Here is a 60948-nt window from a genome sequence, read left to right as displayed (position 1 = left end):
TTTGGAGGTTTTTCTGCAGCCCAGTGAGCAAGACAGTGTGTGACAGGGGAACATCATGACAGTGCTGGGGTTCCTGAACAGACCCAATAGCTCTGCTCAGAGATGACCTGCGCTGCCCTGGTCACTTTGGCATCCTGGCCGTCATGCTCGCTGCAGATGAAATCGTTTTGCAGTATCATGCACAACCCTTGGCATCACTAAGTGGGTGCTTCGTCCTGAGAAAAAGGGCCTTTGGATGGAGTAGCAGCCCTAAAGGGAGCCACCCCAAGGGTTTATGGCTGGGTTCCTTTAGGGAAACTCTTGGCTAGGTCCAGTTATCCCCCTCCACGTGGCCCCTGGCCTTGGGTGAACCTGCTCCTCCGTACTCTGCAGCGTCAGTTCCCACTCCCTGCAAGCACGGGGCTTGCAAAAGCTCCCATGCTGCGCTGGCACCGGATCCCCCAGCTAAATCCTGCTACTTAAAGGTGGGCTAAACCTCCTCGTGTGCCCAGGGCCACTCCTCGTGCCCCCTGGAATTAAGGGGTTTTACTCGAAGGGATCCGCACCCCACGTGGGTGGCACTCGCCGGGGCTGGGCACCGCTGCTGCGAGGTGGCCCTGAATAGACACTTTGTACCCAGTGCCCTAGTTCCCTCCCGGCCGCCAGCCCCACGCTGCCTGTACTCCACGCTGCCCTGCATCCCACGCCATAGTGCACCCCATGCTCCACCCTCACATAACTGCATCCCGCACCACTCCACACCCCCGCCTGCGCGCACCCCACGCCGCCCTGCACGCACACCCACTTCACACCCCACATGCGTTCATCACACACTGTCCTTCAGCCCCTGCTGCCCGTGTGCCTGCACCCCACGCTGCCCTGCACCCCGCGCTGCCCTGCACCCCGCGCTGCCCTGCAGCCCGTGTGCCTGCACCCCACGCTGCCCTGCACCCCACGCTGCCCTGCACCCCGCGCTGCCCTGCATCCCACGGTTCCCTGCACCCCGCGCTGCCCTGCACTTCGCGGGACTCGAACCAGTGGCTCCCTGGCCGGCGGGGGCGGGTGGCGGGCGCGGGAAGTGCGCGCCCGGGGCGGGAGCTGTTGCCCGGGTGACTCGCGGCCGCTTCCGGGCGGGAATTTCGGGGCGGCGGAGCTGGGGCCCGGGCGGTCCGGGCACCTTCGTGGCAACATGGCCCAGCGCATCCTGGCGCTGGCGGCCGAGGAGGCTCCGGAACGGCTCCGGGAAGCCCTGCAGAGCCTGAGGGAGGGCGAGGTGCGGCGGTGCCCTGCGCGCTGGGCCCTGTGTGCGGGCAGTGGGGCTGGGGGCAGTTGCGCTGCCGGGCCCGGTCGGGGCGAAGGTGGCTTGTCCGCGGGTGGGGTGCGGCTGACCGCGTCCCCTTGTCCTTGCAGCTGGGCGATATGGTGACGAGGCAGGCTCTGAAGGGCAGGGAGACGGCAGCTTTGCTCAGAGGCATCTTCAAAGGTGGGTGAGCTCTGAGCTGCGCTTTGGGGGCAGATGGGGAGGGGGACCGTGGCCCCAGCCCTGCCGATGGCCCAGGAGCTGGCCGGGTGGTGCAGAAGGAAGTGTCACTTTCGTTAAAACCAACAGCTAGTCGGGGTTGTCCCGAGGAAACGACAGCTAAAGAGACCTGGGGGTGTAGGAAAATCGACTGCTGCAAGTGGGCTTTACTTTGGGGGATCCCTCGGGTCTGAGCTGGCCAGCTGAGACCTGATTGCCAGCAGCTTCTTCCCAACATTTTGACACTTCCTGACCTCCAGCAGCAGGCTGAATGAACCACGGGGTGTGACACAGGGCAGAGTGCTTCAGCAATTTTATCCCAGAGCTCTCATTTCCTCTCTGCTCAGTTTGTTGATCTGTTCTGTCAGATAGATAAAACAGGGAGTTGCAGTCAGAGGACGGTTCACAGAATCACAGAAAACATCCTGCTGGATGAGACCTCCAAGCTCATCCAGTCCAACCTTTGGCACAGCACTGCAGGGTCAACACTAAATCATGTCCCTAAGCACCAGGTCCTCAGGCTGCTGGAACACCCCCAGGGATAGTGGCTCCAGCACTGCCCTGGGCAGCCTGTTCCAATGTTTGAGAACCTCTCTGTGAAGAAATATTTCCTTCTGCTCGTTTTCTGTGGTTCAGCAGCATGTTGTTTCTTGTGTAATTTTCTCCCTCCCCCATTTTTTTTCTTTATCTCCTCATTACCAGGCTCCCCTTGCTCTCAGCGAAGTGGCTTGCTCAGGAGGCTCCAGGTTTACAAGCACTGCATCCCACTGGTGGAGTCAGGGGACCTGCATTTGAGCAAGGTGTCTGAAATCATGGGACTGCTGATGCTGGAGGTAGAGATTCCTTTGGGCTGGCTTTCCTGGGCTCTGCTGGGTATCATTTTGTGTGTAGATAGAGACATCTCACTGAGGAAAGCGAGTTGTGTCCTTCCCATGGATCCACCCTGGGCTAAGCTGGTGTTGGAATTTGCTCTGTGTGTGTGAATTATTCTATCATTCTGTGAATCTGTGGTTCTAAATGTGATTTACCTTTGGATATTTAGACTCAAAACTCCAAACCTGTAGTTACATCAACTCAGTTTTTGCTCTGTTGCATAAAGAATAGTCCAAACCACAGATCCCAGGGCTGAATTCCCATCTTAGGGGGATGTTTCAGTGTGAGAAGTGTTGTCCCCTGCTGGGTTTTGGTGACAGTTTGGGTGTGCATGTGGAATTCTGTGCTCTGCCTCAGGCTCTTTCCTGCTGTTGTGTCTTCTCCCAGGCTCGCCAGCTGCCAGGCCAGGCATTGGCTGAGCTTGCCACCCTCTTTGTTGATGTTATTAAAAGTGGCAGCCTGTCCAATGGGAAATCCTTGGAGCTGTTTTCCACTGTTCTCACTGCACTAGCCAATTCAAAGGAGAGCCTGGCTTATGGGAAAGGTAACTCCTCTCAGTTCCTTCTTCCCAGCCTGTCTTCCCCTCCTCTGCAACTGTCTTCTGAAAGATTTTTTTCTTTTTTTTCAGGTGAACTGAGTGGGGAGGAGTTTAAGAAGCAGCTGATAAATACCCTCTGCTCCAGCAAGTATGTCCCAGCTCTGCCAGCCCATGGCAAAACAGGGTGCTTCATGTTGTGCTCTGATGAGTTGGATGTCACCATCTGTGTCCTGTTCTGTCATCCTTGAATCTGTGCCCTCAGTGGCAGTGTCTTGCCTGGCTGGGAAGGCAAAGGAACACCCTGTTCCCAGATCTTGCATGAACTGGTCTCAGGAAGTGCTTTTTTTTTCCTTTTTTCCCAGAACTGGGGCAGTTCAGAAGTGTTAGAAGTCTGTGTGGTTGCGGGGGTGGTGGTGATTTCTGCTGGAACTCTGGCTTCAGATCTTAATACCAGCATGGGATGGGGACATGGTGACACTGAATAATTGTGTACAAGCCATAACTCTGCTTGCTCTCAAATTTGCTGGCTGCTTTTGCTTTGCCAGGTGGGATCCCCAGAATGTGATACACCTTGCCAACATGTTCAGGTAATTCTTTTTTCCCTTCAGCATCAACACTTTCTTCTGCTGTGCTCAGGTCTGTGTCCTATTTCACATGTAGGCTGGGGGCAATGACAAAATAGGAGGTCTGACCATGCCAAGACACAGCCTTATGGATGGCTGGGTCAATGAACATCCAATGTCAGATCCATTTGGATCCAAAACCCAGCTGGGAAGGCATGCCCCCAAAGACTGGGCATGCCATCCTGGGTTTCATTCCATGTGTGAGTGAGCCTTGCCAAATTAACAACACGTTAATGAACAGACAAAATGTGGAGGAGATCTCAGCCCCTAAGGTTGAAGAGTGTCCTGGGGTGGGGACAGGGTATTGAGGGATCTGTGGGGTGAGGACTTTGGGAGCTCTTGCTGCCCTTCTGAGGCAGCCTTGGTCTGGTTATGGGTTGAATCTGCTGTGGGATTCTGGAGGAGATCAGTGGAATGCTCAGGTTGCATCTCTGATTCAACAGGGATGTTCCACTGTCAGGAGAGGAGCTGCAGTTTGTGGTGGAAAAGGTCCTTAGGATGTTCTCCAAGTTAGACCTACAGGAGATTCCCCCTCTGGTCTATCAGCTGCTGCTGCTTTCTGCAAAGGTAAAAGCTCACAGGAGCTGGCCTCCCCCTAAGCATACAGCATGAGACAGAAATATGGAAAGGCTGAGCTACAGGCTGGATTTTGGTGGGAATTCTGTGCTGTGGGGTGCAGGACACAGCAGGACATCTGCAGGGTTTATTTCCCTAACTCTCTCTAGCCTTGTCAGCTGACTGCTCATCTTGAGCTTCCTTGTGGGGGAAGAAGGAAACATTTGGGGCAAAAAGGATGAGCACAAACCTAGCAGGCAGCAAAGATGATTTGGGTTTTTAAGCATGGTTTTGCTCCCTCTCTGTGCTCTCCACACTGTAACAGGCCATGCACTATGACTCTCTTGTGGGCTGTATTCTGACTTGTCTCATGCCTTGTGCTCTTCCTGCCAGCAGAGGCTGTCACTGACATCTCTGCTCTTTGACAGGGTTATTTGGCTCTTCCGATTGCTTAATTTGTGACCAAGTCAGTGACAAAACGATCCAGTCAAAGCCAAGCAACACATTCTAGAGGTCAAAATGCAGTGTTGGGTTTAAGGTTAGGAGTTGAAAAGCCTTCCTAGTTGATAGTAGCATGAAAGGTCCTTTCTAATTGATAACAACTTCTGAGAGAAAAGAACATCTGAGACCTTTAGCTTCTTCCAACTCTTCAATAAGTGCAGGCAAAAGAAAGACACCAACCAAAACCAGTCTTTTTAACTGGAAATGAGCCACACAGGATCCCTTCCCCACCTTGCAGTTTCTGAGGGGAAGTGAAGGACACAATGACATTGGTACATGGTGTGGGAATTGAGTGTTCCCTGGGATACTGCAGACCCTGCAGCGGCTCAATGTCATGTCCTGCCTTGCAGGGCAGTAAGAAGACTGTCCTAGAAGGAATCATCAGTTTTTTCAATCAGTTGGATAGGAGACAAAAGGAAGAACAGAAGGTTCCACAGTAAGTTCTTTCTGTCATCCCCTTCCCTTTAAATACCTGGGTGTTTGTGGGCACTCTGGGCTTCTTCAATCTGAGTGGTTAAGCCTTGTACAGGTACAAACTCCTTGATACCTGACAGAGCATTTATGGCACTGAATGGCTTGGTGGACCTGCATCTGAGTCAGGCCAATCCCAGGCACAAATCCAGGCTGGGTGCAGAGTACGTTGAGAGCAGAGCTGAAGAAAGAGGCTTGGGGATGTTGGTTGCTGAGAAGCTCCTCAGGAGCCAGCAGTGTCCTCATGCAGCCCAGCAGGCAGCTGTGTGCTGAGCTGCAGCCAGAGGAGTGTGGCCAGCAGGGCAAGAGAGGGGATTCTGCCCCTTGACTCTGCTCTGCTGAGACCCCACCTCCAATCCTGCCTCCAGTTCTGGTGTCCCCAGCATAGGAAGGACACAGAGCTGCTGGAGTGAGTCCAGAGGACACAAAGATTATCCAAGAGCTGGAGCACCTTTGGTATGAGGACAGGCTGAGGTGGCTGGGGGTGTTCAGCCTGGAGAAGACTCCAGGGGGACCTCAGAGCTGCCTTCCAATAGCTGAAGGGATCCTACAGGAAGGCTGCAGAGGAGCTTTTCCTGAAGGTGTCTAGAGACAGGACAAGGGGGAATGGTTTGAAGCTGAGGCAGAGCAGGGTTAGACTGGAGCTGAGGAAGAAGTTCTTCAGCAGGAGGGTGGTGAGACTCTGGAACAGGCTGCCCAGGGAGGCTGTGGCTGCTTCCTTCCTCCCTGGGGGTGTTCCAGGCCAGGCTGGGTGAGGTCTCGAGCAGCTGAGTTTAGTTGAGAGGTGTCCCTGCCCCTGGTGGGGAGGTTGGAGCAGATGATCTCTGAGCTCCCTTCCAACCTGAGCCATTCTCTGGTTTTTCTGCTGAACTTACAGATCAGTGGACCTCGAGGTGGCCACAATGCCCCTAGAGCAGCTGCGCCACGTGGAGGGCACTGTCATCCTCCACATCGTGTCTGTCATCAACCTGGATCAGGACCTGGGTGAGGAGCTGATCAGGCATCTGAAGGTAGGACAGGGCTGGAGCAGGCAGTGCTGCTGAGGATGTTGAAGCAGAGCTTGTTTGGGTGGTTACCTGTCGCAGAGATCGAAGGATTTCGATGGTGGCAGTCATGGTGTCTTTAACCAGTGCTTAACACGTGCCTGAAAGCTTCCCTAAAGTTGCAGGATGCTGCAGCAGACCTTAAGAAACTTTCTGACAGTTGTCTGTCATCTTCTAGAGTGAGCAGCAGAAGGACCCTGGTAGAGCCCTGTGTCCCTTCAGCGTGGCTCTGCTGCTGTCAGTTGCAGTAAAACACAGACTGCAGGAGCAGGTATGTGGCTGATAAGCTTACAGAGAACTTCCACAGCACTCCTTGTAGAGGAAAGGAAGCATGGTCAGGCCGTAGTCCCATCAGAATTAGGCTCTGAATGGCTTCAGGATGCTCCTGGAGAGGCAGTTGGATCATTGGTGTGCTGCAGTTTACAGACCCCAGAGCAGTATCAGCATTTTCCAGAGCTGTGATTGCTGTGGGTTTGTATTGGAGGATAAAAAAAGCAAGGGCTTATTTTTCTAATGTTTTGGCTCTCTGGTGGCCACCTGAAGAGCATCTGGCAGCAAGTTCCCCTCCTTGAGGCACTTAATGAGGTTGGTGTATTTGTCCTGAGACAGAAGTGAGTGCAGTTTTTTGGCAGGGTGCTCTGAAACTGCTGCTCTTGCTGGAACACACCCAAGCCTATACAGGTCCCAGTTCAAAGCTCATTTCCTCACACTCAGTGATTTTACCTTCCAGATATTTGATTTCTTGAAAACATCAATCACAAGAAGCTGCAAGGACCTGCAGTTCCTTCAGGCCTCCAAGTTTCTGCAGGATTTGTTTCCTCACCAGTATGATGTCAGCTCTGTAATTCTGGAAGTGGTGCAAAATAGGTGAGGTCTTGCCACATGCTGCAGAGCACCCACTGGGCTTTGGGAGGAGGCAGAGTTTCAGCCTCACCAGAGTGCTCTGGGGTGCTGCTGACCAGATGCCAGCAGGGAACAGTGTCCAAATCCACAGCTTTAATCCCAGTTTTATATTGGTGAACTAAAACAAAGCAAAACAAAAACCAAGAAGGCAATGAAGTGCAGCTGGATAAATCTGCTCCCTGTACCTCAAACCTTTGCAGCTGATGGAACAAAGAACTCAGTGGATCAGGCTCTTTGCTGCTGCTGCTTACTGGTAAAGCAGTGGATGAGAGGAGTCATGTTGCTGGCTGGAGCTTGTGTACTGGTCAAGGGATCAGTGATAGGTTCACTCTTCTCATGGATAATCTTTTGAGCATCCTGTGGGATAGCTCTGTGGTCTGTCACCAGCTGTCCTTTAGTTCCTCTTCTATCTTCCTGGCTGGCCTGAAGGCCTGAGGATCAGCAGGGTATTTGTGCACCCTGACTGGGTCCTCCTGTCACATTCAGGTTGGACTGGAGTGCACAGAGCAAGGAAACTTTTGGACTGGAAAGGAAGTGTGAAGGTTGGAGAGCTAGGACTGCAAGATGGGTTGTGCTGAGCACCTGTTCCTCAGCCTGAAAACAGCCTAGAGAATACTCCAGGGGGACCTTGGAGCTGCCTTCCATTAGCTGAAGGGATCCTACAGGCAGGCTGCAGAGGGACTTCTCATGAGGGTGTCTAGAGACAGGCCAAGGGGGAATGGTTTGAAGCTGAGGGAGAGCAGGGTGAGACTGGATCTGAGGAAGAAGTTCTTCAGTAGGAGGGTGGTGAGACTCTGGAATAGGCTGCCAGGGAGGTTGTGGCTGTCTCCTTCCTGGGAGTGTTGAAGGCCAGGCTGCATGAGGCCTTGAGCAGCTGAGTCTGGCTGAGAGGTGTCCCTGCCCATGGCAGGAAGGTTGGAGCAGATGATCTCTGAGCTCCCTTCCAACCTGAGCCATTCTGTGGGGCTGTCATCTTCCCTGGAGTGATCAAAGCATCTCTTGCTGCTGCTTTGGACCCTGGAATGACTGTGGAAGCTGCTCTAACATCAACCTTTTCTGTGTCTAAGCTGTTTCTTTCCTGGTCTGTTTCCTGTTTTCCTCAGTGCATTTGGCTGGGACCATGTTACTCAGGGCCTGGTGGATCTTGGCTTCAGCCTAATGGAATCATATGAACCAAAAAAGCCTTTTGGAGGAAAAGCTGCTGATACCACTTATGGCCTTTCAAAAATGCCAGCCCAGCAGGCTTGCAGACTGGGAGCAAGTATCCTGCTGGAAACATTTAAGGTAGTGCATGTTTTGGAGAGGGTTTCTGAGGGGGGAGAGGAAGGAACTCTGTTCTTGTTCTCTTGGAAAATGGTGCCAAAACCTTGCCTGCTGTATCCAGCATGAGTGTTGTACCAACAATACCAGATTGAGGCTCCTCTTTGCCCCTGTCCAGCTGGAAGAGGCCATCCTCATAAAGACCTGGTCCTAAATTCTTCCGTCTACCACAATCTCTGCATAACCCCTTCTGCAGTATAAAAGAAACTGCTGAGAAGGTAGAGACATTCAGAGGTACAAAGAGAAGCTGTCAGAGGTGGGACTGAAAGCAGCATCTTCACTGGAGTGGTAAATTTGCATCCCACAGACCATTTGACCCATTGTGTTCCAAATGTAGTGTGTGAGCCTCTCTGATGTGCTGGCTCTGAGTGGCCTGGGATGAAATCTGAACCAAGCTGTGAATTCAGCTGCAAGGGGACTGCTGGCAGCCAGTCCCAGCTTCCCAGGCAGGTCTGGATTTGCTTTGTGCTGCACAGTGCCTGTGCTGTGAGGTGCAGTAATGTCTTTAGCTGACGTGGGGTTTGATTTTTTTTTTTTAATTTATTGTTCTTTCTCATTTCAGGTTCATGAGCCCATCAGGAGTGATATTCTTGAGCAGGTCCTGAACAGAGTCCTCACAAAAGCAGCATCTCCTGTCAGCCATTTCATAGGTAACAGGCAAGAGAGAGAAATGTGTCCTGCTCTGGGGGCACTCAGAATGTTGCTTCTCAGAACAGCTTAGAGAATCATAGAATGGTCTGGGTTGGAAGGGACCTTTAAAAGTCATCCAGTCCTACCTCCTCTGCAGTCAGCAGGGACATCTCCAACTAGATCAGGTTGCTCAGAGCCCCATCCAACCTGACCTTGAAGCACTCCAGGGATGGGACATCCACCACCTCCCTGGGCAACCTGTGCCAGTTTCTCACCAACCTCATTGTAAAAAAATTCTTCTATCTAGTCTAAGTCTCCCCTCTGTTAGTTTAAAACCATCACCTCTTGTCCTGTGGGCAACAGACCCTGCTGAAAAGTTTGTTTCTGTCTTTCTTATCAGCTCCCTTTCAGTGCTGAAAGGCAGCTCTAAGGACTCCCTGGAGCCTACTCTGTTCTCCAAGCTAAACAACCCCAACCCTCTCAGCCTTCTTCACAGCAGAGGTGCTTTAGCCCTCTCACCATTTTTGTGACCTCCTCTGGGCCCTTGCTCCAACATCTCCCTATCCTTCTTGTGTTGAGGACTCCAGAGCTGGACCACAGTACTGCAGGTGGGGTCTCATCAGAGCAGAGGGGCAGAATCCCCTCCCTTGGCCCACTGGCCACGCTGCTTTTGATGCAGCCCAGGACACAGCTGACTCTGTGAAGTTCCTGCAGACATGACCAAGAAGATGAGTTGTCCCTTCCCCTCCTACTGAGGTGTCAGCTGCATCAGATCACCCTGTGTTCAGTGCAGGTGAAAAACAGGTCTGCAACAGCTGCCATGGAGCAGCTGCCCCACAGGAAGCTGGTATCAGTAACTTGTGACACATTCCTGTCCCTGCCTTCCTGCTCCCCCGTGAGCAGGTGCTTGGGAGTCACTGGGGCTGCTGAGCTGCCTGTGCTGCTGCAGCCTCTTCTCTTATACCTCAGTGCCCTCTGGTGGGGTGAGGCCCTGCAGCCAGGCTGTGAGCCTTGCACACTTGGTGCCTGCAGCAGAGCTCAGGTTTGTGATACTCCTCCTATCCTGACCTCTCCCTGGAGTGGAAAGGCTTCGTTATTCTCTAAGGGTCAGCTCTGGAGGCATCTTCTGCTCAGGTTTTTCTGGCCTCTGGGTAGCAGCTGCTCCTTTTGTCCTTTTTTTTTTTTTTTTTCTTTTCCCAGACTTGCTGTCCAGTATTGTTGTGTCTGCCCCTCTTGTGCTTCAGTCTTCCTCCTCCAAAGTCACAGAGACCTTTGACAATTTGTCCTTTCTGCCCATCGACACGGTGCAAGGCCTCCTCCGGGCAGTGCAGGTAAAGTGCTGCATTTCTCCCCCAGTATCCTTGGCAGTGACAGCTCTAGGCCACAGTTCTGTGCATGATCCAATAACCCTCCTCCTGAAACAGCCCTTCATACTCTGCTGTGGTTGTTCAGTGTAGCATGGAGCTCTGCCCTCTAGCAGAAAGCATATGGTGCAGTCTGGCGTGGTCCTGAGCTGCTCTGTGCTGACCTTTCAGCTGGAAGATGCTCAGATGCTGCACGCTGTAGAAAACCAAGCAGGCAGTGTTTAGCTGAACAGCTGTAGCTGTCATCCTGATTTTTTTTTAACCCCTCCCAAGCTCCATGTCAATATTTCTCTTTGCCTGGGCTGAGATAGGATGTTAGGGGTTGGTAGGGACCTCCAAAGATCATCCAGTCCAACCCCCCTGCCAGAGCAGGACCAGAGAATCCAGCATGGAAATGCACCCAGATGGGTCTTGAAAGGCTCCAGAGAAGGAGACTCCACAACCTCTCTGGGCAGCCTGTCCCAGTGCTCTATGACCCTCACAGTGAAGAAGTTCCTCCTCATGCTGAGGTGGAACCTCCTGTGCTGGAGTTTCTATCCATTGCCCCTTGTCCTATCCCAGGGTGCAAGTGAGCAGAGCCTGTCCCCTCCCTCTTGACCCCCAGCCCTCAGATACATCAGGTCCTTCCCTGCTATTCAATTTTTACCTGCTCAGCCCAGTCTGGAGGGAGCAGTTCTTTTCCCCAGCCCTTGCACTGTGTCCTCACTAACCTGAGGAGGTGCCTTGCTGCTCCAGCTCTCTGGGTTTAATTTTACATGGTTTTTATTTTGGTTTCCCTACTGGAGTGATGACAGTATTAGAAATGCAGGGCCAGATGGGCCTGAGGAAGATGAGCTCATATGCCCTGAGGGCTTGGCATGCCTTTGTGTTTTTCTCTCCAAATTGTATCTTCCTTTCCAGCCTCTACTGAAAGTCAGCATGTCAGTGAGGGACTCCCTGATACTTGTCCTCCAAAAAGCTATTTTTTCCAGGTAAGCAGGGAAAGGGATTCTTTGAAAAGATGTCTACAACTCATGTATGGGTTTGGAGCAGAGGTATTTTTGGTTTGTGTTGGCTAAGTGTCCTCCTACTGTGTTCTTCCCCAGAACCAGATGGTGACATCTGCTACCCCTTTAGCCTAGGACTGTAGTACAGCAACAGCTCTACTGAACCAAACCCCAGCTGAATGGGCTTTGGAAATTCACAAGCTGTTGGGAACTCCAAATAAGAAGGCAAAATTAAACCCAGTTCCAACAGGTGCCTACACAACTGAGTACATCCAGGTGCTAGAGAGTCTGGAAGGAACCATGGAGCAGAGAGCTGAGCTACCACCTTCCCTCTGACCCCTTTCATGGTGGTAGGGAAGCAGACTTCTTGCCTCAGTGATGCTTTCAGCACACCATCTTGCTGCCTTCACAATGCTGTGCTCATAGACTGGATGTGGTTGGGCAGTGGCTGCCTGCTTATGAACACAGAAGTCCTGCTTAGGATGATCAAGCCAAGGGGCTTGGTCTTGGGAAGGGATTTCAGTGAGCAAAGCCCCACACCAGCAGTTTGTGAGGAATTTTCCATCTCTCAGCTCTCTGAGAGTCTTCCCATTCCAGTTGTCAGGGGACATTTGATGCTTGAGTCTTGGCTTGGTGCTCTCCATCAGGGTGACCCAGGACAGAAAGGAAACTGAACGTTGTGAGGTTGTAGAGCAAGGGAGTTCCCAGGCTCTTAACTGCTTGGGGCTGTGCTGTCCTCTTGGGGGTACAGTTCCATGGGGCCCAGTCACTCTGTATTTGTGGGCCCTTCTTCATTGCTCAGCTCTTTTTTTGTGTTCCCTTGCTTCCATTTTTCCTTAAGCTCCTCTTTTCTGCCCTTGCCCCACAGGCAGCTGGATGCTCGTAAAGCAGCCGTTGCTGGATTTTTGCTTCTCTTAAGAAATTTTAAGGTTCTGGGCAGCTTGTCCTCTTCCCAGTGCAGCCAGGCCATTGGTGCCACTCAGGTAAGTGCTGTTCTTCACTCCCTGGTGTGGTTATGTCACAGAATCACAGAATGTTGGGAGCTGGAAGGGACCTGCAAAGCTCATCCAGTCCAACCCCCCTGCCAGAGCAGGATCACCCAGGGCAGGTCACACAGGAACACATCCAGGCAGAAGAGGACTCCACAACCTCTTCGGGCAGCCTGCTCCAGGACCCTGTCACCCTCACAAAGTTTTCCCTTCTGTTCCTGTGGCACCTCCTCAGCTCCAGCTTGCCCCCACTGCCCCTTGTCCTGTCGTTGGACATCCCTGAGCAGAGCCTGGCTCCATCCTCCCAACACTGCCCTGCACATCTTGATCACCAGGAATGAGGGTCCCACTCAGGCTTCTCTGCTCCAAGCTCAAGAGCTCCAAATCCCTCAGCCTGTCCTCACAGGGAGATGTTCCTCTGCCTTCAGCAGCTTGGTAGCTCTGTGCTGGACCCTCTCAAGCACACGAGACAGTCTTGTGTCTGTTGTGCACCCTTTGAAACACCTCAGGAGTGTTTCTCCAAAGCAGCAATGTAACTTCAGCAGGGATTAGTCCTGAAAGCAAAGCTTTTGGGAAATGCAGTGTGCAAAGAGAACCTGGAGGTTACTTCTCAGAGTCATTCTCTCTTCCAGCACTAGTATGCTGAGGAGCTCCACGGTGGTGCTAAAGAGCCTAGCAGTGCTCTGGGGACTATTTCTGTGATCCTTTAGGGGCCAGGCCCTTTATCACCTTGCTCCTGTGTTGTGCTCTTTGAGAACTGTAAGCAGTTTAACATGACTAACACTTCCCTCTCAGGTCCAGGCAGATGTTCATACCTGCTATAACTCTGCAGCTAATGAGGCCTTCTGCCTTGAAATCCTGGGCAGCCTGAGGTGCTGTCTCAGCCAGCAGGCAGACGTTCGGCTGATGTTGTATGAGGTGAGCATGGCTCCTGCCATCTCCTTTTTAAACACCACAGTGCTGTGGCCAACAGCCCATCATCACCTCAGGTATCTTCTTCATGGGACACAGGTGCTAGGGACTATTTATTTTCTTTTTTTTCCCCCCAATCCTTCTTCATTTTATTTGGGACCATTCTAAGCCCAAAGGCACACTGATGTGTCTCCCTCTAAGCTCACACTGCCTAAGAACAACAAAAACAGAGAAGGTTCTCTTCCTGTGGTGGGGCCTAAGAAATGGGATGCCCAGTGTCTTAGTGGGTATTGGGTAGAGTTGCTTGTAGTCAGTGATGAGCTCCAAAGGAAGCCCTGACTGGAGAATATGGGGAAGCTTCCTTAGAGACTGCATCAGGGATCTGTCTTTTGGTTTTTGTCCTCCTTTTGCAAGTTTCTAGGAAGATTTGTCTCTTCCTGAGGTTTCTTATGTCTGATGGCCTGATACAAAGAGCCTTTTTTGTCTGGGTATCTTAGCTCCTGAGACAACTCCGAGGTACTACCCTGAGAAAAAAGTCCTCTTTAGGTCAGAGGTGTTTTGTTTCCTTGCCTTGGTTGGACTGACCTTTGGTGAGCTGCAAGTTTTTGCTGTGTTCATCACTGTTGCTCTAAGACCTTGTGTTTGCTTTATCCCTCCACTGAGTTTTCACAGGCTGAAGGATCTTCTTGGGTTTTTTTTACCTCCTGTAGTTTCCCCACTGCCTTTGTTTTGCCTTTGAAGCAGGATTTCACAGTTTGAAGTTGGATCTGGTGCTGGTGTTAAATAGCAGCAAAAGTCACTCTGGGCTTGATGCCACTGCTGCTGGGGAGATACAGCCTGTGAGAGGGCCCCTGTGAGGAAATTCATCCTCCTTCTGATTCATCCCTTCTTTCTGTGGTGCCTTGGCCTTGCCAGCTACGGGGTTTTACACTGAGCACACTGCCACTTCCTCCTGGTTCCTCGCGGTGCCCAAGGGTCACTGCCGCCTTCTGACGCCAATTTCAGTGTGCCTGTGGCTTCTCTTCTTTCTTGTGAGAGCCAACTTGTCCTCCCTTCCTGTCTTCAGGGGTTCTATGATGTCCTTCGCAGGAACTCCCAGCTGGCCAGCTCCATCATGGAGACTCTCTTGTCCCAGGTAAGGTGCTGCCATGTGCTGTGGCTGCAGAGCCTGGCAAGGCTGCACTGCAACCACTCCAGCAAGCAGCTCAGGTTAAATCTCGGGGGTAAACATTTCTCCCTGACACTGGAAACGTGTTTGAAAGTGCTGTGGCACTTCTCTGAGGAGGTGTTCAAAGCCCTGCTGTGCTGAGAGAGCAGCCTAGGTAAACACCTAGAGACTGGTTCCTATCCTGTCACAGGCTGGAAGAGAAAGGATCTCGGAGCCGTTCCCAAGGCTCCGGTCGGGAGGTGCTGTGAGAAGGGTGAGCCCAGTGCTCTCTGCACTCCCTGCTCCTCAGCAGTGCACAGCAGTTGCCCTCCCATACCTCCCCAAGGATGTGTGCTGACACAGTAATTGTTGTTACTGTGCTCCCATCAGGAGAATACTCAAGTCCTTGGAGGATCTGGGAGGATTAACTCATCCCCCAGGAGTGTTGCTCATGGCAACAAGACAATCACATTCCCTCCATCCATGGACAGGCTGTGCTTTCTTTTAGACAAATCATTTTCTTCCCTTTAATCATCCAGAGAGTTCATGCTGACTAATTCCAGCTTTCCCATGACAGCACAGGGTCTCAGACAGGAACATGAACAGAGCCAGGACAGCTTTTGGGTAGCAGAGGGCACTTCATGGGAGCTTGGTCTAAAGGTTTAATGTTTTGTCTCATTCTTACCTGTATAACTTTGCCCATTCCACTCTGATCTTGTATCAGGACTTGGAGCATATCTCTCCTTTGGTGTGCCAAACAGCCAGCAAGTGGTACAAGCATGGTCTCTCATGGTTTGTTTTGGTGTCACTGTCTGCTCCCCTGGGCCAGGAGACACCACAGCAGAGCTAAGCCTCTGGGTGATGACAGGCAGCAGAAGCTGTTACTTGTCCTGACTGTTCAAGGGATGGGCAGCACTGCAGGCAAAGTGCAAGGGGGGGTTGCATGTTGAGGCAACACAACAGCATGTGGTCAGATAAACTTGCTTTAGGGCAGTGATGTGTCCTGGCTGAGAGGTACCTAAGCAGCTCAGGAGGGGGTTTTAGGCACTAGTAGAGCAGATGATGTGGCTCACAGATGTGTTCAGGCTCGTTTTTGCAGTGCCAGCTTTCACTCCATGGAAGATGATCCTCTTCTGTTTTCAAGCACCCTAAGAGGCTCAGTCACCAACTAACTGGGTATTTCTCTTGCTTTTTGTGACAGATAAAGCAATATTACTTGCCCCAGCCAGACCTGCTGCCTCCACTGAAGCTTGAGGGATGTATCATGGCTCAAGGAGATCAAATCTTTCTGCAAGAACCACTGGTAAGAGCTGTGCTGGCTGGCCACAGCTACAAGCTCATCTGCTGCACTATGTTTTAGTTGTGCTGCTACATGAGCTGCATACTTTGTGTTTCTTCAGCCTTTTCTAGCCTGGAGCAGCTCTTTTAGTAACAGTAGAGCTGGGCACCTCACCCCTGTCTCAGGCTTTCTATCAGAGCTCCACTAGCACAGTGGTTTAGGGGAACCTGTGTGAGAAATGCTCTAAGAATAGTGTAGTTCTGTTATCCTCTATTGAGATCACCATGGGTTGGGGAGGGGGTTTGCCTCTCCTTCACCTTAACTCCACATCAAACAGTGGAGCAGTGTGTGTGTAGCAGAGGTTTTGCTCCTTTGAAAGTGCTGGAGGTGAGACCTCAGTGACTGGATTCGAAGGAAGCATTCAAATGAATCACTCTGTTTCCACTCTGTGCTGCAGTAGCACACCCAGGAAGGGAGCAGGCACTTCTCTGGAGTTTGAGCCCTTTGGGGAGTTCCTTTTCCATCTCTTTCAGCAGCTGAGGTAGCTGGGTATGGGAGCAGTGGGAGTTAAGTGTCTGCATCCCCTGTTGGCAAGCTCGGGCAGACAGCCTTGTCTGAAGCTAGCAGTGGGCAGCTGTGTTCAGCATTACAGGTCCCCTCCTTCTGGAAATGAGACACTGAGCCTCATGTGAACCTCCAAAGGGAGCTATGGCTCTTTGCAGCCAACTAGAGGAGTGCCAGTGACCTCCAGCTAGAAGGCTGAACGTGACTGTGGGGCTGCTGCCTTCAGGCCCATCTGCTCTGCTGTATCCAACACTGCCTGGCCTGGTATAAGAGCACTGCATGTCTGTGCCAAGGAGCTGAAGAGGAGGAGGAGGAAGAGGAGGAGGAGGAGGTGGGATTTGAGCAAAACTTTGAAGAGATGCTACAATCTGTCACAAGAAGAATGATCAAGAGCGAGCTGGAAGACTTTGAGCTGGTAAATCAGATTCTCAGTTTTGGAAGAAGACACTGAGTTCTTGTCAGGCTTGGAGGAGATACTGTTTTTTGTTTCACTTCTTTCCTTTACCTCTTAGGATAAATCAGCAGATTTTTCTCTGTCTTCTGGTGTTGGTGTAAAGAATAATATCTATGCCCTTCAAGTGATGGGAATTTGTGAGGTCCTGATTGAGTACAATTTCAACATAGGGAACTTCAGGTAAAACATCAAATCCCAGCCTCCAGCAGCAGCTGTGCCTTGCAGGGCAGCCTCAGTGCAAGCACAGGAGTGCCAGCACGGAATGGGGGTGATGCTTTCTGAATGCCAGTGCCTTGTGGCACAGGGAGTGTCTTGCTTTGGAGTGTTGTGTGTTGTAAGAGATGGGATGTGACATTTTGTAGAAGAGCAGCCCAAGGAGGAACAGATGGAGGTGTTAGGGAGGTGGGGAGATGTTGTGTGTCATGGGTTTCTCATTTGGGAAGTGTGGCTGTGGGATTTGGCAACTGAAGCCTCAAATGGGAAACTCTCAAGGCTGGATTTTCTCCATTAATGCCTTCTGCTACTTTATTGCAGTAAGAACAAGTTTGAGGATGTCCTAGGCCTCTTTGCATGTTACAACAAACTCTCTGAAATCCTGAAGGAGAAAGCTGGAAAGAACAAATCTGGCTTGGGCAACAAAACTGCACGGAGCTTCCTGTCCATGGCTTTTGTATCTACTCTGCTCACAGCTCTGTTCAGGTGAGAAGCTGTCACATCTGGAGCAGCTTGAGGACCATTCACAAGCTGCTTCTGTGGTGTCTGCATGCTGGCTGCCTTGTTCACCACACACACAGTACAAGCATTCTCCTTCCTGTACAAAGCACGGGTGGTAACAGCACAGTCTGCAGACCATGGTGGTCAGGGCAGGATCCAGATGTGTGCAGCTCCTGGTATTATAGACTCATAGAATAGTTTGGGCTGGAAGAGACCTCTAAGGTCATCAAGTCCAACCTTCAACCCAACACCAACATGCCCATTAAAGCATGGCTCAAAGGGCCATGTCCACACACTTCTTGAACACCTCCAGGGATGGTGACTGCACCACCTCCCTGAGCAGCCTGCTCCAATGCCTGACCACTCTTGCAGGGTTCAGGGCTCCTGAACTGTGTTCTGCAGGGAGCACTCATGGACCTTGCTTATGACCTACAAGACCTCAGAGAGTCTCTGCTCTTCCAGTCCTGGGCCATTCCTTAGCCAACAAACTCCACTGTTTGAGTTCCAGAGCTCTGTGGAGCAGAGCCAGACATCAATTCAACCCACGTCTGGTAGTGTCTTGGGACAGGCTGGTGGAATTCTGTCCTCCAAGTGTTCACTGCAAGCTACCAAAACAAAGGCTCCTCTCCACCCTGAATTCACCTAATGATTTTGAATCTTGTAGGCCATCCCTGTGCTTGTTCAGTGCACCCTCAGTTCTCTGACAGTGCTCTTGATTCTTCAGGGACAATGCCCAGAGCCACGAGGAGAGCCTGGCGGTTCTGCGCTCCAGCACAGAGTTCCTGCGCTATGCTGTCAGCGTAGCTCTGCAGAAGGTGCAGCAGCTGGAGGAAACAGGACAGACTGATGGGCCAGATGGACAAAACCCTGAGAAGATGTTCCAGAACCTCTGCAAAATCACCCGGTGAGTCACTGCAGCACAGGGAGACGTCAGCCCTGCAGAGCCTTTGGGGGACTTTTGGTTCTCGGGTTGGGGTCTGGAAGAGGACTGCAGTCCATGGCTGTTTCAGACAGTTGTTACGACTAGGTGGAGATCATGGCTTTGTGCTCCTGAGAAATCACAGTCTCACAGTGTATCAGAGGTTGGAAGGGACCTCCAGAGATCATCAGCTCCAACCCCCCTGCCAGAGCAGCATCACTTCGGGTAGTCTGCACAGGAATGCATCCAGGTGGGGTTGGAAAGGCTCCAGAGAAGGAGACTCCACAACCCCCCTGGGCAGCCTGTTCCAGGGCTCTGTCACCCTCCCTGGAAAGAAGTAAAGAAATCTTCTCTGTTCAAGTTTGAACCCATTGTTCCTTGGCTTATCACTGTGAACCACCCAAAAGAGCCTGGCCCCCTCCTCCTGACACCCACCCCTCAGCTATTGATAGACATTGATCAGATCCCCTCTCAGTCTTCTCTGCTCCAGACTAAACAGCCCCAGGGCTCTCAGTCTCTCTTCACAGGGGAGATGCTCAGCTCCCCTAATCATCCTTGTGGCTCTCCCTTGGATTCTCTCCAGCAGGTCTCTGTCTCTCTCAAGTGGAGAGTGAGTGACAGAGCTCCAATGACAGCCCTTGGCCTGGAAGAACCAAACACCATCAAACCCTCATTTTCAATCTCTTTCTGACTTTTGGTTCATAGAATCCTAGAATTGCTTAGGTTGAGAAGGAGCTCAGAGATCATCTCCTCCAATCTCCCCACCATGGGCAGGGACACCTCTCAACTACACTCAGCTGCACAAGGCCTCATCCAGCCTGGCCTTCAACACTCCCAGGCAGGAAGGAGGGGAGCCACAACCTTCGTGGGCAGCCTGTTCAAACCATCACACTCTGGAACAGGCTGACACACAGAGTCTCACCACTTCTTCCTCAGATCCAGTCTCACCCTTCTCTCCCTCAGCTTCAAACCATTCCCCCTTGGCCTGTCTCTAGACACCCTCATGAAAAGTCTCTCTGCAGCCTTCCTGGAGGATCCCTTCAGCTTTTGGAAGGCAGCTCTGAGGTCCCCCTGGAGTCTTCTCCAGGCTGAACAACTGCTGCTCCCTCAGTCTATCCTCACAGCAGAGGTGCTCCAGCTCTTGATCATCTTTGTGGCCTCCTCTGGACTCCCTCCAACAGCTCTGTGTCCTTCTTGTGCTGGGGACACCAGAACTGGCTCATCTCTCACTGTCCACAGAGGAGGTAGCATGGTTACAGGCAGGATTCTTGAGGCCTCTGCGATGCAATGAAGTGAAAATTCATTTTTAGCTACAGTATAAAACAGATGTAAGAGGGGCACAAGCTTTGCCAAGCAATTCTTTAGGGCTTTTTCAAGATGCTTGAAGACATTCAGGCATCTAATCCTTTGGAAATCCAGGAATGTTAACCATGGAAATGTCTTTTGGGATCTAGGTCACATCTGCATGGGGTCTTTTCAGATCCCAGTCAGCAGAGAGCACAAAATGCAAATTACCTCTGCCATGAATAATGCCTGGGTTGTGGCTCACCCCAAATAATAGAGGCTGGTTTTGTGGCAGCCATTAGGACTGCATGTGAGCTACATGTTTTGTGTGTCTGGACACTGAAATAGAATAAGATCATCTGTGTGGGCAACCCAACTAATGAGAAGGAAGGAGAGGGAACAAAAGAGGGAAAGAGTGGCCTAAGGGGAGCAGGAAAAAGTTGTTTGCCTGCAAATAGAAAATTATCCTTTGGGCCAAACAATTTGTGTTTTCTTCAAAGCTTCCCACTTTGTTTTGCCTGCCTTTACCTTTCTGATTTTATTTATGTGGAGCCCTAGAGTGGTGTCTGAGATTTCACAGATCCAGACTGCCCAGAGAAGAGTTCCTTTTGGCACTGACAGGTTTGACACCAGCAGTCAGTGTTTGGGTAGGCTGAGAGAGAGAAGGGAAGCTGGGTGGAAGAGAGGAGTGGTTAAAGATGGACTCCAAATGGGATTGGAGGGTCCCTTGGCACCTGGAAAGAATTAAATGCTTTAGCTGTGCAGGAAGAAGGCAGAAGCTGGTTTGCTGACTTTGTAAATAAAACCTTCTTAAAACTGGATCTCTTCTCCCTCCACTTTCCCATAGCAAAGGAGGATATCAGAATGGATATGAGAAAGAGGATCCTAGCAGGAAAATCTGTGATCAGCCCTTTTCCAGTTCTTGCACTGTGCAGCCAGTTTACTGCATCAGGTGGTTGGTGGTAACTCCTCTCCCATCCCACAGGGTTCTGCTCTGGAGGTACACTTCAATTCCCACTGTTGTTGAGGAACCAGGGAAGAAGAAGGGCAAAAGCATTTCCCTGCTGTGCCTGGAGGGTTTGCTGAGGATCTTCAACACTGTGCAGCAGCTCTACACTGCCAGGATCCCCCAGTTCCTGCAGGCCCTGGGTAAGCACATGGTGCACCTTTGCTTTGGTCTCTAGCCTTTTTTCTTACCACCTATGAGCACTTAAGGACCTTTTATCCATAGGTAGGGGTCTGGTCCTTGTCTCTCAGCAGCAAGGTGGGCTTAGCACCTTAGAGCTGCCTGCCAGTACCTAAAGGGGTCCTGCAGGAAGGCTGCAGAGAGACTTTTCATGAGGGTGTCTAGAGACAGGACAAGGGGGAATGGTTTGAAGCTGAGGCAGAGCAGAGTTAGACTGGAGCTGAGGAAGAAGTTCTTCAGCAGGAGGGTGGTGAGACTCTGGAACAGGCTGCCCAGGGAGGTTGTGGCTGCTTCCTGCCTGGGGGTGTTGAAGGCCAGGCTGGATGAGGCCTTGAGCAGCTGAGTCTAGCTGAGAGGTGTCCCTGCCCATGGTGGGGAGGTTGGAGCAGATGATCTCTGAGCTCCTTCCCTTCTAACCTAAGCCATTCCATGATTTGCACACCAGAGGCAAGTTCTAGAGGTATCTTTCTCTGCTTCTGCAGAGCTCTGAAGTCTGCCAGCAGAGAATAGCTGAGGTCTGACACAGCATTTGTCTGTTCGAAGTTTGTCTCTAGCATAGTTTTGTGCTCACTGTGGCTTTGCAGTCTGTATCCCTTCTCTAGCTTTGAGCAGTTACAACCTTTCCCCCCTTCAGGAAGAAATCCTGTACTCTGCTCTTGGCATTTAGCTTGGTGGGGTTTTTTTTCTGCCCCTCTCTGCCAGATATCAGTGATGGTGACACAGAAGCAGCGGATATTGATGTCACCGAGAGAGCTGCCTTCCAGATCCGACAGTTCCAGGTAAGTGCCACTGAGTGCTGCAAGTCTTCCAAAACACTGCTAATTCTGGCACAAAACACTGCTAGCTCCCTCTTGCTTGACCACAGGATTGAGTATGTGTCAGCAACTGTGACACAAATTCACTGCCACTTCAGGAAAGCTTCTGATCTCCGAGGGGAGCTTCCCCAGGGCGCTGTGCGGAGCTGGGTTGAAGTGCAGCTCTACTTCCAGAGCTACAGGGTCCTTCAGGGCAGCAGCTCCTTCAGTCCTGCAGCTGGGTCAGGCCAGTCCCAGACACAAATCCAGGCTGGGTGCAGAGTGGGTTGAGAGTAGCCCTGAAGAAAGAGTCTTGGGGGTGTTGGTTACCGAGAAGCTTCCCAGGAGCCAGCAGTGTCCTCATGCAGCCCAGCAGGCAGCTGTGTGCTGAGCTGCAGCCAGAGGAGAGTGCCCAGCAGGGCAAGAGAGGGGATTCTGCCCCTTGACTCTGCTCTGCTGAGACCCCACCTCCAATCCTGCCTCCAGTTCTGGTGTCCCCAGCATAAGAAGGACACAGAGCTGCTGGAGTGAGTCCAGAGGAGACCACAAAGATGATCCAAGGGCTGGAGCACCTCTGCTGTGAGGACAGGCTGAAGGACCTGAGGTTGTTCAGCCTGGAGCAGAGAAGACTCCAGGGGCACGTTAGAGCTCAAGGGTTCCTACAGGAAGGCTGCAGAGGGATTTTTCAGGAGGGTGTCTAGAGACAGGCCAAGGGGGAATGGTTTGAAGCTGAGGGAGAGCAGGGTTAGACTGGAGCTGAGGAAGAAGTTCTTCAGCAGGAGGGTGGTGAGACTCTGGAATAGGCTGCCCAGGGAGGTTGTGGCTGCCTCCTGCCTGGGGGTAGCTGAGTCTAGTTGAGAAGCATCCCTGCCCATGGTGGGAAGGTTGGAGGAGATGACCTGAGCCATTCTGTGATGATTCTGTGATAAACTGACCTGAGTACTGTAAAAGTCACACTGAATCCTATGCAGGCCTTTGTGGGCACTCACAGCAAAAGCCAGCACTTGGCTCTTTAGGATTCCTCTCTTTATATTCTTTGTCATTCTCCCTGCTGCTGATTTCTTTCTGTGCTGCAGCTTCTTGTTATTTGCTTCTCAAAATGGCCCTGCAGCAAGCATTGCACACTCAGGGGCTCTGTCTTTCCTTCCCATGGTCAGAGGTCTCTACTGAACCAGTTCAGTGCTGCTGAAGATGACTTCAACTCCAAGGAAACACAGTCACTCATCACAGTCCTCTCCACTTTGTCCAAACTCCTGGATCCAGCCTCTCAGCAGGTACTTCACAGCCATCATCCATGGCAGGGATGGGTGTTGTAGGCACAGGTGTGAGAGGCAGACTCTCAGATTGGGCTGGTGGCTGTGGGCTCTGATGTGTGTGCTTGTTGTGCCTTCTGCAGACCATACCATGGCAAAGGGACAGTTTTGGTTACCTATCACACTCCTGCATGGACAGTTTGGAACAAGCTGTGATGTCAAATGTCAGGACAAGGGGCAATGGGTGCAAGCTGGAGCAGAGGAGGTGCCACAGGAACAGAAGGGAAAACTTTTTCATTCCAGGGCAGAGCCCTGGAGCAGGCTGCCCAGAGAGGTTGTGGCGTCTCCTCTGGAGACATTCACAACCTGCCTGGATATGTTCCTGTGTGACCTGCCCTGGGTGCTCCTGCTCTGGCAGGGGGGTTGGACTGGATGAGCTTTTGAGGTCCCTTCCACCCCCTAACACTCTGTGATTCCCACCCTGCTTCTATAAGCTCTGATCCTGCCTTTGGGCACCTGGAGTCTGAATGATTTGTTCACCTGAGCAGGGACTCCTAACAGAGCCTACTTGTGGTGCAGCTTCCCCATGGGAACAGAGCCAAAGGCAGCCAGCAGACTTGTGACCAGTCCAAACTCTCTGAGTGCCTAATTCCTGCCACACAAGGAGACTTCTGTAAAATTGGGGCACTCTAGAAGCTGGAGACTGCACTCAAAGTGTGCCAGAAGTCTGGAGTCATCATTTACCTTAAATTAAATGGAGCTGTTGCTCTGTCCAAGGGAACCTGGAGCCATTCCCCTGGTCTGGAGCTCAGCTTTTTGCTTGCTAGCTTAAATGTCCCTTGTGGAACTTCCCAGAGCATGGTGGGGCACCTTTCTACCAGAAGAGGACTCTGCTCATGTCCCTGTGCAGTGATGCATTGTCTCAGATGATTTTTTTTTTTTAATTATTATTTTTGTGCTTTAAATTCTGTTCCAGAGCCACCATATCTGTTCTCCTTTTTACAGTTCCTTCAGTTCCTGACTTGGACAGTCAAAGTTTGCAGAGAAAATACTCTTGGTGAGTAAGCTTTGGGGAGCTGGTTTAGATGTGATCAGGTCTGATAATAGATCCCTAAATGCTCTGCCTTTGTCTGTCCTGGTTTTAGCTCTTTGTGACAGGTAGATTCAGGTCCCATTCTGTGGCAGATGGCCAGGACATTATGGTTATTAGAATCACAGAGTGGCTCAGGTTGGAAGGGAGCTCAGAGATATCTGCTCCAAGCTCCCCACCATGGGCAGGGACACCTCTCAGCTAGACTCAGCTGCTCAAGGCCTCATCCAGCCTGGCCTTCAACACCCCCAGGCAGCAAGCAGCCACAGCCTCCCTGGGCAGCCTATTCAAGAATCTCATCACCCTCTTACTGAAGAGCTTCTTCCTCAGCTCCAGTCTCACCCTGCTCTGCCTCAGCTTCAAACCATTCCCCCTTGTCCTGTCTCTAGATATCCTCATGAGAAGTCCCTCTGCAGCCTTCCTGTAGGCTCTCTTCAGGTGCTAGAAGGCAGAACTCCAGCTCTGTAACATCAGTGCTGCTGAAGAAAGAGAAGGCACTGATCTGACTTTTCTCCCTTATTCTGTGTTGCTCGAATCTGGATTTGTAGTCTGGAAAGATATTATCCTTGCCAGAGTTTGTGCAGTGCTTCCTCAGTGCTTGTGGTTATTGTTGCTCTGTGAGCTGAGGGCTGCAGTGTGCCGTGCTTGCCCTGGCACTGCTCTGAGATGCCCAGGGTTGTGAACTTGGCTTTTTCATCCCTGGTACTTACATCCCTGGGAAAGATTCTCACCTGCTGTGTTCCTGGGAACGCAGACTGTGAAATCCACACTGAACCTGAGCCTTTCCCTGGCTGGAAGGCTGATGTTCCAGGAGCTCTGCACCTTCCAATGCCCTGTTTGCTCTTCCCCACAGAGGATGCTGCTTGCTGCAAGGGTTTGTTGTCTCTGCTCTTCAGCCTTCATGTTCTCTACAAGAGTCCTGTCAGCCTGCTGCGGGAACTCGCCCAGGACATCCACACCTGCCTGGGGGACATAGATCAGGTATGAGGCAGAGTCAGCCTAACTCTTCATCACTTTGTGCTGTCAGGCCAGGACTGAGTGCACCTTTGGTGCAAAGGATGTGGCAGCAGCTAATTACTCACCAGAATTTGCTTGCTTTCTCTCCTCTGGCCAGGATGTAGAAGTGGAGAGTCGGTCCCACTTCGCCATAGTGAACCCCAAGACAGCAGCCCCCACTGTCTGTGTGAGTCCAAGGAGCCTGGAGGGGGCAACCTGGGGGGTCTGGGCTGCTCTGCTACAAGTGGCTCATAGATCCCAGCTGTGCCAAACTCCTTATTGGTCTTCTGTCTCATTCTGTCTTAGCTGCTGGTTCTGGGTCAGGCAGATAAGGTGCTTGAGGAGGTGGACTGGCTTATCAAGAAGCTCAGCAGTCTGGGGTCAGACTCATCAGGTAAGAAAAATGGCCCAGTTCTTACTGTCACACCTTTGTCAAAACCAGATTGAGACAGAGGTGGGGGGGAAAGAAAGCTGTTTGGGGATTTTGAGGTAGCATCATCTGAGGGCAGGCTGAACTCTCCCTTGAGCTGGTTCAGCATGAGCACTGTCACCAAATCCCTCCCTGTGCCACACTGCTGCTTTGTGCACGGACACAGGGGAGGCCTCCTTGCACCTCCCACCCACATCGCTGGGTTCATTAGACACTGGGTTCATACTCACCAGGTATTCATCTCTTTCTTCTAGAAGACTCTTCTCAGGCATCAAACCAAACCCAGGCTCTGGAGAAAGGCATAATTCTGCAGCTGGGGACTCTGCTGACAGTTTTTCACGAGCTGGTGCAGACAGCACTCCCTGCAGGGAGCTGTGTGGACACACTGCTGAGAAGCCTCAGCAAGACATATGCAATTCTCACCTCCCTCATCAAGCATGTGAGTGCTGCTCTGCTGACAGTCAGCTGGCTGAGAGCTAACAGCTCCCTGCCATCTGCTACAGCAAGCTCACAGTGACCCCTGGCAGCAGCTATGCTCAGGACTGGGCTGGTTGATCTCCTGCAGGAGCTGAGTCCATCCTTACTCTGTTGGCTTTCGTGCCCTCAGTGTTGTGACCTTTCTGCAGCAGTGGAGATGGAGGGAAGCTTCTCTCCAGCTGAATTTGGCCATGCATGGTTTGGAGGGGTTGTGGAGTCTTCTTTGGAGACTTTCAAGCCCCATCTGGATGCGTTCCTGTGTGACCTGTGCTGGATTCTATGGTCCTGCTCTGGCAGGGGGGGTTGGACTTGATGATCTCTGGAGGTCCCTTCCAACCCCTAACATCCTGTGAGCCTGTGAGTGACTCTTCCCACTGCATTATGTAGGTTCCTCTGTGCAGCTGTGTGCCACAGTGAACAGCACTGGTGATGTTCTCACAGTGCTGAGCCACCCTGCCCTTGGCACTCCTTGCTGTGTGTGGCTTGAAGCATTGGCCCTGGGGGAACAGGGCCATGAAAAGAGGCCAGTGGAGCTAGTTTGAGACCAGGTGATGAATACCCCAGAGCTCTCACAGCTCTGGAATGCAGCCATGGCATTTGGGATAGAGCAAGGCACTGGGGAGGGTAGCTGTTGCAAATCCTGCCCTCCCCACTGTGCTGCTGGCTGAGCTGCTTTGTGTCCCTAGCAGAAGCTCTCCTCTTTTCCTTGCAGTACCTCCAGGCTTGCCGCAGCACCTCCACCAGCATCCCAGGAAGGCTGGAAAAGCTGGTGAGTTTGAACTGCTGGAGGAAATGCCTCCTTGCCTTCAGCTGGGAGCACCACCAACCTCTCTGCTCCTTTGCAGGTGAAGCTCTCGGGTTCCCACTTGACCCCCCAGTGCTACTCGTTCATTACCTATGTACAGGTAAGGCCTAAATGAACTGGCAGAGTCACAGTCAGGCTGCCAGGTGCTGAGTGGTGCATCAGGTGCACTACATGGGCACCTTTGGGGATTATTCATCTTCTTGACAGGATTTGAGTTTCTTATGTTCTTATGTCAAACAATAGCACAAGGCATTTCAGCACCATTGGGACCCAGCACGCTGATCTCTGCTGGAGCAGGGAAGGAAGAGTGCTTGGGGAGCTGTTTTTTTGCTTTTCTTTCCCTCTCTCTGTTCATATGAGGGTTTTTTTGTTTGTTTGTGTTTGGTTTTGGGTTTTTTTTATGAGATTCATGCTGCTGTTAACCACCATGGCAAATAAAGGTCAACAACACTGCAGTCATCACAGTGTAAAATAACATGGGTGCCAAAGGCTGCAGTGCCCAAGATGGGAATTGGCTCTTTGGAGAGGAATTGGGTGCTGGGGTGAGGAGTTGTACAGCAGGCACTGGAATATTGGGGGAAGGTGGAGTGGTGTGCAGAGCTGCCACTCCTGAGGCCTTCTCACATAGTTGTATTTCTGGAAGTAATAATCCTGAAATGAGGTTTTCCTTTCTTCTCTTTTAATTGTTTTTTTGAGATGACTCCCACTTCCCTCCTCCTTGTCTCACCACCTTTCTGTCATCTAGCTGGTAATGCTGTTGGCTGGCCAGAGCAAAGACTGCTCTGGCCTTTCATCACTGCTTAGCCTCTAATGACACATCTTTTTGGCACCCTCCTTCAGAACATCCACAGTGAGAGCTTAAGCTTTGCAGAAGAAAAGAAAAAGAAGAAGAAAGAGGATGAAGCTGCTGCAGTCTCCACAGTCATGGTAAGACTGAGTCACTCTGTTAGAACACAGGCTGCATTTGAACTTGGGATCATACTTCAAGGCTTGTGTTAACTGGTGGCTTCTTAGAGATCACCAAGCACACATTGGCATTTGAGCCTTTAAGGCAAATGCAGATTTATTCTACCTTAACTTCAGAGAAAAGTCCTAAAAAAAGCCCCAAACCCAAACAAATGAAAAACCAACCAAAAAAAAAAAAAAATCCACCTTCACTAAGTGCAGCCTAAAAGCTTCCAGCCATGAACCAAAGGTTAAATCTTGTCTGGAATGTTATCATTTGGCATAAGCTGTGAAATGACAGAAATGAGCTGATTTCTTGGAACCAATCCTGCCTTCTGATGAAGTGTTTCTTAATTTTATCAGTGCATTTAAAGATAAAGTGAGGCAGTTGAAACTGACTGGAAGGATTTGGTCAGGAGCAAGTGAGCAGGCTGGCAGGTTCCTGGTCTTTCATGTCCTTTGTGCTCACAGCCAGCATATCCCCTGTCTTGTCAGCTGTGCCATGATGCTAAGGGTTTGAAAGACTCAAGCATGACCTTCCCAGCTGTTCCCTGAGCACAGGCTGAAATGCTGCACTGAAACCATGGGGAACAAACATCAGTGGTGACAAATAAACAGGGTGAAAATGTGGTGAAAGCAAAGCATTCCCTGCCTGCAAAGTATGTGCTTGTGATGCCTTGGCACAGCTGGAGCAGAGGGCATCCTGCTCTGATGGCTGTCAGAGTACAAAGCAGTTCCTGAGGCATCCTCACAGCAGAACCAGCATGGGAGTCAATTTAAAGCCAGTAACAAACTGGCAAAGCTTGCTGGGGCACACAACTGGCCTGGCCCAGTGCTACTGAAGGCATTTTTCTAACCTGGGGTGTTGTGTTCTTCATGTCATGCTACAGTGGCATGGCTAACTTCCACGTGTGACCTGTCAGCCTCCCTTCTGCATTCCAGGCTAAGGTGCTTCGGGACACCAAGCCAATCCCAAACCTGATTTTTGCCATAGAGCAGTATGAGAAGTTCCTCATCCATCTCTCCAAGAAGTCAAAGGTAAGGTAAAGCAGAGCTCTTCTGTGACCTGAACTCACAGAATCACAGAATCAGCCAGGCTGGAAAAGACCTTAGAGATCATCAAGTCCAACCTAATATCTAACGCCACCTGACAGCTAAACCATGACTCCAAGTGCCACATCCAATCTTTTAACTCAGTGGAGCAGAAGGAGCAGTGGTGTGATGGAGAGCCACTGCTGGTCCACCTTCCACCTTTTAGCCTCTATTAATCACAGAATGGCTCAGGTTGGAAGGAACCTCAGTTCATCTCCTTCAAGCTCCCCACTGGGACCAAGGACACACCCAGGCAGGAAGCAACCACAGCCTCCCTGGGCAGCCTATTCCAGAGTCTCACCACCCTCCTACTGAAGAACTTCTTCCTCAGCTCCAGTCTAACCCTGCTCTGCCTCAGCTTCAAACCATTCCCCCTTGTCCTGTCTCTAGACACCCTCATGATAAGTCCCTCTGCAGCCTTCCTGCAGGCTCCCTTCAGCTATTGGAAGGGCAGCTCTAAGGTGCCCCTGGAGCCTTCTCCAGGCTGAACAACCCCAGCTCCCTCAGCCTCTCCTCACAGCAGAGGTGCTCCAGCCCCAGTGCTCAAATGAGGAAGGTGTAAGAACCTTGCCCCTCTCTCAGCCTTTGCCCAAGCTGCCCCCACACCAATACCAGCAGGTGGCAGTGGCAGTGCTGCTGTGACCCAGCGTTGTTTGGGTTTTGCTTGAGCAAAACTCTCACACCTAATGCCAGCCTTCCTCACCCCTCTCCCCCCACTCTTGTTTGACAAGAGAGAAATGTGCCAGGCTGAGGTACTACCTGAGAGTCACCAAGTGGTGCCCACTTGGCTTTTAGGAGAGCAGAACTGGGCTGCAGGACTGCACAGGGGCAGCTGCTTCTTCACCTACCTTTTGCTTTAAGCCTGCATTCTTATTGTGATGGACCAAGTCCCAGTGCTGTGCCTAGGCAGGGTAGAAAACTAAGCTAAGATGCTAATGGCATCATGTCCTCTCCCTCTGGCTTCTCCTTGGCTGCTGCAGGTGAACCTGATGCAGTACATGAAGCTGAGCACCTCGCGGGACTTCCGCATCAACGCGGCGGTGCTGGACAGTGCCATGCAGGAGCACAGCACCCAGGATGCTGAGAACGAGCCAGACAACGACCAGGTCAGAGCTCCTTCAGCTGCTCTCACCAGCAGCTTCCCCCTTTGGAGCCCAATCGTTCCTGGGAGCTGTGTGTGTGAAATCAGGACAGTTTGGCTTCCCTGGGTTAGCTCTCACTTGAGTGCTCAGCTGATAGGGAGGAGCTAACAGCCTGGCTAATGGCCCCTGCTGCACTCCAGCTCTCTCTCTCTGCCTCCAGTGGCCTTTATTTCCATGCACCAGTTGGCTGCACCTCTAGTTTTAGGGAAGATAGGTTCTTTAAGGCCTTTCTGTTTGCCTCAGCAAGCAGAGGGGTCTGTCAGCATTACCTCTGAGGACCTACCGGCTGGCCAGGATTAGACCTTTGCAGCATGATCCAAAGTGATTGTGCAGCCAGCTTGATGGTAGTAGCTAAACAGCTGGCAGGGCATCATTCTCCTCAGAGCCATCCCCTCCCCTAGCCAGTGCTGCTGAAGGGTAAGTCAACCTGGGCTGGATTCAAAACGAGAGACAACTGACTTTGCTGATTGTCCAGGTTTTTATTGGTGCTTCTCTTCAGATTTTCCTGTGTTTCAAAAAGCCAAACTCCAGCAGACAGCTGCAGACCCTGTCCTGCGCCACTGCTAACCTGTGGTCTAAGTTCCACAGCATGAACAGGGGTGAGCCACAGGGAAAGTCTCAGTGGGTGAGAAGAGTCACAGAGTCAGGGAGGGAAAGGAGCTAAATCCTGTTCTGCACAGCTGGTTTCTTGCTTTAGGTAACCATTCCTTAGCCTAATCACACACAAACAATGACACTCTGTCCTGCTATCCTCTTCCTCCCCCTGCAGAGCAGCACCACAGAGCAGACAGATGAGAACCAAGAACCCAAAAAGAAGAGACGGCGAAAAAAATGAAGCTGTGGTTGCTGCTGCTGCCTCCTCCCACAGTGCCTGGGCTGTGGCACACTGGCTTGGCCTTGGAGAACTGCAGCTGTGCTGTTTCTTTCTTTTGCCAAATGCTTTGGACTTCTTGCTTCCTCTCCAGGAGTGTGCAAAGCAGTGACTCTGGCCCCCATCTCAGGTTTTATAGCTGGCTGCCTCCCTCAGCAGCACCTCTGCTATTTGAATGTGCTGCTGGCAAAAGTTTCTTGCCCTGGAACATCCCTTGAAGCAAAAAGGGAACAGAGTGACCAGGATCAGTCCCTGCTGTGACACACAACCTGGACAATTGTCATTCTGGCACTCTGGTGTCATCATTTCTTCTCCAGTGACCCTTTGGTTATTTCAATGAGCTGATAGATATCCAGTGCTTCTCCTGGAAAACAATGGGACAATCAATTCCCTGCAGGCTGCAGCACACTCACAGGCTGGAACACAGGAGAGTGAGCGTCAGGATTTGCTTTAGTTCAGAGGATGCAGCACAAAAAGCCCTGAATGTATTCAGACTTCTGGTTTGTGGGGTGGTGTGAAGGCAACAACCAGCACAGAGGGAAGCTGGAACCATGAGCTGTGCTGACGGGGAGCTGAAGGTGGCTGCTGTTTGCAGCCCCTGAGGAGCAGAGGTGACAGCTTCCTTGGGCCCTCCAGGCCACTTTTGTTGTTACAGTTTTGCTGACCCTGATGCACTTGTTGAGTTTACCTCATTCTTGGTAAACACAGAAGTTCCTTTTTTTGCCCACAAACACAAATCCTGTTTCTTTAAGCATCCTTTGCCTGCAAGATTCCCAATAAAGGTTACCTAAGAGAAGTGGAATGTCTGATGTGTCCAACTGAGAGAACAAATCTGAGGGCAGGTTCTTGTTTGGAAAAACACTGCCACACCTTGAGAAGGAGCTGCTTAAGTGCAGATATGGACAACTCTGGGCCTTAGGATGGTTGGGGACGACCACAGCAGTTCTCTGAACAGAGCTGTGCTGGGCTAAGTGGGGTGGGGAAGGAGAGAAAGCACCATGGGCTAAGCACAGTTTGGGGCTGCAGTGCAAAATACACAAAGTTGTGGAGGTGCCTCCTTCCAGAGAAGGAACAACCCCAACTGAGGGCTCCTCTCTGAGGTGCACAGAGCAAACATTTGTGGGGTAACAGCCAGGCCTGGCTCATCAAGATCAGAGCTGTGTGGAAGCAGCACAAACTATTTGGTGCCTGAGAAGGGAAAGAGGTAGAGGGGCTGGGCTGGTGGCTGTCCTGCAGGGCAGGCGATGGGGCAGAGAGTTGAGGGCTCATGAGGTGCTTCTGGCCAACAGAGGAGCCCTCAGGGAACAACTGCTCAGCCAAAGGGCTCTGCCTAAGCTGGGGAGGCCTGTGCAGAGGGGACTACAGGGTGTTACCTTGCACAGACACTACTCAGCTACTGACCTTGAGGGATGCCATACTTCTTCTCCATGCCGGATGGATTGGAGGGCGTCACGCAGTTCATGGTGACCTCTTTCCTTAAGCACTGGTCAACATCCACTGCACTGAAGAAAGCCACTGACTGTGGCAGATCCTGGAGGCCCAGTTTGTAGGCAAACATGCACCTGGAAGAACAAAAGACCAGGTGGGACAGTGCTACACAGCACCCTCAGCCTTGTCACACCTGGCTGTGATCAGCCACAGCTTCACAAAGTCCTGGCTAGCCATGGCTACCAGGGTACTGCAGGCTGCACCCACATCACTCAGCAGCTGGCAGTCAAGGTGCTTCTGAAGCACTCAGTACCAGCAGGGACAAGCACTGCCAAATGGATGCCAGAGGAACAGAGTGGCAGCAGGTTGAGCCTCTTTGGAAGACATGAAGGACCCAACCCTTTGCTGCTAGCTAATCCTCCCAGGCAGAGATGATGCTGGATTTTCCCAGCAGGAAGCCCTGGGCTCACACAGCAGCCAGCACAAAGACAAACATCAGGGTGTCTGCCCCTGCTGGCATCCCTGCCTCAGCACAGGAGAGAACAGCTCGGCTTTGGCCAGCTCCCATAGAACCACATGGCCCCAGCACTGGGAAGGGATTTGGCAGAGCTGGTGGTGTCAGAGCTGATGGAGGGGAGCCCTTTGAGGTCAGGAGCTTTCTAGGCTGAGCTCAGCTTTGCACGGGGCAGGGAAGCAGCAGGAATGCCCCACACTGTGGAAGGGACAACAGCACTGGTGCTGGCAGCAGAGACAAGAAGCTGTGCCTCCTCAAGGCAGGAGGGAGATGAGCACACAAAGTTTCAGGCTCCCAGCTGCTCAGTCAAGCCCAAGGGCTGCTGCCATATGCCAAATGCAGCCCTGAAGGAGCAGGAGGTGAGGTACCCACATCCCAGCAGAGCAGATCCTTTGGCCCCATCCCTGCAGGAGCCTGACACTATCCTCCTCTTGCCAGCAAGTTACTCCTGGAAATCAGAGCTGAGCTGCACTTACAGCCACACGAGTCACATGTGAGGGAGCTGCAAACTCCACTGCTGCCAACTTCCCTCGAGCAGAAGAAAGCTGCTCTGCACCAGCTTGCCATGGGCAAAACCAACACCTTTGCTGCGGCTACACTAGTCCCTAGTCCCCGACTGCAAAGACTGAAGATAAACTAGCATTGGATACAAAAAGGAAAATAATACTAGGGTCTATGTAATTCATTGGATTGTTAATGGGAATACAGAGCAGAAGCACAAACAGTTCTTCCTCTCTTCTCTGTCACTTCTGCTTGCAACTTTCCTTTCTCTCACTCTCCTGGGGCCTTGCCAAGGGTATCTGTTTTGAGTACTGTGTGAGGGAACGGGAAGGAAGGAGGGAAGTCGGGGAGGAGGTGAACGAGTCCCCTGGATCCACCCAGGGAGTTCTGAGGAGTTTCTGTGTTTATAAATTGTAAATATAGAGATATTGTACATCTACTGCCTATTTTGTACATCTCCTGCCTATTTTGTACATCTTCATTGTATTTCATATTTCTAGATTGTAGTTTTGCTTGTAAATAGAGCTTAGTTTGTTCCCATCCCAAACTGAGCTGGCTCCGTTGATTTTGTTGGGGAGGGGTGTCTAATTCTCTCAGATTAGTGGGGGGGGTGGTAGGTTCAACCCACCACAACTGTCCCACCCAAAAGGCACATCCCCAGGAGTGGCAGCTCACCTGGTGAGGAGGTTGGTGATCTGGAGGGCCAGGGCTGCCCGGTAGCGGTCCTGCTGCTGGACCAGGTAGCGCACCTCGTCGTGGATGCTGATGCAGAACCGCCCTTTGATGTCAAACTCCTCAAACAGCCACTTCATGGCCACCAGCATGAGGTGCAGGTAGTCAACAGCAGAGCTCTGCACCACCCAGTTCACTCTGCTGGTCAGGAACTGGTGAAAGGAAACACAGACACTAAGAGGGCATCGGGGTGCAGCGTGCCTTGGTCCCAGTCCGAGAGGGCTCAGGGGAGAAGCCTGTTAAATTCAGGGTTGGGTTTTCCTGGGGGCATGCAGCTGAAGAAAAGGGGCAGTGGGTGTCCTGTAGGGTGTCCAGAATCTAAGACTGGCTGAAATGTGGAACTGCTATTCTGGAGAAGACACGCAAAGCTGAGAGGTTGGCAGTGCAGAGCCACATCCTTACCTCCCCCTTGGCCACAGCAGGTTCCAGAGCCCTGCTGATGTGGCAGCCCAGCACTGGAGTCTGGGGGAATGGGGACAAGGCGATGCTCTCCAGCTTGTTGAACATCTCAGACTCAGTGCCTTCAGCCCACACTCGTTGCTCCACCACATTCCACTTCTTCTTCCTCCGGGACCTGGCAGGGCAGAGAGAAGGTTTGCTGGAAGCATGGGAGGGCAGTGCAGGCCCCATCTCTCAGTCTGGAGAAAAGAAAGCTCTGAGGAGACCTTATTGTGGCCTTCCAGTATCATAAGGGGGCCTACAAGAAAGCTGGGGAAGGACTTTCTAGGATGTCAGGTAATGATAGGACTAGGGGAAATGGAAATAGAATAGAATTGGGCAGATTCAGATTGGATGTCGGGAAGAAGTTTTTTACCATAAGGGTGGTGAGACACTGGCACAGGTTGCCCAGGGAGGTGCTGGAAGCCTCTTCCCTGGAGGTTTTTAAGGCCAGGCTGGGTGTGGCTCTGAGCAACCTGATCTAGTGTGAGGTGTCCCTGCCCAAGGCAGGGAGATTGGAACTAGATGATCCTTGAGGTCTCTTCCAACCCTAACAATTCTATGATTCTACGATTTGAGAACCTCAAATGCTCCTTTCCTGGTTTGGGGAAGCCAGAAATAAGCCCCTGCAGCCTCCTGCTGCCAATTGACCACTGGGAGAGACTGGCAGAAACGAGAGCTTCCAGATCGAACCTACTCAGTTTTGGGGTAGCAGGAAGGGGGGATTTGGACTATCCAGCCCTATCTCCCTTCTCTGCTCACCACCCATGCGGCTGCAGCTCCCTCTGCCTCACACCCCAACAGCACCAGAGCCACGCAGGGTCACAGCACCTCACCTTTTTGTGGCTTCTCTCTGCAGCCGCTGGACATCCTGGGCTGACACCGACCCATTCTCTGCCCTGTCCACAGTCAGGTCCAGCTCCCTCACCAGCCACTCTCCCTCCTCAGAGAGGTGAAACCTGGAAGGAAGAGAGGTCCAGTGGCACACGACCAAGCCCACTCAGCACTCAAGCTCCAGTGCTGTTCTCAGGAGTCAGTACTGGGACCAGTGCTGTTCAAGCTATTCATCAACGACCTGGATGAGGGCACTGTCAGCAAGTTTGCTGATGGCACCAAACTGGGTGGAGTGGCTGACACAGCAGAGGGTTGTGCTGCCATTCAGTGAGACTCGGACAGGCTGGAGAGTTGGGCAGCGAGAAATTGAATGAAGTTCAACAAGGGCAAGTGTAGAGTCTTGCACCTGGGAAAGAACAACCCCATGGATCAGCATAGGTTGGGGAGTGACCTGCTGGAGAGCAGTGAAGGGGAAAGGGACCTGGGGGTCCTAGTGGATGGAAGGTTGACCTTGAGCCAGCAGTGTGCTCTTGTGGCCAAGAAGGCAAATGGTATCCTGGGTTGTATTAGACGGGACAAGAGAGTGAGTGGGACAAGAGAGGTTCTCCTCCTTCTCTACTCTGCCCTGTTGAGGCCACATCTGGAATACTGTGTCCAGTTCTGGGCCCTTTAGTTCAAGAAGGACTTCAGGGAACTGTTTGAAAGAGTCCAGCACAGAGCCATGAAAATGATTAAGAGAGTGGAACATCTTCCTCATGAGGAGAGACTGAGGGAGCTGAGGGCTCTTTAGCTTGGAGGAGGCTGAGGGCTGACCTCATTCATGTCTATAAATACGTAAAGGGTGAGTGCCAAGAGGATGGAGCCAGGCTCTGCTTGGTAATTCCCAATGACAGGACAAGGGGCAATGGGTGGAAGCTGAAGCATAGGAAGTTCCATGGAAACAGGAGGAAGAATTATTTCCCTGTGAGGGTGACAGAACACTGGAACAGGCTGCCCAGGGGGGTTGTGGAGTCTCCCTCTCTGGAGACATTCAAGACCTGCCTGGATGCGTTCCTGTGTGACCTGCTCCAGGTGCTCCTGCTCTGGCAGGGGGTTGGACTGGATGAGCTTTGCAGGTCCCTTCCAGCCCCTGACGTTGATTCTGGGGGGCAGCACCCACCTGCGGACGCCCTTGGTGAGGGCGTACATCTGCTGGGCCTTGTGGCGCGCCTGCTGCGGGGTCAGCCGGTGGTTGAACTGCAGCAGCAGCCGCTCGGCGAAGGGCTGCCCGGCCCCGTAGATGCGCCCGTAGTTGAACACCTTGGCATGCTCCCTGCTGATGCCCACCGTGCTGGCAGTCTTGCTGTGCAGGTCCGTCCCGTTGCTCTTCTTCCCCTGCAGAGTCATCCAGCCGAAGGCAGTGCAGCCTGCCAGGAGGGAAGCGAGGGTTAGACACCAAACAGACCTGGCCTTGGAGAGAAGAGGGGAAGGTCACCCTGCTACCCAGCGAGCCCACCCTCCTCCCGTGGCACAGCCCCAGCTCACCATGCATGCCAGCGAAGTGTGCCTCGCCCAAGACTGCGGCTATCCACAGCTCCTGGGAATCCACATCCGCGCCCACCAGGGAGTAGCCGGGCGGCACCTGGACCATGGCTTTCAGCTCGCTGCCCACCCGGTCAGCCTGCATGCAGGACACGGTGCCTAGCTCAGCACCAGCCCTGCCCTTCCCTTCTCCTCCTCAGCAGCACAGGAGCAGCCCTCCCGCCGCAGCTGTGCCAGCACAGCACTGCCCACACCCCTCCCTGTTTCGCTCTGAAAGGCAAAAATAGGTTTAAGGCACGTATGCAGCATCACCCATTTGGTTACTCCCACCAGGCTCCCCCAGGCATAGAAGAAAGGGAGAAGGACAGAAACTCGTGCCTCAGTATATTGTCTTCCATTCATCACATTTTGAGACCCAGGAGTCTCTGCTGACTCCTTCCCTTCTCCCACAGCCAAAGCACACGAGCAAGACAAGGCCCCCAGCACCAGCCCTGTCACCTCAAACCCTGTTGCATCCAGCCCAAACTCCTATTTCCAACCCAGGCTGCTCCCATCGGTCCAAAACATACAGAGGGTGCCCCAGAACAGCCCTGCAATGACCCAAGCCTGGGCATACCCGGGCATTGCTGGCTGTCAGCCAGGTGGGCTCCACCGCCCGGCGGGTGATGGTGCCTGCGGTCACCACCTGCGGCAGGATGGCTCCATAATCATCCTCCTCGTTATAGTCAGGGTGCCTGAGACAGAGGTGAGGGTGAGCATCATCCTGCCAGAGCCCTCACAGAGCAGTGCAGAAGGGGACCACGATCCCAGCTGGGGCTGTTTCCCTCTGTACCTGGTGACCACACGAGGCAGTTCCCCCTTCTTCAGCCACACCACCATCTGGGAGCTAGGAGGACATGCAGCAGGTGAGACACTGAGCACCACTGAGCCTGCAGGGCCTCCCAGGCCACAACACGGCCTCCACTCGCAGGGGTGCCACAACCCAGCTGAAGGCAAGGGCTCACCTGATGCGCTTGTGAGCGTTCCTCCAAAACGAGATCATTTTGTTGATCTCCAGGGCTCTGGTCCCGTGGACGCGGCCCACGGCAGCCCGCAGGGTGCCATCCTCCATCTGGGGCAGGAAATCCTTGGCAAAAGGGCTGCCCACATTGTTAGCATTCCCGTCCTGTAGCAGCAAAAGAGGTTGCCACCACTCCAGATCAATGAAGCTCTCTGCATCCTCCTGCCTCAGATGCTATGTGCACCACACAATGCCAGGCTGTGCAGCAGGACCAGAGGAGTTAGGACATGGGATGGGCAGGAAGCCCCCAGGAGCACACAGCTTGCCTTGTGAGGCAGCTTGAAGAACCAGCATCCAGGGATGTTGACATCGTTGTAGGGACCATTGCCGTGGTGGTATGGGGGCTGGCTCCTTCTCTCCACCAGCTCACACAGCTCATCCATCTCCTGCAACCAGCAATGCAAGGTGATGCCAGACACATGCTCAGGCAAGGCGGGGGAGGAAGTCAAGGAAAGAGGGACCAACCCATGGCCCCATCCCGTGGGAAACCCCCTTTACCTGTGCCAGGCTCTGATCCACTCTGCCCATCTCCACATCCGCCTCCACCTGGCTCAGGTCCTCCACCTATGTCAGGGAGGGCCCATGGGGGAAGCTGGGTCAAACACCAGCTCTCCAGGGACTCCAGACTGTCAAAGGAACTTTCTCATTTCCATCCCCTGGAGCCACACACAGGCCTGGTTTTTGCATGCACATGGGAAGAAGCCCAGTCCCACATCCTCCCCCCACCAAGGGACCCTCCACCCCTTCCCTCACCTCCTGCAAGATCATGCCATCAGCCAGCAGCAGCAGCTGGTCCTCCACAGCAGCCTCCTGCCCCGGGGCCTGCTCCTTGCCCTTCTCCAGGCAGTGCTGCCTGTACAGCTGCTCGATCACCCTGGCAGGGCAGAGGACCAGGGCTCACACACCCAAGGCTCCAGGGCAGCACCTGGGCAGGGTCCTGGGAGCTCCTAAACCCCGCGGTGGGGCAACCCCCAGCTCAGCACCCCACTATGTCCCCCTCACCTGTGCGGGCAGGAAGGGCCCCCAGCCTCTGAAGGGTCTGTCAGCAAATTGTCCTGGCGCCCTGGCACCAGATATCCCCAACCATGCTTCTCTGAGTAATGCAGGGGGAAGCCATCCCACGCCAGTCGCATCAGCTTGGGCGTCACCCTCATCTGCAGGCTGATCAGGCTGGGTCCTGGCACCCACCCTGCCTCCTCCAGGCGTGGGCACAGTTTGCGGTACCAGCTGCAGAGCAGCAAGGATGGGTTAGACTGTGCAGGGCAAAGCCTGGGGACACCCAGGGTCCCCAACTCACCCCGGGTGGCCTGGCAGGTGCTGGAGTCTCTTGGGTTGCAGCACAACCGTCTCCTTCAGACGCTGCAGGCAGACCTGGCTCGCAGGGGCTTTCAGGTCCTCATCCTCGGTGGGAGGACCGGGATCTGGTGGGGCAAGGAGGAGTGGGTGGCAAAGAGCCCCCTATGCCACCCCACTGGCAACCTCAAACCAGCCCATGGCTTCATGCCCCCAGTGTAGGGACACAGATCAGCAACACTGCACCTTGCTGGCTCCAAGGAACCACATCCTTCCACCTGGGCACCTGTGGGAAGGTGTCCCTCAAGCACCCCTTGACACCAGGGATGCCACACACTCACCTTCCTGCCACTCCTGTGCAGCCTCATCTGTGCCTGCTGCCACTGGGGAGGCATTGCTCTTTCCATCCTGATCCTTCTTCTTTTTGTTCTTCCTTGGATTCTTTTTCTGCTTAAACTCCTGCGTGTCCCACTCGAGATCCCAGAGCCAGGGGTCATCCTTGTACCTGCAGACACATGGGAGCGGCTTTGCTCCCATCCTCAGCACCTGCCCACAGCCCCCCATGGACCAGCCAGCATCTGGTCTGTCCTATGAGTGGCAACACCTGCACCCCCCAGCCCACAGGTACCTGTCCTCATGCAGCAGCTCACAGGCATCGTTGGCCAGGTTCATAAGAGACTTCTTCATCTCCTTCTGCAGCTCCTCGTAGATGCCCTGAGCATCATCCAGGTACCTCTTCCAGTTGCCATTGACAGGCAGGTAGGACACCCCCATCTCCAACATCCCTGCAAATGTCACAGGGTGGGGGCACCTAGAGCACAAGGCAGTGAGGAATTAGATGTTTGCTGGAGGGATTTGCCCTGGAAGCACCAGACTATGACAGGCACCAATATGTCTTCACTTAGAGGTTCCTAGCCTCACATGGCCCTCGATGTTGTTCCCTTGAAGCCATAAGGAGCCCTGTAAGGTCTGTCTGCCCTGCAGAGAAGTTGCTGCCCTAAAAACAACCTCATGCAGTAACTCCAAACCTGTACCATTTTGCCTCACTGATGTACTGATTTGCCTCACAGAGTCTACCTGCCACCTCCAGCCATGCTGTGCTGCTGCTTACTCCTCCTCACCTACAGAGGGGTGGCCTGAAATCCCTCCTGAAAGGGGGTGAGAGACACCCAACCTCCTGCCACCACCTTGAAGAGGAGCTGTATCCCACTCCCAGAGGGATCATGATCTCCCCTGATGCCAGCCAAGCCTGCAGCCCCTTGGCCACCACTGGCCAGAGCTCAGCAGCTCTCACCTCTCCATGAAGAGTGGCAGCTGCTCCTGAAACACCTCGTGGGTGGCCTGGACGTCGTGAGCACAGTATGACATCAGGTCCTGGGGGGCAGAGGTAGGTGAGGGCTGGCAGAGCAGTGCAGGGCAAGGTGCTGAGACTACAGGATGACAGGGAACATCACAGCCCCACACACCCCCAAAGCCCTCACAAGGAGCAGCAGCAAAAAGGAAACTACCACAGAAACATCACAGAAACATTCAGGTTGGAAAGGACCCTCAGGATCACCAAGTCCAACCCAAAACCCTACTCTACAAAGTTCATTCCTAAACCATATCCCCAAGCACCACATCCAAACCACCTTTAAACACATCCAGGGTTGGTGACTCAACCACCTCGCTGGGCAGCACATTCCAATGTCTGACTGCTCTTGCTGGGAAAAAAAATTTCCCAATGTCCAGTCTAAACCTACCCAGTCATAGCTTGAGGCCATTCGCTCTTGTTCCGTCACTAACTCCCTGTGAGAAAAGACCAGCACCAGCCTCTCTACAATGTCCTTTCAGGTAGCTGTAGAGAGCAATGAGGTCTTCCCTCAGCCTCCTCTTTTCCAAACTAAACAGCCCCAGTTCCCTCAGTCACTCCTCACAAGATTTATTCCCCAGTAGCTGCTCCCACCCCGCTCCCATCTCCAGGTCCCACTGCCCATCAGGATGCTGGGATGGCCACCTGGAAGTGATTCCTGATGTCAGCCATGGTCCCTTTCACAAAGAGTTCCCTCGCCTCCTTCTGCAGTGGCTCCCCACCCACGTAGAGGGCATGCACGTCCGCCAGGTTGTTGATGCTGCTGACATGCACCCAGTCCCAGGAGGTGATCTGTGAGCAACAGGGAGGTCAGGCAGTGCAGGACAAGGATCAGCTGCAGCTGAGGTCTGGAGAGGCAGAGGATGCTGGTACTGCTCCATTTTAAACCAAGGCCACCTCATCCAGAAGGTGCTGAGAGAATTACACCCAGCAGAGCTGCTCCAATAGCTCTTATTCTGTTAGTAGAAGAGGAAGTAGTCCCAACACAGGATCCCAGGTTCCCCGCACCCATGCTACTGCCAGCAGCTCAGCTCCTTTACTCACAGCTGGCCCCTCTGTTTTGCTGCATGTTTTCTTCATGTGCTCCTTGACCTGCTGCAGCCCCTTTCTCTTGCCTTGCTTGGCAGCCATCCACAGGCTCCGCTGGAAGCCTGTCAGCCCCGAGATGGCCATGTGCATGCTCATGGTGTCCAGGAAACGCACCTGGGAGCCCTGGGACATGCCAAGGGAGAGAAAAGAGGTAGTCTGGACACACTAGAGAAATGCTGCCAAACACACTGCAGCTGCCAGCAAGCACCACCCTCTATTACAGAGGTGCAAGCCTTCAGCTGAGGCTACTTTCGACAAGGGAGAGCTTTGCATCCTGGCACCCCTCTTCTGAGGGCCAAGAGCAGGATGTCAGCTGCTCAAAGGCTCTTGCCATGTCCTCAGCTACAACTCTACAGTGTCCAGCAACTATATGGGGCACAAGAGTATCTCCCCTTAAAGGGATCAAGCCTCAGGCTGTTCTGAAGGACAAGGCAAGCACAACCCTGAGGACAGCATCTGATAAAATCACCCTGAGAAACTGATGCAAATGACTCTCCAAGAAACCAACCACAGCTATCAGCACTGCAGATTACCTGGATGAGGTACTGCTCCTTGATGAATGCCCGGTCAAAGGCCACATTATGCCCCACCACCACTCTCTCCAGCCAGTCCTGCTTGCTGGCACAGCTGGCACCTGCTGGGCTCTCCAGCGGAATGAGGTCAGCCAGGGTGAGGTGGCTGGACCAGGAGTATCGCTGCTCCAGCAGCCGCCTGCTGCACCATGAGTACCTGCAGAGGACATGCAGCACCCCACAGCTGTCAAAAATTAAGTAGGAAATCCTGGGCCCAGCTATGCCTTCAGAACCCTCCTGACCATCACACTGTGGGTGCTGAGCAGGATCCTGCCCATGGGAGGGAAGCAACCAACCCTGGGGCATGGTGCACTCGTTAACCAGGACACACATCCCACACCCTGAAGTCACACTTCGGGGCTTCTCTATGTATTTCCCACAAGCTAGCAGTCACCTGCAGGAAGAGATTCTGCTCAGGAGCATCCTTATCCTTTCAAAAGCTGCGTTCCCCTGACCACGATAGGCACAACCCCAGTACCATATCTCACCAGGCACGTGGTGAGACTGCCACAGCCAGCGTTGGGCAGTGGCCATCAGCCATGCACACCTCCACGTCCAACACCATCGCCCGCTCCTCAGGGAAGGCAACAGCTTCTGCTTGCCCATCAGGGCCATAGCGGGTCCAGCCAAGCTGCCATGCCCACTGTGGGGGCATGGAAGGCAGCTCACACTGCAGCAACTCATTGGCCGCCTCCAGGTAGGGCAAGCTCTGCTTCTGTGCCAGGAGGCGAAAATGCTCATCGATGTTGTCCCCATACATGCGGGGTAGCTGCAGATCCACGTCGGGCAGGGTGGAGGTCTCCTTGCCCCACAGGTCGTGGCGCTGCAGGTGCTTCACGCTCTTCTGGATCTCTGCTGCCGAGTAGTGTACCTGGGCCCCCCGGAAGATCTGCTCGTGAAGGGTCCTGGACAGCATCTGGATGTTGAGGGGGTTCATGCGCCGCTGGCCACTGGCTGGCTCCTGACTCGAGCTCTCCGGCAGCGGGCGGCTGGCCGAGGAGCTGGAGGAGCATCGCCTCGGCCTGGCGCTGCCCCTCACCGACCTCCTCCAGAGCCAGCGCCTCATCCTCCCTCACTCTGGGGGTGCTCCCCGAGCACGGGCTGCTCGCCCCGGGGCGGCCGGAGCTGCGGGGAGAGAGCAGCCGTGAGAGGCGAGCTTGGCACCGCCAGAGACACGCACCGTCGGAGCCGCCCGAGGCACCACAAGGCTGGGAAAGGGCGAGTTGCCAGGCACCGCCCCCTCCCAGGACGGCGCACACACACACCGCCCCCCCTAGCCGTGCACACCTCTCTCTGCATGCATGCAGTCCCCCAAGGAACGCAACCCTGCCGGAGCAACCCCCGTAGCGGTACACAGCCCCTGTAAGCGTTTGCAAACCACCCCACGCATGCATGCACCTCGTGCAGCAACCCCCGCATCCGCCTGCATCTCTGCGCAGCCCCCGTAAGTTTGCGAACCACCCCCCATATATCCGTGCCCCCCCTACACACCCCTGCACGCTTCTACGCAGCCATGCACACCCCCCCGGCACGCATGCACCCCCTTATACAGCCCCGCAGATATACACGCTCCTACCGCCGAAACCGTGTCCAGTCCCCATGAACTTGCAAACCACACACACACCGCGCCCCGTACACGCACCCCCAATACGTACCCAATGCTCCCTCCACGCTCCGCCTGGGCCTGCTCCGCAGGGCGGGTCCAACCCAGCCTACCCCGGGGAGGCTTCCGGTCTCACTGACGTCCTGTCCCGTTCCCTCCCGCACCCATGGTACAGTCCGCCGGCTATAGGCTCAGTAGAAGGCATGGAAAAACCACCTTAGCAGCGGCCGCGTGGCCTAATGGATAAGGCGTCTGACTTCGGATCAGAAGATTGCAGGTTCGAGTCCTGCCGCGGTCGAAAAGCGAGGCGTGTGGCGGTATGCCTTCATTTTCTTTCTGCTCCCGGCCTTGGAAAGGGAGCCTGTGGTGGCCTGAAGCCGCTGCTTCCACGACACCGGAATCACCGCACAAACGGTTCGCCTTTTCCTCGCGTTTTTAACCGGAGAGGGGAAAAGGGAAGAAGGGCGGCTGCGTGCGCCTAGCCCGAGAGTTAGCGTGTGGGTATCAGGGGCGCGGCAGAGTGGTCCCGGAACACCGAGCGGCCCCGCAGCGGCGTGGAGACCGCCACGGTGTCACACCTTCGTCGTGCTTCACTCTCCTTCTCCCCTTCCCTGGGCTCCCAGGGCGGGTCATTGAGCACCCACCACCCTGCTCCCCGTCACCCCGGAGCCCCGCCGTGTTTCTGCCGGTGATTTATGGGGCTCCCGTCAGCAGAGTCCGATAGAAGCCGGGGCAGCCACCTGCACCCTAGAACCTCTCCCTCTAAAGCTTTGAGGCCTCAAGGGTGGCTTGGATCGAGCGGAGGGGTGTGGGGTCCCCAACCTTGACCTTGGCGTTGAGGGCGCCGTGCCGAGCCGCCAGGTGTCGCTGCGGCCCCGCCGCTGCCCTGTTCCCGCGGGACCGGGGCCGTCGGGGCGTGGGCATAGCTCCGGGCCCATCCCGCTCTGTGCTCCCTCTGGGGTACCGGGCAGCGGCTACCGGGCACTGTGAGTCCTTCCCTGCCCTTTCCAGTCCCTGCGGAGCTCCAAACCCGGGATGAGCCCCCGCGAAGTCCTGCACGCCCGAGGAGAGGAGTGCAGGATCGGAGGAGGGAATCTATTCCCCTTCTCTCCGAAAAGAAAGCAGCAGCACGATGCTGTTCTCTGCGGCTTTGAATGTATTTCACAGCATCCCAGTAACCCCTCAAATACCTACTGCTGCCCCTATCCCATCCTGAGCTTTGAAGGGAGAGAGGCGAGTAACGTTTCACTCAGTTTCACCCAGCAGCGGAAGGTACCCGCCTGGAGGAACTCACCCCGTGGGCGATGCACGTGCTCAGACCCACCCATAACGGGGGTTTTAGGTTTCCTAGGTCGTTCTGTGGCTAAGGCGAGGAGCTAGCAGTGCCGAGCCGGCGAGGGGGGATGCTCCAGGGCCGCCGGTTCTCTGGGAGGGAGCGGGAGGTGCACCAGGGAAGAATTTTGGGACCACCTAGTACGAAGTGGCTCTGGAGAAGGACCAGGCTGCGAGGGACTTATTCTCCCCGCCGGTGCATTATGTCAGCGCCTCTTATTTGAGGTTGTTGTCTGTTTTTCTGCAGAAAAAAGCAAAACAAAGCAAAACATAAATTTAAGAATACAAACCCGACCCACCAAAAAATTTCCTCCTTCCTTCCAAAGCGGAAAAAAAAATTAACACAAAATCCCTGGAATTATTCTCGCCACTTTATTTCTGAAACCCTCCCGAGTGCAGCACTCTGGAGAGAGTCGATGCCAACGAGTCGATGCTGTCCGCAGGCAGGACCGTGCCGGGGCTGCCTGTACCTCACCCGGGTGCGGGCGGGGAAGCTTGGCAAGGCACCGCACAGCTGTAAAAAAATCGCCACCATCAAACCCAAAATAAGCCCGAAATCTGCCGTTTCAGCAGGGGTAGTTGCAATGTCTAAGTAGCGGGTTTGGGGGTTTTTGTTGTTGTTGTGGTTTTTTTTTTTTCTTTTTCTTCCCTAGGCTCTTTGTCTGTCTGTCTGCAGGGGAAGCATCCCCATCCTGGTACGCCCCGTCGGGCTCGGGTACAAGCGCTAGGGAAATGCAACTTCCCCCCCTTCCCCTGCCCCGCCTTGGAGACCCCGCTCCCCGCCGGTGCTGTCGGTCGGATAATGGGGCGGTGGGACTTTGTTTAACCCTGTTGCCCCCGGGGCCAAGGGTCAAGGGCTTCCTCTTCCCCTGGGGCACAGCGGAGAGGCCGCCGGTCGCACCGGGAAGACCGCGGCGCTGAGGGGGGGTGGTGACCGTCGCCTCTTCCCTCCCCGTCACGGCCCTCTTGATGAGACCGACGTGGAATCCTGTAAAGCCCCATCTCCCCCCAGCATCGAAAGGCTGAGGATGGCTCCGGGCGGGTGTTTCGGGAGAGTAGGATGCGACCAAATATCATCCCGGGGCAGGGCGAGGTGGGGTACTGCAGTGAAGCGGCCCCTGCCTTCCGTCATTCCCCGTCTCTTGCCTTCCCCTCTCGACTTTAGGAAGGCTGTTTTAACGCGGTGCGATTTTAACGGGGTTTTAACACCCCTCCGCAATCAGAAGTATCTCAGCCGCCCGCCCCGGGAGCCAAGAAACGGGAGAAATGGGCAATTTTTATAGGTGACGTACGGGCTTACGTGGGATCCCGTGCCCAGCACCACTCTTTCAGCGTTTTTCTCCTGAAATAACCCTTCTCTGCAGCTCGTGCCCCCCTTTCCCATTTCGCACCCCCTTTTCCAGAATGGGAGGGGAGGCGAGCTAGGAGGGGGAGAATGAAAAGGGAGAAGAAAAGCAGCCCCTCGCATCCCGTTATTTTCTTGCTCGGGAGAAGAGCTCCGGAGCTCCTAAAGTGAGCAATGGAGAGAGTGCGAGGAGGCAGGGCGATGTGTGGGGGTCGCAGGTGGGATAGAGGGGTTTGGGGGGTCTCCTTTCCGGTATTAAGGGAGAACCAACGAGGGAGGGATGCTGGCCGCACCGCGGGCATCCGAGGTAAGTCCTCTCCTGCCCGCAGCCGTGGTAGCGGAGCCAGGGCGCTGTTGGCGCTACGGGCTGCGGTTGCTTTAGGGGTGCAAAGGAACCTGATCCTGGTGGGTTACCCAGGCCGAGGGCTACCTCATCCCCACCCCCGGACCGCGGTCCTGCGGGGCCGGGCTGCTTTGGCGATTTCTCAGGCCAGATAGATGCCGGTGATCCCGGCCTCGGGGCTGCAGGCAGCCTCTGCTCCGCGCCCTGCCAGCTCCCTCGCCTCTGGGCCGGGGTCCTCCCGGGCCGAGCAGCCCCCAGAGCCCATTCCCAGCCCCCGGGACTCCTCCCGTGTGTGTCTCAATTCGCTCAGGCTTGACTTGGCAATAAGCTCTCTCAATAGGGTGACAATAGAGCCCCGGTGGGACCCGAACAAAGAATTTGAAAGTAGTTAAACTGCAGGACACGTCCATCGCCTGGGTGCTTGAATTAAAAAAAAAAAAAAAATCGGAGAAAAGAAAAAGGAGAGAGACTTTTCTTTGGGCTGGTGAGAAAATGCTCAGGGTAAAAGTTGGTTTGGCGTCTTCATTTCAGCGACAATGGAGCAGAGCTAATTCAATAGGAAACGCGGGGATTTTTTAATGAAAAGACCGCCGGGGTTACACCGAAGTTAAGCTCTTGTGAATTAATTATTAGGGCAAATAAACTTGGGGGGGGGGTGGGGGGGAGCGCTCGGGAGGGAGTGCTGCAATTTCTTAATATTCTCCTTTTCGTGTTTAACGACAATGCCATTAGGTTTTCGACTCTGGGTGAGCAAAAGGATTTCTTAAACTCCCCGTGAAGAGGAGAAGACGCGCTTTTTTTTCCCCTTTTTTTTTTTCTTTAATGGCGTTAACTGCTTTTTAAAATAAAATCCTATGGAATTTGGCAACGACCTCCGGTTTCTGCTGGCGGTGGCATTTGGGGTTAGATTTCTTTTCGAGGCAACTTGCAGATGCAAAGAGGAAAAATAACGGGGGAATTTAAAAAGCAGGAATGTAAAGGCGAGGCGGCGTGTTCGGCTGTTGCGGATCTCTCGGGCTCGATCGGTTTATTTTTTCCTACATAGAAAACCTGTCCGGGGATCCCTCTGTCCTCATCGGGGCGGCGAGAGACTCCCCAGAGGCGCTCCGGACACCGGTGGAGTGAATCTGAGATAAAAAAATAGGAGCCGGGTTACACGCAGGAAGAGGAAGGAGAGGTCGGAAGCGAAGTAAAGGTGTGCCAGGAGGGGTTGAGGGGAGGTGGGGTATTGATGGGGGTTTGGGGCGGGGGTGTGGAGAGAGCATTTTTTGGCCTCACGGCAAAGGCTGCGGGCTATGCGAATGTGTGTAATTCTATGCAGAAGACGAGGAAGATAGAAATGGAGGGAGCGGAGAAGAGAAGCGCAGGCGGTATCTGCCGTGCCCGCGCCCCGCTTCCAGCTCGCTGCGGCTGTCGGGGCGAAGCAGCCGCGGTGCTGCGGCCTGGCTTCGGGGTAGGAATGGCACAGCTTGGCTCAGCTCGGCCCGGCTACAGGAGGAACCCCCACCGCCGGGGCCGGTGGGTGCCCGAGGGCAGCCAGTGCCCAGACTCTGCCCGACGGCTTCAAGTGGGCCGAGCGGGCCGCGTCGTGCCCAGGAGCCCCGGGGACGTTCAGCATTTGGACAGCGGTGCGGGCGGTGCCGGGCCGTGCCGGGGCGGGGAGCAGAGCAAGAAGGCCCGGGTACCGCAGGGGAACGGAACGCTAGGGACGGCTGCAACCGTGGCGGGAGGGGGTGGTATGATCTCAAAGGACCGGAGACAGAGCCGAGCGGGGAACCCGGGCTGCAGGAGGGGTCCGGTCCCCGGCTCTCCCCTCCCGGGCTGGGGGCAGAGCGAGATGCCCGGCGGAGTGCCCAGGTGAGCGGCGGCGGCTCCGCGGGAGCGGGCGGCAGAGGGTCTCCCTGGGGAGCTGGGGGGCGGGGAGGGGTACACAGCCCCTCTACCCCGCTCAGCCCCATCCTCGGGGGGTAATTAAGGGGGTGAGGCGGAGGGGCTGCGCTTTCTGCTTGGTGAAGCCTGCCAGCCACCAACCCCCGCCGCCACCACCGCCTTCTTCCCGTCCTCCTCCTCTCCCCCTCCCTCCCCCTGCCTCCTCCCCTCCCCCTCTCCCTCCTCCTCCTCCTCCTCCTCCTCTCCGCCATGGTTGGAGTGAATAGGAGGCTGCCGGGCTGACGTCAGTGCGGGCAGAGCCTGCTGGCGGCGGCAGCTCCTGGCCAGCAACCAGAGCCGGCACCGGCAGCAGCCGGGAAGACGCACGGAGCCCGGGCAGAGCCGCCCCCGCCGGCCCGCTCCCGGGGCCGGGGCATGATGCTTGGCCGAGGGCAACCCTGCCCGCCCCTGTGTCCGCCTGCCCACGGTTGGAGCGGGGAGGCCCCTGCCGCCCGCTTCGGCCGGGGACCGCCGTCCTCGGCACGGCAGCAAGAGTGAGTGTCGCGGCCGGGCATCGCCACCTCGGTGGGGCGGCCCCAGGAAGGCGGGAGGGACGTTGCCCCCGGGAGGAAGGACACAGGCACACCGACTACCGGTGGGGAGGAGGGAGGCGAGGGGTGAGGCAAGGAGGGAGGCAGGTGGGAGATGAAGCCGGTTCCCGCCAGGAAGTTGGTTGCCCGCAGGTGCAGGCATCACTCGGGACCGGGACAGGGACCACCCCGCGCCGCACCCCATCTCCGGCCCACCCGGGGAACCTGGGGGACCGTTTGCTGCAGGGGATGTATTTCCTCCGGCAGCGTCTCGCCGGCTGCCCGCGACGTTGCAGCTAGGCAGGGGGACCTGGGGCGGGCTAAGCCCCGACGGGACGGTGAGGAGTTGGGGCCGAGTATTGCCAGGGGGCTGCTGAATTGCCCTTAAACGTCCCTGCCCGCTGGCCTAATAGAGGCCGGACAAAACGCTTGGGCGAGGCCGAGCTTCCCGAGGCACCCAGGGTTTAGGCCGCGGGAAGAAATCCAGGGCTCCTGGGGAAGTTCTTCCTCCCGGTGCAGCGGAGGAGGCTGCGGAGCCTCTTTTCTCTGCGGGGGGAGTGATTGTAACAGGGCAACCGGCGGTTTACCGCCGCGGAGCAGCAGTGGGGACGCCACTGCCCGTGCCCCGATCCACCATCGGCTTCTGGTAATGGAGGATTTATTTTATTTTTTATTTGCTGGATCTCTCTCTTTTTTTCTTCCCTTATTTAAAAAATATTTTATTTAATCCTGTTTCCCCCTGATGTTTCGCCCCTTTTTGTTGTCTTTTATTTTTTGCCTTATCCCTTTTTCTCTCCCATTCATTCTCCCCTTCTGCTCCCCGCCTTCCTGCGAATGCTTATTTCTTTGGGCTTTGGTTTGTTGTTCGGTTTTGGGTTTTGTTGTTTTATTTGCTTTCTTTTTTACTTTCTCTCTCTTTTTTTTTTTTCCCTCCCCTTCTCGTGGAATTGAAACGCATTTTAGGCCTCAGCCTTAAGGAAACCCGAATCATAGCAGTGCAGGTGGCCTAAGAGCCTGCACCTGGCCAGGTCTATTCGACGTGTCTCCACCTCCTGGCTCCCGGCTGGGCAAGAGCCTCGCCCTGCCGAGCAAGGAAGGTCCGAGACCGGCCCCGCCTGGGTCCCTGCCCAGAGGAAAAAGAGCACCTGGGGCTGGGACGCTGCTACTTAGGCTTTTCAGCACCGGGGCTTGCTCGGAGGCCGCTTTTAATTGCTAAACAAAGCGACGTGTTTCCTTGTTTCCTTCGCGCCCGTAGGGAGCTGCCGTTTCTGGGTGAAGCCCCGAGTGTAGGAGGGGAAAAAAAAAAAAAAGCCAAAAAAAACCCCAAAACCCCAAATTAAGAGAAGATGCAGCTCGACTCGGCGAAGCGCGGGGGGTTACTCCGGGTTGGCTAAAAATAACTTCTCCTAATTAAAGAAAAGTGACGTCAGACGTGCAGGACGTAGAAGAGGGGAAGGCAGCGGACTCGTTACAGGGCGATCACGTTAAGTAATTCAGGAGCAGCCCGGTGACCGGGCTCTCCCGAGGCCGCTCGCCCTGCCCTGCGCCAGGGTCACCCGTGGCGGGAGCGGGCAGCGGAGCCGTGCCACCCTCCGGAGGGCGCGGAAGTTTCGTGGTTGCGGTGGGGCCGAAGGTCAGTGCAGCACCATGGCCAGAGCCGCTCCGGTCCCGCCGCTCGTCCCCGTCCCGTCGGACCACCGGCAGCTGCGGCTGGTTTTCTCCCGTGGGTGCGTGAAAGAAAGGACGGTTCCGAGGTCCCTGTGGGCGGCTCAGCTGAGACAGGACGCGGGATGCCTCCGGACGCTGCTTGCTGCGGCCAAGGAGTCCCAAAGCCCAGACAGCTCCCGCTGATCCCTCCCCAGGATACTCGCTGGTGCTTTGAGCTGTGCCATGAAGCCATTTTGTACGTATCCAGCTTAAATTATAGAAAAAAAAAAAAAAGAAAGAAAGCAGCCCAAATCTTCAGAAAACACACCACCAACAACAATAAAAAAACCCAAAGCGTAAAAAATTACTCCGAATACCCCAAGCGGTATTTTTTCCCAGGTGGAGGGGCTCTGCCTGCATGAAGCGGGCCGAGGCGAGAGCTCCGATCAAAGCAAGGCATTGCAGGGAAAAAAAATGTAATAATATTATATGTATTTCTGCCAAGAAAATCGCCTCCCTAACCCAACAGAGAGCGGGCAGCCCGTTCCTAGCGCCAGCAGCCCAGCCAGCTGAGGTGATTCACCCGCAGCATCCCCTCTCGCCCGAGCCACACGGCAGCCCGGGGGCTCGGCACGGCGGGCGGCAGACCTCGCATGGCGGCAGCCGGGCAGAGATGCGGCTTGGCTGGGCTGACTCTGCTCGTCTGGGCCCCTTTCTCTCTGCCGCAAAGCCGGCGGGGCCGGAGCGGAGCCGCATCGCCTCCGAAGCAGTCCCGGGAGCTGGAGAGGGTGCCCATGGTCCCCCACACTGCTCCCTGCCGCCGAGGCCCCGCAGTGAGTAACTGGGCCTCCTCCTCCGGAGGGAAACCGAGACCGGGCCGTGGGCCAGGCGAACCCCGCGTTCCCCGTGTCCACTCGGCGCTGCCGTCCCCGCACCCCTGGGCCGCCCCGCGGAGGCGGCAGGGCGGGCACCTTCCCCAGCTCCGACTAGGGAACGTACCGGCAGCGATCGCCAGGACAGCGACAGCGATAAATTAAGAAAAAAATTCAGGACCGTGAAATTAAGGAGATCCGATCTGTGGCAATTTTATTTTTCTCTCCTTTCCGAGGAGAGAGGTAAAAAAAAACGGCCAAACGCCCTTCCGAGCGGCTTCGGGCAGCGGGGAAGGCACCGAGAGGCTAGGGATGGAGCAAAGATTTTTCCCCATCTTCTTCTGCCCCATCGGGGCTGCCGTGCCACCCCCAATCTGGATTCTCGTTAGGCAGGAGGCGGAAGGGAACCGGCGGTTCCCGGGAGCCAGGAAAGGCGGCCAAAGCTCGTCTGGGCGCCGGGAGCAGCGGGGCTGGCAGCGCCGATTCTCTAGCTTTTAGCTTAATTGAGATGGTAGATTTTATGCCTTTTTTTTTTTTTTTTTTTTTTAAGGGAATGGCGGGGAGGGGGAAGGCGAGGAGAGGAAGGAAGAAATAAATAATCTGAGCGGAGCTCGCTGGGAGCCGGAGCCGAGGGAGCGCTTGGCTGGATCAGCCTCGGCTGCTCCCGCCGCGATCGCAGCGTTTCGCGGCTCTCCCGGTCTAGAGCAGATCACGTTTTACCCTCGCCTCGGGTTTCGAGGAAGGCGATATTTAGGAGGTGCAAGGGATTAGAGTCTTTATTTTTAAATACTTTTTTCTCAGTGTGGAGGAAGTCAGAGAATCACCTCAGATAACCGTGTTTACCCCCTGGCACCTTATTATTATCGTTGTATTATTATTTGTACGAGCTGGATTCGCCACTTCACGCCTGGCGTATTAAGGACTAGTGCTGGAAATAGCACGACCTGGCAGCGAAATAATCAGGGAGCAGAGGAGATCGTTACGTCCCCAGCCCCCGGATGCCTGTCGGGACGGGCGGGCCCCGAGCCTGGCTGCGGGGACAGAGGCCCTTCGGGCTGCCCCGGGAGCGGGAGTTGCTGGCGTTGCGGGGAAGTGTAAGAGAGGTGCGCTGGATGGGGGCGGGAGTGGGTGGAAAGTGTCGGGAAAAGGAAAATGGACAGAAAGGGAAAAAGAGAGGGAAAAGGAAAGCCCTGGGAAAGGGAGAGAGGAAAGGGAAAAGAGAAAGGGGAGAGAGGGGAGTGACGAGGAGAGAGAGAGATGGAAGTTAGTTTGCAGGTGGGTCCCCCCACGCCGAGCCGTGCTGGAGTGCTGCCCGCGTCCTCCCTTAGCTGCCAGCCACGGGGCACGGCTCGGGGGGGTAGTGTGGGAGGCAACGGCAGGGCGGGGCCGAGCGACCCTCGGCTCAGCCCCTCTAGCACAGGCCCTGAGGCCAGGCACCGCGGGCGGAGGGGGGCCAGTGCCGGGGCGCGGCGGGAGAGGGCTTGGGGATAAGTCCCGCCTGGTGCCGTGCCTCGCTGTGCCGGTCCCCTCCGTCCCGCCCGCCCCGTCCAGACGCCGGTGGGGCCGGGGCTTGGAAAGCGCGGGAAAGAGGGCACTGATTTAAATGCGGGCCCGGGGATTGGCTGTGCGAGGCGTGACGTCACTTCCCAAAGGGGGCGATTACCGTGCGAGGGGAGTAGAAGTTGGGCAGCGGGGCGGGAGCGCGAGTGCCGCTCGCCCGGGCCGGGACTGGGCACGGCTCAGCTCTGCTCGGTGCAGCCCAGCGCAGCCCTTCTCGGCTCGCCGCAGCCCTTCTCGGCTCGCCGCAGCCCAGTCTGTCTCGGTACGGCTCGGATCGGTGCTCCACAGCCCTCCCCCTAATCCCCGCAGCAGCCCCGCTGCCGGCCGTGCGCCCCTGGCTGATCCTCGGCTCGTCCTCTCCACGTCGTATTTATATTTTTTCTTTTTTTCTTTTTTTCTTTTTTTTTTTTTTTAATCTGTTTACCTTTTTTATTTTTTTTCCTTTTTTTTTTTTTCCCATGTATGTGTGTGGTTCCCGGTGGCAGCTCCCGGCCGCCCTGCCCCGGCCGTGCCCGCACCCTGGAGCGGACGGACGGATGGACGGATGGCCGGCATCCCCGACGGAGGGATGTTTCTGTCTTTGGTTATCTAGCTGTATGAGTGTTGTGGAGCCATCATAAAGCTAGATAACCGAAAGTAGAAATGACTTCCAGACCTACTAGCCCGGGGGGAAGCGGCCGCACCAGGACCGGCGGCGCAGGGACGACCCGACCCGACGTCCTCGGGGCTCCAGGTAAGAACTGCGGCTCCGAGCCCTCCCCGTCGGGCCGCTCCGCGGCAGCAGGAGGGAGGGCTGGGGAGAGGGAGGCGAGCCTTGCGCGAATGCGTTCATTGCCAATGAAATTCGGGGTTTAACATGCGGTTAAACGCATCGCGACATTCACTTCTGGGCTGAAGGGTGTCGCGGTTCTGGGAAGATCGGGGAAGCGAGCGCCCTTCTCAAATAATTCCCATCCTCCCGCCCCAGCCTGCTGATCAGACCTCGAAAAACCCCATACTTTAGGATGTTTTCCCTTCTCTCCTCTTTCCCTTCATCTCTCTTTAATTTTTCTGCTTTGGGCTTGATCCTGGCCTCCTTTTGGAAGGTCAAGTTGGTAATAACGTGATCATTTTCTTGTGCGGTAGCTGTTGCTTTTGTCCATAGCTGGTGGGGGGGTATGTCTTCGGGAAGGGAGATACCCAGGGAAGGGGTCCTGCTGCTGGTTGCACCCCTTCGCCATGCAGCTGCCAGGCCCTGGAGCTTCTTTGGGAGCCGAGTGGTTGGCAAGGTACAAAGCCTCTCTCACCTCCGCTGCAAGCGTGAGAAGTTGAAACGTAATAAGTATTACAATGTCTGGCAAATAATTAAAAAAAAAAAAAAAAGGAAAGAAAGAAAGGAAAAAAAGCAATTGGCAAATCTGCATTCCGTTCCCATGGCGACACAAAGCACCGCGATCTCCGCCGAGCCTCCCCGGCACGTTTTCCCAGCTGGCGTGGGGCGAGCTCCCCAGGCCGGGGCCGAGGTCCCCCGGGCCACCTTGGCACCCAAGAGCAGGGCATGGGGATTGCCACCAGCCCCTAGCCCAGCACTGCCCATTTGAATCCCGCATGGATGTTCCCCACGCTGCCGGGAAACCACCCACGCGGGCTGTGACAGCTCAGGGTGGTGTGTGTGGGGGGAGCTACAGAGAGAAAAAGCTTTCCGTGGCTGAAGCTGCGAGTGGGCTGTTTGCTGGCTCTCAGCCCCCCAGGAGATGCTGTGGGAGATGGGGAAGGGTGGGAGAGATACTGCCTTGCTCCCACTGCTTAGAGAGGTGGAGTGCGGGCACCCTGCTCCATCCTTTTCTCTGCCGCAGGGCATCCCTTGCCGAGGGGAGAGGGTCGCAGTGCAGGGTTGAGGCTCCCCCCCTACGCCCACCAGCATGCGGGGATGGTGAGAGGCGGGATCCACGCACACCTCAGTGGCAGGTTTTCCACCTTGCCTTGCATGGGGTAATGGCGTCAGACGCCACGTAGGCCTGCAAAGCTAAATATGCCTGTGCACCCTTCCAGGGCCAGCAAAGCACCGCCATAACCACAGTAAGGAAAAAGGATCTCAGCCTGAATTTGGCTATACCGGGAGAAAGAAAAGTTCTGAGGAGCTGTTATTGTGTGTTCTAATGAGAAGTCATTGGAGAAATTAAAACAAAAAAAAAAAAAAAAGAAAAAAAAAAGGGACAGAGAAAGACGAAGACACCAGCGCTAATTCCGCAGGAAGCCTCCCAGGGAAAGAAAAAAAAAAAAAAGTCTGTGTGAGTGTGAACGCTGAAAAGCATGAAGGCCTGGAATTAGACTATCATTTAGAAAGCGTTACTAATCCGAAGTTACAGCAGTAATTCCATGATTTGCTGGGTCCCACACGCAGCGCCAGAATTAAAGATACGGATTTTCTAGAAATGGAACTCAACTGTGGCGCCGAGCCTCGTCGAGATCCAAATGAATCATTCATTCCAAAGGCAGCGAAAAGACGTGTCATTAAGAGCCAACCTCCTTCTTTCCAACCCATCTGGAATATGTATGCTCCATGCAATCCCAGAAATTGTGGAAGAGACTGGAGGTGGGGAGGAGGGAATGTAGTCCTTTCCCTCCTTTATTATGTCTTTTTTTTTTTTTAAGAAATAATTTTCCAATTATTTCCACAATATTGTGAGTGGCACTCGATCCTTCTCCTATTTATTATTATTATTTTATTATTTCCCCCCATCACCCTCCTCCCATACACCAGCATTGAGTCAGGTGCAAGCGGTTGGCAGTGGAGATGCTTTAAAACTATAGAATGAACAAAGCAGGAGGGAACTGAGCAAGGTGGTTGATGAATGCATTTATTCCAGAGTAATGATTTGATGGGGGATGGAGGAAAGAAACATTCAAATTCCTAATGAATATAATTCAGGAGGAATCATTCGACCAGTGTGTTAGGGAGAAAAAAAAAATCTGTTTGGTGGGAGTTTTTTCTGCACTGGCAGAACCCAGGAGGTATTTCTGTCCCTGGCTTTTGTAATTGCAAAAGGTGGGGGAAAAAATATAAAATAAGAGGATCTGAAGGAAAAGAAAAAAATCTCTATACACACATCTAATAAATGTCTTTGTGTGTGTGTATAGAAACAGACATCTGTCTAGGATTTTATGAAATAAAATGGAAGTGTGGAAATCTGTGTCTACATGTGAACTCTTACAAAAGGATCAGTGCAAGCTTTTTCACCTTGCTGTTCGATCAGCTGCTCAGAAACCACCCTTGACTCCCCCCCCTTTTTTGGGTTTGGTATTTTTGGTGTGTTTTTTTTTTTTTTTTTTCTTCTCCTCAGAATCACCTGTTCTGTGATGACTTTTCAAGTATTTTTTTCTGGCTGTGGGCTTGGGTTGCTTATCCCAGAGCGATTCTCCCTCTAAGGGGATTGAGGCAGGGACTGAGTAATTTGGCCCTTAGTTAGAGAGAAGCTGCAGCTGAAATTGTCAGAGGTGCCTAAATTCTTCATTTTCACCCCCTGTTGTCGATGTGAACCTGTGGGTGTTTTGAGGAGGCGTGAATGCACTCCCCCCAGTTATTGAGGGAGGTGGCAGTGAGTAATGAGGGACAGTGGCATGAGCATCCCCAGTTCATGCACATGTAGGTGGGGGACAAAGAGTCAGGTAAAACCCCCTCACCCGCCCCAGTAAATCCCTGCTTGCAAAATACCCCCTGCATTTAAAGAGTCCCTGGCAATCCACCATCAGGTCTTTGCTCTCTGTATTTTTTGTATTTTTTTTTTAAGTGCTGTGGTGAAAAGAGGCTCCCCAAGAGTCCATCTTTGGGCCAGGGATGGATTTTGGCTAAACAAGGGCCTCTTTGTGGCTTGGTCCTTGGCCTTGTTTTCATAGCTGTTGGCTTTGGATGGATCTTCTCTCTTGTGTAGCCTAAACCCAGAAGGAAAGGTGTCTTTTTTTGGTGGTGCTGGGAGGAAAGGCTGAGTCCTGGCATTCCTGGCCCTTGCCGGTTTTCTCTTCTTGATGGGACTCTCCTGGCAGAGTAGTAGGATGCAGCACAGGCCAGATGTGGGTGAGGTTTCTGCAGCTGGGCTGTGATGTCTTTGTTCTTCAGGCAGAGCTGGGGATGGGCATAGGGAAACCATGCCCTGGGACACTGGGTGCTCCAACTCAGTGTTTCCCATCTTCTCCTAAAACTTGGCTGCTGTGCAGCAGGTTCGGCTCAAGGCACGAAGTGAAGGGGGTTTGTAGCAGATACCTGGGGGAAGCCGAACACTGCCAGGCTCAGGGATAGGTGGAGAAGGGGCTGTGTGGTCCCTGCTGCTGGACAGGGCTGCCCTGGGAGCCGGGCTGTGCCAGCCCTTCTGCTCAGTTATGGATGAAATCCCATCAATGGGCATTTCTGCAGCATCACCTGGCAATGGCGGATTCCATGCTCCAGGCCGAGCTCGTCCATTTCTTTTGTCTCTCTCGGCTCCCACCCCCTCCCCACACCCTCGATGCTGGCAGACAGTGCCTGCCTTTACCTGCCACTCTGCCCTGGATTTGTCCATGCATCAGGAGAAGGGGCAGAGCTCAGGGCCTTGGAGGGTCCATCCTGCCTGTTGCTGTGGATGGGTGCTGCTCCTGCACTGGGGCAGGATGTGCGGCTGCCCGCTGGAAGCACTCTGCCTCACGTCTTGGTGGAGGGAAGGTGCTCACTTGGCACCCTCACAGGTGATGAGAGCTTTTTCCAGCTGTGAGCACCGAGGTGCTGGCGCCTGGCATGTGGCGGTACACGCATGGTGTGGGTACTGTGTCTCACCCTGCCACTGCTCCTGCCACATCGTGGTTCCTTGGTCACCTTGAACCTCTGGAAGGCCTTGGGGGCCACAAGCGTAAGATGGCTGTGTGGATGCCCATGCTGGCTTCCCCACCATGGGATGCCAGGGTCATTCTTTCCAGGCCGGGGTTTTGGTGTTTCATGGCCATGAGCCTGATCACCTCAGGAAGATGTTAGCCAAGAGCTCAGCTGCAGAAGCATCACCTTGGGCTGCTCATTCTCCCTCCCTCCTTCCACCCCTCTGGGCACACGTGCTTGGGACCAGAGCTTGCCCCAGTATGAGGCTGTGAGCCATCATGCTGCCCACGGCTGGCTCCCAGCATCCACAAAGAGAGGGGATGGGGCTTTGGCTTTGGCGTTTTCAGGTGCCGTCCAATATTTATTCAGGGGCTCAGGTTTGGTTAGGAGTGTTTGCCTTGAAAGCTCAGGAGTGGGGGTAAAAAAAAAAGAAAATAGGGGGGAGCAAAAGAACACAATCTCCGGCAGTTAGCTGTCTCTTGGAAACTCGGCTTGCTGTTCCTATAGAGGCTTTCTCTTTTCCTTCACCCTGGTCTGGCCTTAAGTACCACTTTAAGTGGGCTTTGCTCATTCACATCCAGGCTCCTTAGAGCAATTGAGCCCGCGGGGGTTTGAAAAGAAGGGACAGTCCTTCAATGGCAGGACCTTGGGCCAGGCTAATTGGTTTTGGTTCAAGGGGATACTAGATTTGTGAAAAGCCCAAAGACATCTTTCCCACGCCAAATCCTGGCTCTTCAGAGGGGGAAGTGAGGGGTGCTGGGTGGGGAAAGGAGCTGAAAGAAAGATGGTTTAGTTGAGGAACCTTCATAACGACCAGGATGCCCACCAGCCTCAGCTGCAGCTGCGTTCTGTGCCCAGAGTGTCAGGGCAGCAGGGGCCAGGGTCCATCCTCCTTGGAGCAGGTGGAAGGCGGTCGCTGGCTTCTGGTGGCACACTGGAGGCGGTGGCCTGGTTTCATTAAAGCCAGGCTTTTTCTGTGCATGCCAGGCTCCTGTGGAGACACCAGGAGTGAAGGAAGGATGGGACCTGGGTCCAGAAACCAAACTGTTTCAGTTTGCTCGCATGTGCAGCCATGGGGGAATTTGCTGAGGTCTCTCGTATCTCATTTTGATGTAGGAATTTATTTATTTTTAAACATTGACTCTCTCTGGCACCATTCCAGCAGTTCCACAACCTTTACTCTCCCTTATCCATAAAAATCACTTAATTATTGGGCCGAAAATCAAGGCTTGGAAACAAAGCCAGCTTATGGGACCATCATTCCTTGATATATTTCCTGAAAGGACATATTTCTGGGCACCTTCAGAGCAGAGCACACAGCTTGTTGGATATGAGATATCAAGGCATTATTTATTGAGGAAGTCTTCACACTCCCTCATCTGTTATAATTAACTGATGACATTTTTTCTTAGGTTCAAAATATGGTGAAAAAAGTATAATTAGCACGAAGCTGAGGCACTGCATTAAAATGTCTCCTATAGTTAATGTAGGATAGTCATGCTATTTATTATAGGAGGAGCTGGATCTGACCTCTGTGTTGCCTAACACTTTTTATTGTGAAGATTCTTGAACTTTTTTCTTTTTTTTTTTTTTTTTTTCTCCCTATTTGAGCACCTCTGACACTCCCATTGTTTGCTGCGGGCCCTTGAAATTCGGCCGGGGGGGGAAGGTCTTAGGCTCGAGAAATGCCTATTCTTTGTCCCTTAAATTCCTTTCAGGTTTAGCTGAATTATGAATTGTTCAGTATCACCATTTCCCTTTGCTTGCCTCTTAGAGTGAAAAAAAAAAAAGGAAAAAATAAAAAAGCTAAATGTATTGTTTCCCTGGAATAATAATAACAGACCCTGAGCAGAATGAAGCTCTGGACTCCCACCACTGTATTGCAGAGCTCTGGACCAGTTAGGGAAGGTGGGAGGGCAGCTACAGCCTGCTTCATGACCCCCTTTCCCACCTCTAGCTCCTGTTCTTCCAGCACGGCCCCATCTCCTGGGAGAAAACTCCTTCGGGTCCTGGCGCCAGAAGGAATGAGTGTAGGGGGGTGTGGGTGCATTGGCCTGGGCACTGCCAGCCCCAGCGGTGCCCCTTCCCCGCCAGCCCCGGGAGAGCAGCCTTCTGCCGCTGCCAGATAGCATTAGTCCTGTGTTTCATAGTGGCAGAAATCTGTGCCGAGGCTCGGGGGCTGGAAATCGCTCTGCCCGTGCAGGACCAAGGCAGGGATGGGTGTGGGGTGGAAGGAGAGAGGGGAATTTGTTACACTTGCCTACAATTGTTTTCCTTTTTTTGCTTATATAAACAATCTATTATTTATCAGCTATAAATAATGCATTTTTCTGTATGTTTAGACCGCACGTGATTTCTGTAGATTAAAAATGTACACGGTTGAAGGCACCAAAGCAGGCGCTGGCAAGGCAAGGAGGTGCCCGATTCCAGCCTGACCACAAGACGTTAATTCAGCCTCTTCCCTGTCCATGCCCTCACCATGCTGTAATGACACGGTCACAGCCTATTTTTAGCTCTCTCCCTTTTTCCCTGGCCAGGGTGGCTGCACAGCGAGGTGGAATTAAGGTTGCATGGACGGCCATAAATTGGACACTTCCTAACTTTGAAGTGCTTGGCCACACAATCTGAACGAGGGCTCTTCAGGGCAGTATTTCTGCATATGGCATTAACTGCCTTGGTGGGGAGCAGCAAACACAGGGGTAGAGAAGCTGTAGAGCAGAATAGCCCTATCAGACTATTGAAAGTGCTTGTTTGAATAGATTGGGGGAGTCAACAGAGCCTACACTTGATCTGAGTTAAATGGCCAAGAAGATGTCTCCAAGCTGAGAGGGGGAAGCCTTTGTTCCTTCAGCCCAAGCCTTGATGTTTTCTTTGCCTTTGGTTTTGCCTCCTTCGCTCCTAGGGAGGTTTGGGCTCCTGCTCTTAAGGAACCTTCTTCTTGCATAGCAAATTTGTGTGCTTGTGGAAAGCAGGGGTGTTCCTAA

The 60948-nt window shown here is 53.9% G+C and overlaps 2 protein-coding genes and 1 non-coding gene across 3 annotated transcripts; 2 read left to right on the top strand and 1 right to left on the bottom strand.

The window, feature by feature from the left end:
- The first annotated feature begins 1168 nt into the window (after positions 1 to 1168).
- On the top strand, positions 1169 to 30616 carry FANCI (FA complementation group I). The gene is made up of 37 exons (XM_054388212.1): positions 1169 to 1252; positions 1390 to 1462; positions 2201 to 2331; positions 2759 to 2915; positions 3000 to 3057; positions 3455 to 3496; positions 3976 to 4099; positions 4939 to 5024; positions 5937 to 6069; positions 6281 to 6373; positions 6833 to 6969; positions 8109 to 8289; positions 8888 to 8975; positions 10156 to 10286; positions 11220 to 11290; positions 12174 to 12288; positions 13090 to 13212; positions 14273 to 14341; positions 15555 to 15656; positions 16423 to 16611; positions 16709 to 16830; positions 17185 to 17349; positions 18089 to 18268; positions 20553 to 20716; positions 21456 to 21532; positions 22705 to 22821; positions 23806 to 23857; positions 24744 to 24871; positions 25005 to 25073; positions 25193 to 25280; positions 25571 to 25755; positions 26506 to 26562; positions 26639 to 26698; positions 27439 to 27525; positions 28486 to 28581; positions 29616 to 29741; positions 30547 to 30616. Exons 1-37 carry the CDS (start codon positions 1169 to 1171, stop codon positions 30610 to 30612), a joined length of 4026 nt encoding a protein of 1341 aa, XP_054244187.1. The 3' UTR covers positions 30613 to 30616.
- A 331-nt stretch (positions 30617 to 30947) lies between these two features.
- On the bottom strand, positions 30948 to 43077 carry POLG (DNA polymerase gamma, catalytic subunit). The gene is made up of 22 exons (XM_054388214.1): positions 42470 to 43077; positions 41943 to 42138; positions 41365 to 41532; positions 40966 to 41112; positions 40264 to 40343; positions 39598 to 39780; positions 39311 to 39474; positions 38974 to 39097; positions 38679 to 38903; positions 38430 to 38550; positions 38175 to 38240; positions 37943 to 38062; positions 37621 to 37781; positions 37449 to 37502; positions 37233 to 37350; positions 36620 to 36755; positions 36255 to 36501; positions 35098 to 35220; positions 34226 to 34397; positions 33767 to 33975; positions 32050 to 32210; positions 30948 to 31012 (listed from the first exon to the last, which is right to left on the bottom strand). The coding sequence occupies exons 1-22, from the start codon at positions 43045 to 43047 to the stop codon at positions 30951 to 30953; spliced, it is 3615 nt and encodes a 1204-aa protein (XP_054244189.1). The 5' UTR covers positions 43048 to 43077; the 3' UTR covers positions 30948 to 30950.
- A 732-nt stretch (positions 43078 to 43809) lies between these two features.
- On the top strand, positions 43810 to 43882 carry TRNAR-UCG (transfer RNA arginine (anticodon UCG)). The gene has a single exon. It is a non-coding gene; the product is annotated as a tRNA-Arg (tRNA).
- Positions 43883 to 60948: the final 17066 nt, after the last annotated feature.

Source organism: Indicator indicator, chromosome 16 (genome assembly GCF_027791375.1).
Source record: "Indicator indicator isolate 239-I01 chromosome 16, UM_Iind_1.1, whole genome shotgun sequence".
In the NCBI taxonomy this organism is placed as follows: Eukaryota; Metazoa; Chordata; class Aves; order Piciformes; family Indicatoridae; genus Indicator; species Indicator indicator.
The sequence above is the reverse complement of the archived record's forward strand: the minus strand, read 5'-3'. Positions and strand labels throughout refer to the sequence as shown.

Bases quoted from the DNA above. Each gene is read 5' to 3' on its own strand.
- POLG (XM_054388214.1), bottom strand. From the start codon at position 43,047: ATGAGGCGCTGGCTCTGGAGGAGGTCGGTGAGGGGCAGCGCCAGGCCG. The intron at 37,503-37,620 runs GTGAGCCCTTGC...ATGTCCTCCTAG, and splicing joins AACGCTCACAAGCGCATCAG to CTCCCAGATGGTGGTGTGGC. The intron at 35,221-36,254 runs GTGGGTGCTGCC...TCTTCCTTCCAG, and splicing joins CTCACCAAGGGCGTCCGCAG to GTTTCACCTCTCTGAGGAGG.
- FANCI (XM_054388212.1), top strand. From the start codon at position 1,169: ATGGCCCAGCGCATCCTGGCGCTGGCGGCCGAGGAGGCTCCGGAACGG. The intron at 3,497-3,975 runs GTAATTCTTTTT...CTGATTCAACAG, and splicing joins CACCTTGCCAACATGTTCAG to GGATGTTCCACTGTCAGGAG. The intron at 8,976-10,155 runs GTAACAGGCAAG...TTCTTTTCCCAG, and splicing joins TCCTGTCAGCCATTTCATAG to ACTTGCTGTCCAGTATTGTT.